Genomic DNA, 71624 nt, shown 5'->3' with positions numbered 1-71624 from the left:
ATGGTTTGTTTCTCATTACACTTTAACATGCTGGAGCCTGATCTGAGTTTTGGCTTCTTGCACTGTGATGTAAAACACAAGAAAGTAAACCTGAGGATACTGCTGACTCTTCAGATGAAATCTTATTGCCTTTGGTTGTGGTGCCTTTAACAGTGACTGAAGTATGCTTTCCCCTCCTGCAGGGTTTGATGTTTGGTTATGCAACAGATGAGACAGACGAATGTATGCCCCTAACAATTATCCTTGCTCACAAACTGAACGCCAGGTTAGCAGAGCTGCGGCGGAGCGGAGAGCTCCCTTGGCTGAGGCCCGACTCTAAGACACAGGTAAATACTGCTACACATTGCCCAGAAAGTTGAAAACCAGCACCTTTTCTTTTCAGGGGCATGGAATATTTTTGCACACAGCAGTTGATATGTTCAGCGTATCAACAGGATAACCTACAAGTAGCAGATAAAGCTTTTCCACTGCTTGTGACTTTGTCTCCTTGGCTGCTGGAAAATGGTTAACTTGTGTCAGAGCACTTCACCATCTGCCGGGAAAGAGACATTTAACCCTTCAGAACGAAGCAGTTTGTGCTCGTCGGAAAAGTGACAGGACATCCTAAGCATTTATTTGTGTCTCGGGATTCAGACTGACATTTTCAAGACGCACTGAGAACACAAATTTCTGAGTCTTGGGAGTTTTGTAGGAAATCCTACCTGAAAGACATATTTTGGATGATTTTATAGAGAATCAGATTGTCCATATTGAGTTGGGGCTTTTTCTGGTTGTTGTTTTGGGGTTTTTGGTTGATTTTTTTTGTGTGTGTTTTTTTGGTTGGTTGGTTGTTTTTTGTTGGGGGGAGGGGGGTTGGTTTTTCTTTAGCATAGCAAAAATGAAGTGAGGAAATAATAGGCCTCATTCCTCATACCCCGGCAGCAACGCRAGCAGTGATCTTTACAATGTCAGCACTGACATTTTGCTACAGTTTTGCTTTTGGAATAGCCTACATGACATTTGATAAATACCAGTAACACATTTTATAGCAGCTTTGTTGTTTTTTCCCCATTGTCCCTGTTGTCCTCAGGTGACGGTTCAGTACATCCAGAAGAACGGYGCCGTGATCCCCGTGCGTGTTCACACCATTGTGATCTCAGTGCAGCACGATGAGACCATTTCCCTGGAGAGCATGCGCAGGACCCTCAAAGAACGTGTCATACAAGTTGTTGTCCCTGCAAAATACTTGGATGACAAAACTGTTTATCACCTTCAGCCTAGTGGGCGTTTTGTCATTGGAGGGCCTCAGGTTTGTGCTGTATTATTTTGGTGCTCTCATGAGCTTGCCTTTCACTGTGTGTGTCTTCAATGCTCAGTGTTTTGACATGTCTGCCCCATGATGTAAGGAGAAAGCTGCACAGTGGAAATTTTTCCTGCAGCTGGATGTGGAAGCAGGGCTCAGGGTTTCCTGTGTCCTATGCCAAAGTAACCTTTGAGGGCATGGTTATATCATACACGTGTTGTGACCAGGCAGGCAAGTCTGCATCCAATCTTCCATTGCATGTAGAGTGTACAGCTCAATTCTGGGTTTCCTCAAAGCCTCTCAGGACCAGCACTGAGTGAGACCTGCAGTCCTTTCTCATAGAAATCCTTCCTTAGAGTTGGACAAGAGAAGCTTTACTTCTCTTACAGTGAACCTGSCTTTCAGGCCTGACACCAGTAAGAKCTGAAGGTGTTCATCTGTCCTGAGAGTCAGCTCCAATMGGCTGCTTCTGATGAGAAAATAAATGTTCCTTTTAGGCAATGAAAGAGCTGGGCTTTTCATTTGATCCTGCACTCACAGAGGTCAGGCAGAACTTCCCCTCTCTGTAGGATCAGCAGTCCTGAGATTTAGTTTTTTTTTTAAAATGACCATTTTAAATTATTTTAGTCCTCAGATGCCTTCAGAACTATCACAACAAAATTTCTAATCTTCTTACTGAAATTGTTTTCAATTACAAAACAAATCCAAGAAGACRGTGTTTTTCCTTTGTTTTTCAAATTCATTCACTTACTGGAATTTTCTAGAACTATTTCTAAGGCACTATTTTTTGCATTAGTGCCATGTAACAGGTAGGAAGGTGTTGAGATTCATCATTATAACTAATGATTCTATAAAAAAATCTATTTTTGTGCAGTTGAATCGGTTGTATCACTGCAGTTTTGTGTATCATTGCTCTCCTAGACCATGCACAAAAKGAGAGTCAAACTTGAGCTGTAACTTAGAGTGGATGAACCAAGGCAGAAATCACAGCTACTTACAGAAAGGCCACACATGGGAAAATTATGTGTACAGTGAACTGCACCCATTAAAAGTGTAAACCTTTCAGACGTGTGCTGAACTGCATCCATTTGAAAATGTAATATAGTTACATGTGATAAACCAACCAGGAATACCCTTTCTATCTACTCTTGTGCCAGAGCCCTGTTGCATATGTTTGCACATACAAACTGAGTCACAGTGTCCATTTACAGCCTTTTMAACCTGGGCTAAGTTTGCTCAGTGTGGGTCAATCTGCCTATGTGTCCGTGACCTTACAACTGCTGCCATCACTTGTGCAATTTACAATGGCATTGCAGCAACMAGAAAATAACTATTGCTCATCTTGACTTTAACAGCTTTAGATTCCTGCTTATTTTTCAGAAGAGTGTTGGTCAGTTTTATTTTTAACAAAGCTAGCTACAGGAGGCTATCATACCTCCAGCTCAGTTCACCTAAGAAAGATGCATGTATTTCACTTGAGATTTCATGTTTTTGAGTGTGGTGGTACCTTGAATTCTGGCTATGGCAGAATGAGTGGGTTGGCTGCTGTCACCATTTTCCTGGCAGCAATATCTGCTGGTGTGATGACAACAGACATCACAGTTCATCACAACAATGACTTYCACATGCTTTACAAGTGCATTTGTGCTTGTTCAGCACCTCTGAAACAAGGGCTGTTTTTCTTGCCTTTCAAATGTCCATTTATTCTTCTTCTTCTCACTCAGCTCTGCAGTCAAGTCATGGTGGCACACGAATTGTTCTCCTTACAACTGTCTGTGCCCTCAAAAATGCAGATTTGAGTCAAGCAGAAAAACCCAAGCACAGGATCCTTTAAGAGGCTCAGCTATCTAAAATTCAGATTTACYTCTCACTGCTTTCTTAGCAGAATGGAACAAACAGTGCCAAAGGTTTACTTCTGTGTAATGCACAGTCTTCCTAAGCAAAACTTTGACTCCTCACTTGTGTTTGCCGTGCAAACATTCCAGCAGTTGAATTTTAGTGACATGCTGTCTGAGACAAATAATTTCAAATCTGCCTGCACAGGTGGCAGCTCAATTTAAAATTTGAACATGTTTCCACTCACAACAGAAAGCTTAAGGATTTAGTAAATTGCAGGGGTCAGACAATTAATCAGGTGCTGATCAGCTAACCCAGGTCAAATGAAAATACGAAGTACTTGTTAGGAGCAGTCAGGATAGCTGTAGGCAGCTAGGAGGTCATCCACACTTCCTTATTTAATATTTTATGATTTTATGATGTAAATATCTGTTCTTAGAAAGAAGTAATCCTTTCTTGATTACTTATAACTGCCTAGTCCTCATTCCTGTTGTGTACAGCTTAAATTAGACTATACATATTTTGAGGCTGGAAATGCAGTTTTTAGTGCATATATGACARTCTCTGCTACTGCACTGGAACTGCTGAGTGCCAGTGTCCATGTAACGATGTATAAGGTACCACTGGCATACCTTTGATGGTAAATTAAAAAAGAAAAGTAGCGTTTAATATTCACCCAACTTGCTATTGTGAGTAAAATGTGTGACATCCTGAGTGTTTTTAGGTTTGGGCTTTTTAAAATTTTTAAACAGTATGAATTCTTTCAATGATTCCTATATGGCATGAAGTTTTTTAGCGATGTTCCATAATCAGTTTGGATATTTAGTAAGTGATTTCTAAACCAACATTCCCATATTGTCAGGGATATTTGCTTTTAAAACAGGCAATGCATGCCTGTGTAAACCTGTTTGCAAACAAATTTGTGAATGACTTGTCTTGAGAATCTGGCTTTAAAGAACAATTACAGCCACTGTTGTAGCTTGGTGAGACAAGTTCATTGCTTCAGCTCCCCCCCCAGCACCCCCTGTGTGTTGAACTTCCATGTTGCTGCAGTGAAGGCAAGCACAGCCTTGTTTAGACTGAGAGTGAAATGGATGTGTAATGGACAGCCTTTCCCCGGTTCAGGGCGATGCTGGTGTCACTGGGAGGAAGATCATCGTGGACACCTACGGCGGCTGGGGAGCGCACGGCGGCGGCGCCTTCTCGGGCAAGGACTACACCAAGGTGGACAGGTCAGCTGCCTATGCAGCCCGCTGGGTAGCCAAGTCTCTGGTGAAAGCTGGCCTCTGYCGCCGTGTCCTGGTTCAGGTATGGTTTGCTGAGGATGTTGCTTTGCTCAAAAAGATTCTCCCTTCTCACATTTGCTTTGAACGCCCATAGTACGAGACACTGCAGAAGTCGTCTCGGTGATGGTTTTTTGAAGAAAAGGAAATTTGATGTGCTTGGTTCAAGCCCACTGTAATGTGACTAACAGCCTGTTGGCTTCTTGAAACTGCAGCTTTTCATCTTTTATTGGCTGTTTTTTCCAGACATTTGTTGAGCCCTCAACCCTCTGACTTACTGTCATGGAAATAAGCATGGGGTGATTGGATAATGGGGGAGAAAGTTATCCAGGGGTCTCAGCATTTCCAAAATTTTCTCTTTTCTTTTCTACAAACACAGGTTGTGCAAATATGAGGAGAGGCCTTAGTTTTCAGAAGCTGATTCATGAATAAGTGCTTTCTTCCGCTGCACTTCTGTTGCCCTGAGGTGCTGTATTTATTGGCTGACTAAAGTGCCTTTTCCCCCACAGGTTTCCTATGCCATTGGGGTTGCTCATCCGCTGTCCATTTCACTGTTCACTTATGGAACTTCCCAAAAAACAGAGAAAGAGCTGCTGGACATTGTGCACAAAAACTTTGATCTTCGGCCTGGAGTCATTGTCAGGTAAAGAAAATACAGAAATTAAAATATCTTGGTAGTCACGTACAAGAAATTATTTCTTGCAATGCTTTCTGAAGGTTTGGCCTTCTATAATGTAAGGAATTAAAATAAAAACCTTTTGTATTCCAAGAGCTCTAAGTTACTTTGCTCTAAAAAGAGGCTATGTTTTGGTTTGCAAATGGAACTGAAGGTTATTTATTCTTTTCCATTACAATTAATTCTCAATAACAGGCCTTTCCTTATAGCCTTAAAGTACATTAAAGACATTTAAGTAGTGTTGTCACTTTTATTGTCTCCATTTGACGTGTTCATTGGTATGCTGTCATCTCCAAAATATGCTTGCATGTCTGAGGGTGTGGGATGGATATCAACATMAGGATTTTAATAGCAGTTATCATGAAGTATCATAATATGAAAGATTTTAACTTCTTTTTATTATACACACAGAGATTTGGATCTGAAAAAGCCCATTTACCAGAAGACTGCATGTTATGGTCACTTTGGAAGACAGGAATTCTCATGGGAAGTGCCTAAAAAACTGGTGTATTGACATTAGTTACATGTCACCTTTTGAAAACAGAAAGTAAGAGAAGTCCACTAATGATGAGGATGYTTCTGAAAATCAAATTTGACAGCTTTATATTCAACAAAAGGAATTTTAGATTTTAAATGGAAAGAAAGAAAAGGTTATTTTCTTGGAAATTGATTTTTTTAACCCTCGGGGTCTTTCATTATCTAAGATATAATGGACAGAGTCTGTTTTTTAATCAGTGTAAGACAACAAAATACAGTTTACTTTTAAGTGCTGCTCTGTTGGTTCTTTCGATAAAGACGAAGTGTGACTCAGGTATTCAAACCAATAGCTGAACCTCAAACCTTTGATGGGCAAAGGTGAAGACGACTTTCCCAACTCTGACTAAGGATCAGCAGATCTGTTGCTTCTAATTAGACAGTGGGAAATTCTGGGGTCCAATTTCCTTCCTGGAGATAGCATTGCATACAGCTGGGGGCTGCTTTGATGGGAGAAGGCTGAATATCACATAACTATATCTTGGCCTCTTTTATAAAAGTTGTGAACATATATGTAATATTTAAATCACCTTCGCTGCATTTGTGCTGTTACTGTCGTGTTTCAATTACCTTTTGAAACATAAATGCTCTCCTATGGAACAACAATCACAGAATAAAAAGCTTTTTCCTACCATCTATGTAAATGTGTCTCTTTTCTATGTTTTTTTCAGTGTTTCTGTACAGTGGACCATCTCAACTCAGCTGCTTCTACTCTTGTAGGATTTTAGTTTACCAACATAATTGAATTTGGAATTGCTATATGAATTTTCCTGTTAATACGTGTGATCACTYTTTAGTCCTTGTGATTAATGGGAACTCAGTGAAAAATATTAGGCTTGTATTTGTAACTCTTAAGTTTGTGCTATACAGTATTTTTTTCATAAATTTTGCTCTCGGTCATCAGGTTTATTGCATGGCTTTTTGTCTTGGATATCATTTGGGAATAAAATATAGCTGAGAGAAATAAATGCAAAACGTGACCAAAGAGCCATAGCATGAGGTTCCATTTGGAGCTGTGTGCAGCCCTGGCTGGAGAGCTGGCACCGGCTCAAGGCTGTGCCCAGCTGTGGGGTGGGGCTGTGCCAGCCCTCGGGTGACCCCAGTGTCCCGTTATTCCTGTGGCCGCCTCTTCTCCCCTCAGCCCAGACTGTGCAGCTGGACAGGACATGGTAAACACTCAGGATAAGGGCTCTGGCTGTGCCCATGTGCTGTATTGTCCCCGACAGCGCCAAACTRCTTTTGGCAAATGGCTTAGTCACGGGTTTGTTTAAATTGGGAGAGTCTGAGACTACGTTTATCTTCCGAGATCAGTACTGTTTGTCAATAGGCAGCGGCTTAATCCTGCAATGCAAGGGTTGCCTGTGTATGACCCCCAAGAGGGATTTACAGCTTTGTGGTTTAGCCGGCATTCCGGTAAATCTACGCTGGAGAGGTGCTGCCACCCCGTGTTTATCTCCTAAATAAATGTCTTTGTGCAATGCCTCCCTAAGAGATGTGGTGSTGGAAAGAGAGTGCCTGACTATGATGAACATGAAGGGAAAAGCCACYATTTATTCCTTTCAAGTGTGTCAAAAAGACAATTTCTACCTAGTCAAGCCAGAGGTCTCTCCACTTTATTAATTATGCCAATGTGCCCCATGCATAAGTTGAGATAAACAAGTTGCAGGTTTATGTGTAGCATCTGAWCTCCCAAGGACTCACTACATTAATCGGTGGGCCTTGTTGGGTACCCACCTGGGCACATTTTGGTAGAAAAATATCTTACAGAGCATCTGCATCTTAAAGAATGAGTCGGCAAATATTTCCCAGAGACTTTTTTCCTAGCTGCAGATGGCTTATCTTCCAGGGAATATGGACTATGTGTGTGTCAGCCTCAGAAACAGTTTGGAACCAGGTCCTGTTGCTCCGTCTAAAGACATAAACCTCGACCTGTGTTATTAAAGGCTTGTTTCGCTTATGATCTTTTATCTGTCAGTAATGTATACAAAGGCATTTTGCTAATAATAAGCTCTCATGCTGGCACAGAACTGTYTTGTGGAAGCATTGCAGTCCTACACATATCTGTTTATCAAGATGGCCTTGACTTAGCCCAAGAAGACATTTCTTTTATAATGCACTGGGTGCCTTTCTTTTGGCTTAGCTTCTTCAGGATCTCCTGGTCAGAATGCATTACACTACAGCAGCAGAAGCAAGAGAATGAAAAATTAATAAAAAGAAACCTGAGAAAGTGCCTTCTAAATAAATATGTTTAATAATATAACATGGAAGCAGAAAATCCATGTCTCAACAAAAAGAAACCTGCAGACACAAGGAATGGTTCTGCTCAGGTGGTGCCAATAAGAACCATCACAGGTTTGTTGGAGAGCAGGGTGTGTGTGTTGTGTGTGTGAGGGGTGGGCAGGGGACCTGGCTTGGCAGTGTGTGGAAATATGTGACAGGTTACCAGGTGACGGGCTGTGACTGAACCCTGCATTTTACAKAGGGGTCGGGTACACCCCTAGCACCTTAGCTGGATAATTGGATTGATCTGCTGGTAAATGTGTAGGGTAGAAATGGCTGAACTTTTGTGACAATTTTGCTACCTATTCAGCTCTTCCCATAAATAGAAAAAAAAAAAAAACCAAAAAAACTAAACTCTGGATGCTACAGGATACCGACCATACCCCTTTGGCTCAAAACAGTCATTTTTTGATATTTTGAGCTTTCTCTTGGAGCATGACATACCAGGTAAGGCCTTATTATGTCTTCTTTATGAAAGTATATGTGTGTGTGAGAGAGAGACAAACACAGACAGAGGGGAAGGTGGTGAGAGAGCCAGAGCATGCAARAATGTGTGTACATTAAACATGTTTGCAGTAAAACACTTCATGTGAAAGCTTCCCGGTGGAGCTGGCAGCAGCACTGCCAGTGTGCCTCAGTGCCCTAACGAGAACATGCCCTTGCCCTCCCCTAAACTGTTCTGGCAAGCTCTCCTCGGGCTTCCCAGCAAGTGGGGCAATATGTGCCTCCCCTGATCCCTGAGCACAGCCCTGCACACGGTAAATAACCAGCAACCCACAGGCTCGCAGCTCTGTGCCTGCCTCCAGTGCTTTCATTCTCAGGCACCACAAACAGCAAGCAATTAGTCCCCGGTCTCCTGCAGAAAAAAAATGTTCAGCTCGGGCCTCCTCTGGRAAAAAGCATTTGTTCTAAGTTTAGCAGTGCTTCTTGCAGGTAAGATTTTTGAATATGGCTTGCAATTGGTTAATTAAGGCTGTCTTAGAGCAATGAAGGGCCCGCTGGGGAATCCAGCCCTGACTGGCCCCAAAGAGGTGCTCAGATTGCTGTTTCCCGTAAATCAGTGTTTGCACAGGTAATTCACTTTTGAGCCCTGATCACCTCAGGTGTACAAGCACGAGGACTGCAGGAMAGAAGCACAGCTCCTCTAAACAAACACGCCATGGTATTCAGGGTTTGTTCACATATCACGAGGGAGCRTGACCTACCTAAGTACCTGTTTCTGTTTGTCTTTTAGATTTTACTGGAAGTGGAGCTTTTGCTGGTCTAAGTGACTGCAAAAGTGCAACCATAGATGATGTGAAGGAGACTCTTGAGGTAAGAGGTTGGCTGACCCGGGGTCTGTTGTGCACCCCCTTCATGTGCTGGCAGGCTGCTGTGGTGTCTGCCTGCGCTGGCTGGGCAAGCACAACTGGTGTATGGCTTTGGCAATGTACAAAGTACATGCTGGGGAGGGCAGCCACACTCACGAGCAGGAAAACATTAGTGTCATTACCACAGCTTTTCTCCTGCTACTGCTACTCAAAAAAATCATTTTTGTAGAGACATTTTCCAGTTTTGCCCTGCTCCAGATGTATAAAGTGGCTTGAACATAAGCAATATAGCTAGATATATAACAATAGCTACCTAAAAATGCATGAGTTTATTTACCTATGTTCACAGATAGATTAATTCTAAGGCTCCAATGTCTTTCCTTTTCAACTTAGACTCTTTCTCCCCTAACTCCACAGAAATATTCAAAATGCTTGCCTGAAATGATTGCCGAGGGAGAAAAAGCTTCAATCAATTCCCTGGTGTGGACACTGCAAGAAACACTTGATCTGCTGCGCCCTGTTCAAGAGCAATGTGAGTCCCCTCCAGAAGCAGTGCTCCCCTTTGCTGGCTGTTGGACAAAGTGGCAGTGGAGAAGCGCTAAGGAAATTTTTTCTAGCTACAGAATGAACTAAATGTCTGCATTACTTTGGGGGCGGGGGAGGAGGGGAATAAGACAAAAGACATCTCAGCATGTCCAGAGAAAGCGCTGGGCTTGGGGAGGCACAGCAGCACAAACACGTGGGTCCTGCTGTCTCTGCAGCCCAGGCACCAGGGCTGAGCAGCAGCACAGTCACAGGGGCAGCAGGGCCTGCTCTGCCCTCCAGACAGAGCCTCTCTGCTGCCTTGCAGCCAGCATGCCACTCATATTTTTCCAAGAAATATTTGGGTAGTTTTGGCCAGAATAGCACTGAATGTGTGCGCTGTGAATGTGTATGCCACAGTGAGCTGCCTCTAAAATGTAACTGGGGCTGATGCTTGCCATAGTGACCAGTGGGGGGAAGTTTGGATGAGTGTTGTAAAAAAAAACAAAAAAAAAAGAATAAAAGGGGAGAAAAAGATTTTAAACAAACAAAAATGCTTCTTTTGATGAAACGAGCTAGTGGACGTTATTCAACAAGTTTGCTTGGGAAGAGGAGACTTTTATACCCACTTTCACTCTTATTAATTGTTTTCTTGCTCTCCTTTTTTTTTTTTTTCAAATCCACCCCAAAGTTTGCAAACAGCTGCCTCCGTGCCCTCGTCCAGTGGCTCCAAGAAACGGGGGGCTGGTGTGTGTCACCATCGACAGTGCTCAGTACTGCAAACCCATGTGCAACCAGGTAACACTCCAGCCTTACTGCTGCTGCATTGCTGCATCTATTCCTTAATTTTTTCTTTAATTGCTACTGTTTATTGGGTAAAGTCTAATTTTCCTTGCTATGCTTATTTTGCATCCCTTAGGGCTGGGGGAGGTTGTAGGTTTGTATTTACCTGCCCTGGCTGAATGTTTCTTCACCTTGAGGTTACATGATGTACCCTAAGATGCTGTCTGTTTATTTATGTCTGTTTATTTTCTCCCCACCGTTSTTTCCCAAGGGTTATGACTTTCAGTTCCTCCGAAGCAGCAGGCTGTATGAAATGTGTGGCAACGCCACTGGGTTTTCCTGGACCACACAGTTTGTTGGGGGAAAGGAACTGGCTGTTTGCAACCGTAAGTTCTTCTCAGACATATCTGTTCATGAGGATGTGAGGCTCCCTGCCTTTTGTTTAAAAAATAGGAAGAAAGAACATTTTCTCTTTTCTTGTGGTGTATAACAACCTTGTCCTGTGTGACATTGTGAGAGCCAGTGCTGAGCTGGCAAACTGATGAGTATCAAAACACATCAGCTTTAAAACCCTCATGAAGGCCTGAGCACTGCTGCTTCATCTTGGGGTACCAAATATCACATGGATGCAAATGTTTGTGGGAAGATGCATGCACCCTTTTTAAAAAAAAAACTCAGTAGATTGGTATCACCTTAACACAAACTCCTCGTCGCACAAGGGTTGCAGGACATAAAACTTTATCTTTGTTTATCTTGTAACAATACTTGAAGAATTTCAGGAGAACTGTCCAACATCTGTGCTGCTCCCTGCAAGGGCACACAATAAAGCTCTACAGCTGGCCCCCACCCAGCCACACTGCCATCTTCATGGCAGCCCAAGGCCTGTGAGACTGCTCCCACTGTACCCACTGAGCACTCTGTGACCCAGAGCAGGCTGTATGACTCTGTTGTTATTGCCTTAATTAAAAAATAAATGTGCATATAGATACACTAAAGGGCCAGCCTTCCTCTCCTATGGTTAAAGGAAAATATTTTACCATTGACAGGGCTTTGCTTCTGGGGCAGTTTTTTTTCCAAGGCTTACTAAAAGCAAGCAATCACCTAGGCATTTTTATTTAAAYTTGGAGACTTCACTTTAGAAAATGGGAATGCTGGTACTTGTTTAAATATAAGGACAAATCTAAGATAAGCAAAGCAGATGCCTTATCTGTTTGTTTGTTTATTTCTATCTTTGATCTTTCCAGCCTCCAAGATGGCCATCAGTGGAGCTAAATCTGCTTATTTCCCCAGCAACAGCACCTGTGTGCACACCCTAGCGTTCCCTGAAGCTCAGACGGAGCAGCTGAACATCTTCCTCAAAGAGCTGGCCCAGCAAGGCATCGATGGCTCCAGCAGGGACCCGGGGGCTGATTGTATCATCTGTGGTTATTAGCACAAGCAGCCTGAGCACAGAACAGCCAGCTGAATGCACCTGGGCAGGAGAAAGGGAGCAGTGAAATCACTGCTAGAACATGCAAACACACAGCTTTTATTTAGTTAAAGGACTGGTGTTCATAGTCATGAAATTGTCCTCTCCCAAGGGTCATCTTTACTGAGAAAGGACCAATACTTCTACTTGTTTTTACAGCTGCCAGTTAATCTCAATTGTTGCTCTGATGACAATTCAAGCCATGTAAGTGACAAAGTTCCTGACTGTAGTCAGGTCCTGACTTGCTCTCTTGACGGGGCTTAGAACAGCAGCAGAAAACCTGTCCATTGTCCACCTGGCACTACGTGAAAGTGAGGATCAAAGACTGCTTAGCACTGGTGATCCAGTTTAGTTGTAGAGCTGTAACTATCAAACAATGTGCATGTGAATTATTATGAAATATAAACTAGAAACTTATGTACTGCTTGCTTGGTTTTCAGTGTAATCTATGCTTGGGGTAATATTTTAATTTTCCTCTGTTGAGCAAACACTGAAGCTGTAGATCTGAAAACAGACAGCTCATCTGTTTGTGTTTCCTTTCCCTTTTTTACCTTTTCCCTATTTCTGTTTATCTCTCAGACACAGACAGCATAGTTATGTGGCACATGATATATAGTTGACCTTTACATCATTAATCAGATAAATGATTCAAATATATATATTTACATACTTATATTTCAGACTCAGAATCCATTCATTATAAGCAAAAAACCCAGAGYTGCTTTTGGGCCCAGAAGCAGACAGTCATATGACAATGAGTGGAGCAGACAATTACAGCAGCAAAGGGATGAGTTGGCTGCTTTGGTTGCTTATAAACCATGTAGCAATAACTTAAGTCATAGTGCTGGACACAAAAGTGCTGTAGTCTTAAAAATAGTGGGTCTTGAATCACTAGGTTTTTGTTAGTTTCCTTTTTTTTTTCTTCCTGGCAAAAAAAAATTATCTCTATCAAATGGATTTGTGATGTTTTTAAGTCTTTCCAGCTACTCATGATCAGCTGATGCTGAAATAAAATATCTGGAGTACTTTCCAGTATAACTTTTCTATTGGTGCTAAACCCCATTTTTTCTCTCAATGAAGTTAATCTATACTGGCGACTTTCCAAACCAATCAACAAAAAAAAAAATGACTCATAGTTCATGAGGAAATCAAACCCATTGCTCCTGTAAACTAACAGAAACTGTTTAATCTGTGCGTCAGAAATCTTCACAGTGAGTATCACACAATGTGGAAGAATTAGGCTGGAAAGCTTTAATTATCATGTCATGAACTTGATATTAATCTGGAGATTGGGTTGCTGGGGTGTTTTTCATAACTTGCAGAGAATCAGTTTTGTTCTATTCCCACCACTTGAGTTATTATTTATATAGGAGAAAGGAAACCTGACTCAATAATGCCATATGACACAGTTAAAAACTAAAGTAAATTTAATCATGTTGTTTCCCAGAGTAAATTTGCATAATTTAATTCAGGTAAATGGTTGCTGTGTGGTTGCATTAACTTCTTGTTGGTGTTTGGGCTGGCATGTCTGAGCATTGGACCATCCCTCGTGTTCCTGCTCCGGGATTGGTGAGGCTTTGTGTTCTGGCACTGGGGGTTTGAGGAGAGAGGAATATTCAGAGAGGGAAAGAAATTAATTCATCTATAAAGAAAGAATTTGAAAACGCTTTAAACCATTAAGTTTTCAGATCAGGCTTCAGAAGCAGAAGAGGCTTATTTATTGTACCATTATCTGATTCTTTTTTAGGTTTTACAATACAACCAGACTCAACTACTGTCTCCCCAGAGCATCCTGCATAAATTTGATAAGTCCACCTGCAGAACTGTCAGTCAGCTTCGCTAATATTTATAGTGCTTTACTTTAGAGAGGGAGGTTTTCCTGTTGTTAATTAAGGGAATACAATGCTGTATTATCCTTGCTTCTCTTTCAGTCCATTCTAACACAAGAGAAGAACTCAGCCTAGGAATGAGCCAACAGCARTAATTACAGCCCAGCCAAAAAATGGAAGGCACAGCACAGAGAACTGTGGTTCATGGCGACAAAATCACAGGCATTCTCTTCTCACAGGAACTCAGCAGCAATGGATGGTAAGGCCAGTGCTTTTGGGTGATCACAGGTGGAGAGAGGGGCCCTGAGAGGTGCTGTCATTGTGACCCATCCTCTGAGGGCTGGCTCACACCAAGCCGTGCAGCGAGATCTGCGGCACACGCTTCATCCTCCAGATCACCACTGCAGCGGGGGGCAGGAGCATCAGCGAGCTCATTATCAGCACTGCAGCAAAAATGACCAGCAGGATTTCCCACGGTGCCAGGATTGTTTCCACCGGCATTTCCTCCAGGCACAGACTCTGCAGCTGTAAAACAAAAAAACATGCTGCATTATTTACTCGCAAATAGGAATTATGTCTGACTAGAAGGGTTTGTTTTAGCCAGCACAGGAGCGTCAGCCTCTTTGGCCTGTTCTTTTTTCATCCTGAAGAACAAACCCATTTCTTGGCTGCAGACCCCAGGAGAGCTCCTGCTTTCTCTCTCTCTCTGTCTCCTCAGGAGCTTCCATGGAGCATCAGCCTGCCTTTCCCCTTTGGCTCAGCTGCTGATGCTGGTGGAGGACACCATATCCACCCTGAAGCACTGACCCTTGGCAAAGCCTTCTTTTCTCTTCAAAATGTTGGTTTTTAAGGCCCTCCTCCCCCACTTAGAGCATCATTACACAAAATGATTATTACACTTACAGGTATCAAAGCCGAGGCTGAAAATATGGTAAAAAGGAGAACTGGAATTTGAACTATCAGAATGCATATTTTATCTTTTTTCACCTGTAAAGCTTTCAAAGGAGCAGGATGCTGAGGGAGTTAAATCATGTTGATTTTGCTGAGTGTTAACAGGTGTGTCCTAGGGAATGAAGCAGGACCCACACACCTGAAAGCTGTAAGGACTGCAAACCCAGGACCCACACACCTGAAAGCTGTAAGGACTGCAAACACACACACCTGAAAGCTGTAAGGACTGCAAACACACACACCTGAAAGCTGTATGGGGGTGAATAAAAGGAGGTGCCAGTGCCTCAGGAGGTGTTTTCTCTGCAGTCCCTTGGTTTTGTACCAGCAGTGAGGAGGTTTCCTGAGGCGCTGCCGTGTGTGCGAGTTGGGCCTACGACTCACCGGAGAAGGTCTCAGGTTTGTCCAAATGCATGATTTGCTGCTGTTTTGTTACTAAATCCTGATCTTTATGTAGAGGAGAAGATGGAAAYGTGGTTGATAGAACATATATGTTTAAGGAGAGTAGGAGAACTTGAATAATTTCCAGCAATTGTGTACGTGGCAGTGTTAAAGTTGCCATCAGCTCAATTTTTTTGCTGTGGCTTATAAAGAGATTCAGCATCTATCTGGTAACAAACCTTTGAGGATTAAGCCATAATATCCCTTAATGAACCTTATCCAGTAGCAGCCCCCTAATGGAGCTCTGCTTGGCTGCTGTGTCATTTTCTGGTGAGATTAATCTCAAATCTGACAAGCACAGARAAAGCACAGAGGATGCAGGTGAGGCTGGCCTAGCTTGGGGTTGGAGTGCTCCCATGGCTGCTCCTTCCCTGCCAGTGATCCACATAGCTGTGGCTGGAGCTGGAATGCTGCCCCCAGGTTCATTCCCTCAAGTGGGCTGTGCTCTGTGTCTGTTTTTACCCAATCTGCTTGATTTTGTGTGTTTTTATCTGCTCTGACCTGTAGCTCTGCTGAGGTGGGCTGTGCAGTGGAGCCCATCAGGGCTGGGTGATATTCTGACCTTTCCTCTGGCAACCTTTGGTATTATTCTTCTCTTCCCGCTGACTGGTGGTTGAAGATAGGTGTGAGGCTGTTTTCAGCTTAGAGAGGTTGTGGGACAGAGATTTTTTTTTTTGCTCAGGGAGCTTCCTTGTGCTGCTTCACTGCTGCCTCCAGGTGCTGCACAGGGAATGTCACAGGTGGGCTCCTGTCTGCTAATTTGAATGTCTTTGTTAGTTAACTCCTTCCAATAGCTCAGTTTCTGACTTGCTTTGTGGTTTCTTTTTTCTGCCTTTTTCTCTAGAAAAAGATGTCAGGCATCTTGCTACTTTTGCTTTATTTCCAGCTTTTGTTTCAAATCTTGCCATTGTTTCATTCCCTTCCTTGTTYCCCTCTCAGTTTGTAGCAATTCCCTTTTTTTTTAAAAAAAAAAAAAATTCAGTTATAGTTTGTATGGGAATTCCCCGCCCCTTTTTCAGCTCTATTGATTCCTCACCAGTGTCTGGCTCTGGGGAGGAAAAAAAAAATCCAGTGAGAGAGAGCATCCACTACTCTGCCAGCAGCCAGATCTGGTGAGGGTGAGGGCAAAGCATTGCCCCATTCCTAAAATCCTGGCTGTCTCAGGCAGCCTGTGCCTTTCAGCCCACCTACAAAAGGCCTTGGGACTGCTCTGTTAATGAGGTGTTTCTCACAGGGACAGTATTTGATCATGGGAGGGTATAAATGAATCAAAATTGTGGTGAACCAGAACATAAATCTGGAGATACAAAGACTTTCAGAATAAATACATGCTGTCAACTGGAACTTTGAGGGTTCTTTATCTCAACTAAAATCCTCACCAGTGAATGTGTAAGCATATCAAATCTGGCTTCCAAACCCCACAATATTTTATAATGAAAGATGTTCTAGATCTATCCCTGGGTTTAACAAACGGGTAGATGAGTGAGGGCTTCTGCATGGATTACAATGAATGAAATGCAATAAATTACTTTAGAGAAGTATACAATAAAGAAGGTATTTCGGGAGGAGGGAAAAATGAGGCCAATTAAGAGATGTGGTTTGTGATTGTAGCTTCCATATCCAGTGTTTTGTTTAAGACTTGCCTGAGTGCTATACAGATTAAAGTGGGCATTTTTTTTTTTCTATACTATAGTTTATGGAAGACTATTCTGGATGCTRAAGAAGGCTTAATCTTTGCACAGTGGGCAGAATATTTTCTTAGCAAAACCACAATTACATCCTTAAATCCTCCAGAGAAAACAACTATAAACTTATTATATAATTCTAGAAATACAGCTGGTTTTCTTCACTTATGACATATATTTAATACAATCTAAAGAAGGCCCTGTAAAAATCTTGTAAATTGTGGATTGCTTTGCTTCTCCAGTAGGGAAAAGCTTACAAAAAGCCAGATGTATTTACTCCACTATCACAACTGGGACGGGGGAATTATATTTTTTCAATGTCTGTGCTGACGGTATCAATACTGTCACGGGGAAAAAAGGCTTATTTGCAGGCTACAGAAAGAGTCTTAAGGTTCAAGACAGCCTGATGAAGCTTAGAGTAACTTCAGTTRTTGTAACTTGAGAAGTTTTCCTGAGCATGATGCTTGTGGGAGGAGGTGGCCTCCCAGTCTGTAACTGGCTCTTAGTTGTGGTTTCTTTGAAAATATATTGCATTAGGGCTAAAAGATGAAGTGGTATCTGAATTTGCACCTATTTATATAATTTATTGACCTCCAGTCTACAGAATTATTGGCTATCATGTAATAATTTTTACTCAGTGCTTGGAAACTTGTAGATCTAGGACTACTGTCTAAACTCTGGGAACAGAAAAGATGTCTTAAAACTTTGGGAGCCCAATAAATTTATAAATGCAGCCATCAAAAGGCAGAATGGATTGAAGTCTACAAAACCTGTTTTATATTAGTGAATAGTTATATTTTCTTTTGTTTGTAGCAAGTTATTCTGATTAGTAGCTACAGCACTTAACATCAATCAAAGACTGGTCTTAATGAAATCAAGTAATTAGTTCTCAGTCCCTAGTTTGATGCAGATAAATAGATTGGATGCAAAAACACACTAGTACAATCAATAGTAAAAAACAAAAACATATATCTGAAATATTAAAGACCTATTATTAGTGATACCTTTCTACAGTTTTTGATATTTTAGTAGGTCAGCAATTCCATTACATTCTGCTGTTAAGTACGTCAGATAAAACTATGTGAACCATATTGAATTTCCAATATCTTCTACAACCAGGGCTTATGCCTGTTTGTGGGGAGGGGTTTTATTATCCATCCCTGAGAGCTGCTCAGTCAGATACAAGGATGGGCTGTCAGTGGCTTTAGCACAACTGGAGCTGTGGARCATTTCCTCTGCTGCACAGGTGTGACCACTCTTCTCCCAGGCACACATTTTAATGGAAGAACAAGCTGAAAGGGRTAAACCATCAACAACAATGAACTTGTTCTGCTTCATTTTCCACTCAGTCAATGGTATAAATATTTACCCTTCAAGTAGGGAAAACAAGTGCTACTGTGTACTTGTTCTCAGACTTAACTGCCAGCTTCCTGTTAACACTCCAAGATAATTACCCATGACTGGTTTTCTGAAGAGGTCATTGCTGCTGCAGYGTCCTTAGTGTGCCTTGTAACCCTGTGCAACTGCAGGAAGGTGAATTTATTCCTCTGCCACYTCCCTGACTCAGTGTGACAAACAGAGGTAGGAAATGGTAGGAACAGGAAAAATTGTCAAACCTGGGTGCCTGCCACAATGATGGACTTGAAATGAGGGTGATGACTGAGAGAGAACTACACTGCAAGTTAAAAAATGTCACTTAWAACTCCTGTAAGAACCAGAAATCAAATTAATGGGTTTAATACCTTAGAGAAAAGGCTGCATTTCAACTATTTAAAACCTTAGAAAGATCTAATAATGCTGCTTTGGTGTCCAGAGGGCCAAACTTTTCAAATCAAGAGTGTATGAAAACACTCAGTCATTAAAATAGCTACAGAAATTTCATTGAGTTTGTTTGTTATAAATATCTTCTTCTCCAAGTAACAACTGACTAAAGTGCTAATTAGAAATATTTCAGTATTCATTTTTTAAAGGATTTCAGCCTTTATGAGGAAGGATGCAATTTGGTCTCATTATTTTAAAGTAAAATCTGTGTATGTTTATCTTTCTGTGAGTAAAGTCACTGCAGGATAAAAATGTGGCTTAAAATATCTTAAAAGACAATGTGAAATTTGGATGCAGAAATTAAATTTATGAGACCTGGGAGAAGACTTTTGAAAAGAAAATTATGATGAAGATAGGGAATATTTAAAAGGCAAAATTACTATAGCAAAGTGTTATGATTAAGCTGAGCATGCCTTTAGTTACACCTGGCTTCCAAAGGGACCAGGTGATTACAATGAAAGTTTAAATGCAAGAGAATTTTCTYAGCTGTTATTGAAAGTATGCATAAATCACACTTTTCTGGACATGTAAATTTGGATATTTGTATTTCATCTAATGAGATGGCTTTAGGTGTTATCATAGATAACACATGGCGGCATATATTTATTAGTTTTCTGATTCTTGAATGTTTAGCAGAGAGAGGTTRCTACCTACATCTGAATCACAGACATTTCCTGTTCTGAAATATTTAAACACTTTTGAATAAACTTATACAAGCCCAAGGTGKGCTAAGTGTAAAAGGRGAATAAAGGATTATGAAGTCCACTTACAGACATAACTCTAACCATTTAGCAAACTATTTTCCACTTAAAATTAATCATGTGARTAGGAACTCTATATTCTTCTTCATRCCTTCCCTGCTGTCAACCTTTYTCCCAAATTAGAAATAATAYAGTTATCTCCTTATCKTTGKAGAAAGGCATCRAAGCARCTRAATTTGTTTTGRATCTTTTCATCTTTCTCAGCCTCACTACCTGAAAGTAGGCATTCAGATCTTTTCTTTCCCTTCTTACCTCCTCAGGGTCCTTGAGGTATCTTGCCARTCTTGCCCACAAAGTGGAGCAGGTTTGTTTGGGTGCCCATCCTGTGCTGCCAGGCAGCAGGAGTGTGTGTTAGAGCAGCTGTTCCACTGCAGCAGGACAGGGAGGGCAGGGCAGGGTCCCCTCAGCTCTGTGAGGCTCGGGCACTTGTTTGTACAGTGGTGCCTTTATCACCTCCCACTTGGTGTTCTTAAAGTGGCAYAAGTCTTCCTGAGGAAGTGAGGGAGCTGCAGTTTGCTCAGGACTAGCCAAAAATAGCTGTCTCTTTACACATGCACAGCCTGCTTTAAGCAGACAGCCACTTGCAGTGAAAAACGAGGGTCCATTTTTCATCAGAAAACTACTTGGRTCCTTGAAAATCATCTTATTTACTCAGAAATGAGTAATCTGATTAACTCTTTCTGACTGATCATTATGAATAGCATGTACAACCTTCAAAGTATAAAGGCTGATGCCCCGAATTTCATTGCAGATCCAAGGGGTTCATATACCCAACTCTCTTCCAGCTAGGTATATTCAAAAACCCGCTTGCTACTTAACAGCTTAATTTCATTTAAGTATTTGAAAAACCACAGCTATGCYAGGACTGCTGCAGTATCTGTTATATAAAGAGCATGTAAAAAATCTCTTCAGAGGCTAAGCCAGCTCTGTTTCTGCTGCACACTACTGTGGAGGTGGCTTTACACAGTCCCTAAAAAGTGGCCCTCATGCCTGAACACATGGTTGCACCTGGCCCTTGTCTCTTGACAAAGGAAGATATGAAGGCCAAAYTACAGCCTGCCTTAAAAACCCCATGGTGGGAACAAGGAAATCTGTGCAACTATCTGTGCTGGAATGGATACATCCAAAGAGGGGTACAGAGCCTCAGATTGCAAGGATGTTCCTTTAGACCTCAAAAACATGCAGCTATCAACAGGCATTTCAGTTTTTTACTAAACAGAGAAAATATGAACTAGGATATTTTCACAGAAAAGAACATCATTTAAGAATAATTTTTCACATGATGGATATTTTTATAGAGTTAAAAACAATTTTCTGAACAATTCTTGGTGGGTGGAGTGGGTGTGGAAGAGTTGTTTTCCACTATACAAGGCAGAACCAGTAACACTCTTCCCCACAGAACCTGACAAGTGACTTCCAACTCTCCTGGTATTTGACACTAATATTTCATCTTGCTAAAATCAAATTCCATGTTCAGTTTCTTTCCAAGAAACCTGTTTATCCTGCTCTTTTACTAACTCTTAAGATRAATACAATTTTAACTTAACTATGGTCATGCTACTGTTACTTCCAYAACTGAAAGTGGGAAAGTGCATGCTGTTGACTGAAAATTGAACAGCACATAGTTTTTCTTGTCAGCATGCTGGATGGTCCAGAATATCCAAAAGTACTGGTAAATACATGGCAAATAATGGCAGTTTTTGAAGGCATAAGAAATAAGTAAAGTTAGGATAGGGTGGATTAAGCTTTTAAAATAAGTTCACAAATGTTTCGGAGAACAGCTTTGGAGTAAATGGTTGCTAGCCTTGGGGAATCTTGTCTTTCTAYAAATCAGAGGATGCTCTATGACCCTCTTTGAGATTTAGGAAATAAATTCAGTGCCCAAATGCAGAACTAATCTGCTTTTAAGGCCAAGACTGCTGTTTCCAAACCTGCCTGCTGTCAGCAGGGTTGTTGGAGATGGCAGCTTCAGGCAGCCCACAGGGGAAATGCCCAAAGATGATGGAATATTTCTGCTGTGGCACATATTCATTAGATTAGGGCTGAAGGTAGCTGCTTTTTCACACACCTGCAAATAGCTTTAATTTTGAGATAACTCTGTAACCCCCTGGAGATAAGCAGGATAAAATAAAAAACTTACCATGGCTTTAAATGTTTGGTGGTGGTGGCAGTGGGCTGCGTGTGCAACTTCATTCTCAGGCTGATGTTAATCATTGCAAATTTCTTAAACTGTATTGGAATATGAYGAGTGGAAAACTACTGTATGAGGGGATGCTTGTGATCCTGTTTCCTTGTGCTCATGGCAGTTTCACAACAGGAGTCACGCAAGGCTGAGGACTGGGCGGGTGAGCTGATGGGTGCAGGCAGACACTGGTGAGCTGTAAAACATTTGTGAGTAAGAATAGAGTTTGAAAGTGAAACAGCACCATATGGATTCCTGAGTCCTCATTTCCCCTCCATGTACCTGTTTCAACTGGGCTAAGAGAGCAGTCTGCCTAGACCTTACCTGATATGGTATTCAGTAGTTTATATTTTGGCTGTGTTGTCCAGAAGKAAGGCATTAGTTAACAGCTTGTAGATCTCCTTACCTGCCAAACAGGTGCATGGATAAACTGAAGACTTTGCTCACAAAAGTTTTATCTTTTCATATGTTTAGATAACTTTATCTCTCTTGGAAGTAGGGTCCTATCAGTATGCATTGTGATGAAGGATTTGAATATTACAGGAGTGAATAATTGAGTTTAYCTGTGGAGGTAGACAGGTGGACCACCGGCAGGCTGTTCAAGCAGAAAGGTGTCTTGGTTTGACACTGGCCCTATTGCATTAATTCTCCTAAGGAAATACCTRAAAGACAAACAGCTCAGTTTGCAGAGAACAGCAGCAAGAATGATTCACAAGCCCTGACATCAAGCAGAGGGCTGAAGAGAGGCCAGGAAGACCCATTYCTTGTCACAGAGCAGGTGGTGAGACCATGCGCCCAAAATAATCCTGTAATTGAATTTAGGCCAGTGCAGGCATGTTGCATGTGGCAAGTTGCTGCTCTGGAATTTCAGGGCTTTGCACAACTACAAGGCTCCAAGCAGCCCCTTTGCTGACCCCTGGGTTCACAGCAGCTGGGAGCACTCCTTCTCTCCCCAGTCACGTTCATCCTGTGGCTGTTGTGTCCTCCTGTCAYACAGAGGGTGAGAGGAGCTGATTCCAGAGTGTCSCAATGGGCTCTTGCTCAGGTTTCCRTGACCAAGCTGGGAYTAACAAAGTGACAATGCGTGTGGCTGGTAGTCAGGCATTTGGCTTTATGGTGGCATCCCCAGATGCTCAGCCAGCCTTTGCACCATGTCACGGAGCTGATGCAGAGCCTTCACTGCCTCAGCTATRTTGAAGWGAAGTGCTCCAGAGAAAGGAAAAAAACCAAACCAAATTAGATATCTCTGAGTGTGCTGCTATGCTGCACAACTGTGAACCTAACCTGGGGAATACTCACCTTCGGTAGGTGAACAGACTGAGGCAACAAAGCTGAGAGATTTCTTTTAATCTTTTAGCTTGAGACAGACTGTGAAGACTGAGCAGCTTCTGCAATGAGTGCTGAGTACAAGTTGTTTGGCATCCACCAAGATTAGCCCTGTGAGGGTCTGACAAGCACCTCTGTGGTGCCCAAAATTAGTTAGCTGAGCCTCATGACCATATAGCTTAAAAAATTAGCCTCGCCATCACTGCTGATTGTGCCCATGTGGTTTAGGGGCAGTAACTCCTGTTAGCTCCTGGCTACAGCACCACAAGATGACCAGGGTTRGAAAGGGATTAGGAGCTGCAAGGTAAGTGGCTTCTGGYCACCACTTTTGAGGTGTMTGARGGTTGAAGACCTGCTGACTGAAGTYTTCCAATGGGCAGTGTRAGGGGGGTGGCTCTATGTCACCCGAACAGCACTGCTCATGTCTTCTTTCAGGGCACCTGCTGGGGGTGAGGGTGGCTAAAGCAACACAGGTGAATAGCAGCAGAGTGTCTGTACAGGGAATTTTGGTGAAAGAAACTTACAGAAAGGGATTGAAATACAACTTAGAGGCTCCTGCGTAAAGGGGTGCTGGAAGATCAAGTGGCTGCAAGTCACTTTAGATATGTGAGGAGTACTCTGATTTTTGGTCTTGTAATAGATCAGCATGCTAACAGCRGTAGGAACCCCTAGGGAGTAGAATTAAGACACTTAGTGGGCAACGATTAACAAAACAGGCAAAATGGCCACTGCTTTCATGATGCAGTTTCCTCTTTATGGCTGGCATTTGTTTAAAAGACAAATCAGACTGGGAAAGAGTGAATTTTATTTTTCCATGCTGCATTATCTAAGTTTGCTAGCTACAAATGAAGAGACAAGTGATGGGAAAGCACATTCCAGAGAGCAGCAGGGGAAACACTAAAACTGGCAGACAATGAGGTGATTCTTGTTGCACCTTTTGTCRTTCCAAGTGCCATCAGTGTACATCTCCACACATTCCTCCTCCCCTTTGCCAGCAGGTTCATTTGRATACCAGTTAGTATAGCTCAGCTGTGCACCATTCAGGAACTGGAATTTGCCTGGAATAAGGGATTGCTTTATCCCCAGGTAGGCGTAGGTGTTATAAGTTTTCACGAARTGCAGAATGGCATCATTCTCGCCAGGGCTCCTGGGAGTAGCAATAGACCCTCCAGCCTCTTGACATTTTTCCACTGTAGCATCAAAATCAGCATATTTGCCATTGCTAGTAAATATTTTTCCTCCAGACTCTGTTATCATTTTGTTCAAGCGAAGGACTGCAAGATGAAGTAAAAGCTGTTAAACATTTATGCATTGTTTTTTGCTCACTTTGCTGCCAATTAGAAGACCTGCTATTTTGCTCCATAATTTAGACTTAACCCAGGAATGGTTAAAGGAGAGGAGGATTTGAAATCAAAGACTAAAAAAAAAAAAGAAAGGAAAAAATGGAACCTCCAAAAACCAGAAGAAATTTGAAAATTTGGGGGGGCGGAACACATAAATGCACAGACAACAAAATAGGAGATTCACAAAAAATGTTGGAGAGGTAGAAAAGGAAATGAGGAATTCTACATTTGGAAAAGGTGTATGATTTTCTTCAAGACTGTAGGCTCGGAGGTGGTTTGCAGAGTACAAATGTCCTTGAGTGAGTGGGATTTTAGATTTGATTTGATGATTGCTTTAGCATGTTTTAGCATTCAGTTTGTCCGTTGGGAGCACAGAGTGCTCATGCAGCAGTTGTGCATAGGCAGGGATTTCAATCTGGTGCATTCCTGCCTTGCTTGCACTCATGCTTCAGAGCTGTTACCTACAYATCTCCCAGTAGTTAGGAAAATCTAATTCCCACCTCCCCCATTTGAAAGTTTTCACTCAGTGATACACCAGGGAACAAGATATGAAAGAAATATGATAAAACTGTAGAAAATGCTTCCTTTTTCCTAAGAAGCCATTTTTGCCYGCCTGCTCTATCCCCACTGACCCACTAGCAGAAGAAAGTAAAGGTACATAAAATACCTCCTTCCAGTCTGGAGATCCGATATTCTAACTGATGGATGATGTCCCTGTTTTCATTACCAGCCAGYGGCAGCAAATCTGTGAACAAAACCAGCTATTATGCACTTTGTATTACAGTTTGAGTCTTGGCTTTCACACAAAGCAGAGCTCATCATGTGAAATTATGCTCATCATGTGAAATTAATATGAACTTTTAAAATGTTTGTTTGACATGCTTTAGTTTACTGATTTTTTATTAAATAGGGAATATTTTCACACATTGGTCTTTGTAAGGATAGGGGATAAGTTACTGGAAATCAGCTGCAGAGGAGGGACATTTACAGAAAAGTGGAACTGGCACACTGAGTTCATTTTCCCTCTAAGTGATTGAGGTAGTCCAGAAAAAACACTACCACTTGTGCTGTAGTTTTACTTGATTTTTGACTGTGTTTAGGGACTGAATCCTTGACAGAATCCTTCAGGYTGTTCAAGCATTTGCATACAGCTCAAACTTAGCACTCAGCAAAMAAGTTTCTTGTGCTGTGGAAAATACTAAACTTTTCTCTGTGAATTGAACCACTGCACCATTAAATAGAGATTTAAGCATTTTACTTCATATAAGGGATTAATAAAGTCCTGATTATTTTATTTCAGAACACACATCAGATTATGCAAGAYAGCATTGAGCTAACAAAGCATAAAAACAGAACACAGCAGATAAAAATAGACATAACTTCATGTACCTGGTATTTGTCTGTCATCTCTCCCATCTCCAAAAAAAGGGAACCGTGAAAGAAGTCCTGCAGGTTTACCTTGAGCACAAAATGGGAGCAGGAAAAAGGCTACTGCTAAGATTTTGTGCATCTGTGCAGACAGCATCATTTAAAGCCAAAGGTAAACCAGGCTGGTTTACTCTCCAGTGTAGAGTCCTGCATTAAGAAAAAAAAAAAGCATGTTATCAAACTTTTCTGGATGGAAAGTCTTCTTATGATATGTTAAGCTTTGCCTAGAGTGACATGAATGTCACTGATGTAGTTGCAAAGTTATCTTATTTCAAACAATTAAAATATTTTTCCAAAAGACAGTCAGCTGAGTCTACAAAAATCTACAGAGCAAAAACCCCAAAACATCCCCTGCAAAGCTCTTCTCTGTACAACAGATACCATAGTAGTATCTGTTGTAGTTTCATTTCACAGGAGAGCATTAGACACAAGACTGCTTTAGCAAGAGAAAGTTTAAGATGAAGTGGGATATGCTGTCTTGGTCAATTGGTTTAAGAGCAAAACAATTGTTAATGCTTATTCTTCTATTGTAGCATCCATTTTTTTAACATCTCTTCACCTCAGGTGACATGGTGTATAAAAAGGTATAATTGTTAATAAGAATATTGAGACACACATCTAAATTGGAAAGTTTTGGGATAATTGGAAAGTTTAATAGATTCAACAYGGTTTTAGCAGCAACCTATCAAAAGATGTTCAACTTACCTAGCAGCTCTGGTGTGAATTAAGAAAGGCTCTTTAAATGGTCCAATTTATAGGGCATGTAACTTGAGATTCATCTTCTCATCTACAGAAAGCACAAAGAACRTGTCATATGATAGGAATTGGCATATGAATGGAAATTTAATAACCTTTAACTTGAATGATAAGTGGATTGTTTTCTTCAAGAGGTAAGCATACTTAAAATGTGAGGAAAATATTTGAAGGTACTCTTTTAATTTGCAGAAACATTTTGACATGTTTTAAAACACCAACCCTGGAACAGAATTTCTCAATTCATATTTGAAATACCTAATGTTTCCACAGAAGGCTGTGTAAATGTCACAGAAGATAAGTTCACCTGAAATATGATATGCACAAGGAACACCACCATCATTTTTGTTACAGACTGAGGACTTAACAGTGATAATGATTGCAGTCTTGTAACTAAACAGAATCTCACAATTGTGGCAGCAAAGCCAAATGACAATGGTACCTCTGCAGCACATGTAGAGGAGACAGCTAGAGAGATGCATACTTAAATAATCTATAGGATACTCCAGGGAAAGTTTATATATCATAATCAGCAATTTATTCCAGCAGAGAAATGACCATTCAGTGAAGGAAAATGCTGCTTTATGTCAGCCCTGCAAGTACAGAGGTCTAAGATAAGGAGCATTACTGAAAAGGAGATGRCTTTGCCAAGAATTTTGCAGCTGTTAGCTGAGAGTTGGCTCTGTCTAGTGAAGACTTTGAGGAAAGTTGTTAAAATCTGTGTTCCAGTTCAGGCAAGGCAGATGTGGCCACATGGCACCTGTGATGTCAGGCCAGCATCTGATGTTGCAGCAAGGCCAAGAGCTGAGACAGTTGAGGAATGAAGCACTTTGAGACTGGATGGGAATGTCAGCAGTATATCCATGTTAGTCTGACATGCTCTTGGTTCTAAGCAAGCCCAGATCACCTCCAGAGGTGCTCTGCACCTGTGCCCTGCACTGACTGCCATACCCACCTCAACAACTGATGTATTCCTCAACACCTTTGTCCTCGGCGGTGTGCCCACGGATCCCGGATTAATTCCTGCAGCATTGTTCATTGAGAGCCCTTGAGGGCACCAGCCCTGTGAAAAATAAATAGGCAGTACCCAGATGTACTCACCTAGACAGAAGGGGGCTGTTTTAAATTTGCACGAGTAACCTTTGTTTAAAGCTTCTTGTTAAATTTCAAGTTTCTTACCTTCTGAGTGTTTGCAGTAAGGCTTTTGACATCCTTCTGGCAGAGGCTTTTTAATTGGTTTTTGTTTTTTTTTTTATAAAATCTCCCCATCAAGGAGGGACATAAGGCAAGCCATTTCCTGAATTCCAGATGAGCCCTAGGAAAGGTCACTGGCAGAGCCTGGGCCTTTGCACCTGTGGTGAGAACAACTTTAGTATTTTAACTGCACCTGGAAGAAACCACAAGTTAGGCAAGCATGAGAAGAGGATGAGGTGTGGCATGCTGGAGTGGCTTTTCCCATGCTGGTGTGGGAAACCAGGAGGGAGACACAAGTTTTCTTGTGATAGACTGCTGGGAAAAACTGATGTAGATTYGATAAATTCTAAACTTCTCTTGTCCTGATTTTCATCAGCATATTAATAAGATGGAGCAAATTAAATGGGTATTTAAATGTACCTTCATTTCTACTATGCTTGTTCATGGTTGCCTAATTGAACACTTTATATAACTATCATAGCTTTTAAAGTGTCTTCTGAGCTTCCCTTGAGCCACGTATCAAGTTCAGCAAGATTCAAAGACACAGCTCTGATAAAGAACAAATTATTTTTGAGTATTGAGTTCATTTTCCTTCTGTTTCCACATCTATCCTTGAGAGGTTTTATGATTTCACTACCAGTGAAGCAAGTGAAGGGTATTCTGAGTAGGTCGTGTTGTGCACTGTATGCAGGTAAATGCAAAACCTGCTAAGCACAAATGTTGGGCAACTGCTTTCTTAGCTGCTTTGAGAAATACAGARTTGAAGAGTTGAATGGGTGTGTTCCCCTTCCATTAGCCCTTCCTTGGTACACCTGTCCTCCTGAAAGKTAGGATTTTCCTTCCGTAGTGTTATTCACACTTCAGAAAACCTTAAAAATTATTTTCTTATTCTGTTTGTATTTAAATGCCCCCCAAACCCACCCATATTTTCTGTTTACATTGATTTTTGTGCTGTTATGATGTTGTTTCTACCCTGCCTTGTTTCCAACATGTCCTGTGCTTTCTGCATTTCCTTTTCTCTTCCAAATAATTATCAGACTATCCCCAGCAACTCCATTATGCATGGGAATATCAGGAAGAGCACAGAGCATGGGAAGACACAAGGTCCCATTTCTTAGAGGAGGGCTTGAGGTTATTTTTGCTGAGCATTAAAACCAGGAAGCAATTCAGCAAGATATGGACACCTGGGATGGCAGATTTTCACATGCATTTAAATAATTTAATCATGAGCAGCATTTTAGAGCAGAAAGTCTTCATTTTACCTGGGTTAAYAATGCTACTGCCATCTTGTCCCACTGACTTAGGTGTGAAGGAGTCAAATCTCTGGTCTCTGATATGTCACTTGGGGCAGCTCAGCTGAGAAAAAAACACAGGAAGAAGTTGTACAGCAAAGAGAAAGCAAGACAATATCTCATCTCCTCAGTAGTTCCCATTGCCACAGCCTCCTCAAGGGTTAAGATAGCCTTTCTCTGCASTGTTTTCAGCTCCTGAGCCACAAGGGCAGAGATTCCATTCCAGGTGTCACCTGCCATCACACCTGGCTTATCACTCTGGAGGTAAATTCTGCCAAACCCTGTAACAGGGACTTAAAAAAAAAATCCAAGTCCTTTTACCTTTTCCTTGCTCTAATTTCCAAGAGTAATCCTGTATCTATTGTGTTTTAAAATCAGGTATGTTTGTCTAACTGTAGGCTAATAGGATTTAATAAGAGTACATTTCAACTTAAGATAATGAAAAATCACTTGCAATCTGATACTCTTGAGATAGAGCTCACAATTTATACAAGATAAAGTAGCCCTGTGTCATATCCTGCCACTTAGGTTCACAAAAGGCTATATTTGAACTCAATTTTCTCAAGAACCACGGGGCTTGGTTCTCAAGAAACAAGACACAGAAAAATTTGTGTTTGCCAGAATTGAAGGTCAACTTCTTCACGTGTGGTAGGAATTGATGGGGGCTGGTAAGAGGTTTTTGAGTGCTCAAAATTATAATAGTATTTCTAGGCTGAAACTAATTCAATTATACCATTATAAAAGGGGAAAACACTCTAGACCAGAGACAATTCTTTCTGAAATAAATATMGTTAATTTTTATGGCCAAAGCCTTACTCTTAAATAYACTGTAATAAGTATAYTCAATTTATCTTATGTGAGAAATCMATTTGCATCAAAAGGGTTGMAATTTTTGTCATCTTTTTGCYTGTACTAAAMRATYGTAATTCTTAAATCWGCTTCTATAGCATYTGGRGAGTAACTAATTTTGTGATTTAAAGACCTTATCTTTATATTGCACTTCTGTAGCAATTATCAATTAAGGGGAAAAAAACCCCACTAACCTCAATTTTTCCTGGTCTGGTCATTATATCAGGAATTACTGTTGCTCATTGCACTTTTTCTTAAAAGCTTGCACTTTTAAGAAGAGGTTATATCAAAATTATGTATATTACCATAACACAACACAGAAACAATTTATTCTGTTTCTTTATATGCCCAGCCTCTCTTGTCCATTAAAAAACAATCCACTAATACATAAATGGAGAATTCAGATCTTTCATCAAAAAATATACTGAAATGCTGGTGTTTCAAACAGCATTTGAGGGTATAAATTGATAAGAGTTACACACAAACACACCAAAAAAGGCCATATAGGAATACAAAAACCCAATTGCTGAATACTTTTCCTCAGTGGAACTGTAAAGAATAATCAAGCAATATTCTACTGAGTATGTGCCCACACCAGGATTTCAATTACCATATGTGAAACCCATGAAATAGAAGAAGGTTCCAAGCTTTGCTGTAGAAGAGAATTTTACTTCTTCCACATGTGGTGGTTGACACTGGAATTTTTTTTCTCTGAGGCTCATAAAATTTGACATAAAAGTCTATGCAAAAAAAWCTGGACATGATTTTTTAACAAGAAGCACTGCTTTAGAACAGTAAAAGGGTGAAGACAGAGAGAAGAGCTGAGAAGGATGTTACATGGACTTATTTTAGGAAAATAGCTCATCCATTTACCTGAAATGTTACAGATCAAGTCTGAACCGTAAATGGGAAAGTACTGCCTAGCCATTCTCTGACTGGATCTGAGGAGKTTTTATTTTTAGGCAACATGTATGTATTTGATTTGGTTTTTTTCTCCTTTTTTTAGTAATAATGGCTAAAGCTGAAGGAAATTGGACTTTCACACCTAGCCTAAATGCTTTGCTTATTGATGTAATAAATAGCTTGTGACTGGGAAAGAAAAATCTTATTTTTCTTAACTGGATGAAAACCACCCCAGCATCTTSAAGTCTAAATCTGATGGAGATGTTATATTTGGTCAAGCCATTTGTAAGATTTTACACATTGAARATCTCAAAAGGAGATCTCTATAGTTCTTTTATAAACCCCAATGTGGTAGAAATAAATTTTTCATTGACTAAAGCTATAGGATATCCCAAAGCTAGTTGGAGATTTATGTAAATGAATATGCTTTTTGTGGTTCACAGAGTAAGAGATCATGGTGGTAGTGATTTTTTTGGGGGGGGATGGGGGGCTTTTCCTGTATCACTGTCAGGAGCAAGTGCAGATTCCCAGGGGCTGGAAAATGAAACAAATGTGGGGGAGGAGGATGTGCTTAGTGCATGTAYTTTAAAGCTGGTGTTTTCTCTTTTTTCTCCCCTCAGGTAGTGTGACAATGACAGTGGATGAGCCCAGAACTTCCTCACTGTGAGGTATGTGAGAATTTGCTGCTCATGGCACTCTGCTCAGATGCCCTTGCTCAGCAGCTGCCCTGAGTAGCAGTGAAAATATTCTGTGAAAAGGTCCTATGGGACCTTTGGGACCATTGGTCCTATGGGATTTGAGTTGTGGTCTGTTTGTGCTGCTGCTTGGCTGACATCAGCAGAGGTGTTTGAATTGATAGAACTTCTCTTAGCTGCCTCCTTAAAATGATATGTGGGAATATATTTTGGGAAAAGGTGGTCTTCTGACACTGCAATCTCACAGTTTTCTGAGGGAATGTGCTGTTTTAACAACAAAATGCCATATTTAGCATTTTATACACATCTCTGTCTACTTGAATCTAGTGCAATGGTTATCTTCATGTTTYATAGAGAGTAGCTTCTGAAACTGGAGGAATTAATTGTACTTGGTAGGATTATTATTTTTATAAAATAAAAGTTAAACGTGGATGCTGACGAATCAGTGAGTGGTTCAATATGACAMAACACAGGCACTCTCACTGAAAGTGATGTCCAAAACCTGAAAGCATAAATGCTCTCTGTGCATCTCTTTCAAGGCAGAAATTATCAAGTACTTTAAAATGCTTCCACTATGAAGCCATAGGCAATTTTAAYTTCAGACTTTTCCAATATTCAAATTCAAACCTTGGAATTTTACTCTAATCTTCACTAAGGTGTGGAGACAGTCTGCCACGAAAAATGAATTCTGAGGTATTCCCACCCCTCCAAAAGAGAGAAACACATCAGTTCAGGCAAAGTTTAATCATCTTAATCATCTAGGACATTTGGCATTTTCCTAAGGATAAAAAATACCATAATATGATTACTTTTATATTTTAGGATACAGAAAAATTGCAGAAATTTAATATACCCTAAATGCAGAATATTTCATTTTCTCCATGCTCTGAAGTGGCTGAAAGGCCATTATTTAAAATTCGCAGATTGTGAGACGATACATGTTGCATTTTTTGTCATTCCAGGTGCCGTCAGCGTACATCTCTACACATTTCTCCTTCCCTTTGCTGTTAGGCTCATGCTGGTGCCAGTTGATGTAACTCAGGGGTGTGCCATTTATGTATTTAAACTGACCTGAAGCCTCCCCCTTTCTAATGCCCAGGTAAGCATATCGGTTATACTGTTTCACAATGTCCATAATGGCTTTGTTCTCCTCCTCATTCATGGGAGCTGCAAGAGTTCCTCCAGCCTCTTCACAGGAGTGCAGTGCAGATGCAAAGTCAACTATCTTCCCATTGCTGGCAAACACTCTCTCYCCTACTTTTCTTATTTTCCCATTCAAAGCAAGCACTGAAACATGAAAAGAAAAGAGTTAGCTTTAAAAATTTTCTATGGCATATTGATGTAAAAGCAAAGAGAAATCAAGAGGTGAAGAGAACATTGAAAGTGCTAAGAGGAAGAGAGAGAAAAATTGAGACGAAAGGATGAAGAGGAATAAAGATTTTAAATTTTACCCATTCACTAGTTATTCACTAAATATATCATTTTGTTGCTTTAAACACCAGTCCTTGTCTCCAAGACAAGGATGTCCCACCAACACCTGCTAAATATCAGCCCTGTTACAATTTGTAACTTTCTTCTTAAGTACTTTCTGAAGAAGATCAGTATGCTTCAAATTTGAGAAAGAGAGTTTTGGGTTTTTTTTTTTTTTTTTTTTTTTGTGAATCCCTTTTAACAATCCGGTTGCTGACAGATAGAAGTGGTCACAATGTGGTACAAGACTGAGCTCCAATGTATCCATGTGGTGAATGCAACATCTCTTAGTTGAAAAAATAATTTTMGTAAATCCAATTTTAACAAAGGTGGATTGCAATTGCCAAGAGAAGTCTACTSTCTTCAGGGTAAGAGTCCTGACCTCCCATGCTTTGAATGAGAAAATGGAATTTTGGGACTTAGTATCATTTTCAAATGCAGTTTCTTTAAGTTGTGATTCTGTAACTAACTTCACCTATTGAACTTAAAATTGATTGTGAGCTGAAAAAGTAACAAAGGGAAGAATTACCAGACTCCAGTCGGAAAAGACGGTGTTTCAAATTTACTAAAACATTGCGGTGGTGGGTGTCCAGCAAATTAGACAGACCTATGCAGATAAAACCAGAAGTTATACAATCAAACAAAACTAGGCTCTGTTGACAGGAACAATCCCCTGGATAAAACAATCATTTCGCAAAACTAAATTGCAAATAATATTTTTAACATCAGCAGGGGTAAAATAAGTGTTTTCCCAGTATTTTTTACACGTTGTTAATCTATATCAAAGCAAACTAACAAAAATCTCCAATCCTCTGAAATGCTGCTGATACCTCTCTGCACAGAAGAAATTGAAGGGTTGAATAGGTTGAAGCTTTTTGCTTTGCCAAAGAGAGTTAGTTTCATTCTACTAATTGGTAATGAACAGACACAAGGGATACTTCGAGGAGGAAACAGTTTCTATGGCACTATTTTCTTTTTAATGTGCTGGGTGTATTTTGTGTTTATTTTACTTTAATGGAAGCAGAAACAGTGGTAGAGGAAGGAATCTAAACAGGTAGTGGGAAATACAGACCATTCGGCACTGCTTGCTAAAGAGGGGAACCCACTGTAAAGGTGGATTCTTTGCTCCACACCACTTTTCCTCGGTAACAGAGTCACTAACATGCACCCATGATCATGATCCATTATTTGCAACTGAAACATAGCATTGTAGATGAACAAAATGTTACTGCATCCCCAAATTGCAACACTGCAATTGTTACAGCACTTGATAATCCATTAAAACCCCTATATTTTACTTAATAAAATGAGCCTGTGAATAATTTTTGCAGTGCTTTAGCCCTGTGAGCAGACCTGGAGAAAATATTTCTACGTGGAAGGGATATTACAGGGTGTGTTCCTTACCAGTCCACTTTTGCACTTACCATCCTTGAACACCAGAGAAACATGCCAGAATTCTTTTAATCACATTTGTAAATACTGGAATAACACTGTCTTCATACTTTTAGAAAAAGAAAAAGCTTCTCCTGTGAAAGAAGCAATACCCTTTGGAAAGTCTGTGGAAAAGCACTGCAAAGGTACACACATATATATACATGTGTGTGTGTGTGTATATATATATATATATATATACACACACACATTAATGTTGATAACCTGTTCACGTCTCCTCTTCCCCCAGAACAGACAGGCCTGTCTTTTAGAAAAGAAATTAAATTGTCCATTTCCTCCATTCAGTTTTCCTTCCTCTGCTTTACACAGCTGCTTCCTGGAGAGCACGTCCTTCTGTGTTAAGTGTCTCTAGTCATGCAGCCTTTGTGACAAGGATCTCTTGCTAAAAAGGCAAGCTTGCTTACCTTTCAGACCATGTCTTCCAGGGATATCATGCAATCCAGAACTTCCTGGATGTTYACTCAATGCATGGCAAGTCACTAATAAAGCAGCCAGTGCTATGAGTATGTAGGATGAGTAAGACATGATTTCTCAGGCCAGCTATGAAAAAAAACCCCACACATTTGTCAGGCAAAGATTTTGTAAGAAACTGTAGTTGTTGGTTTATACAACAGCACCCGTCCACTTCATCCCTTTCTGAAATTTACATTATTTCCTTGTTTAAATAAAGTCTATAGTTTAGGTGTAAGAGATTTCCCAGATTTATTTTGCAACYATTGTGTAATTTATACACAAAACTGTTTCTAGACTGATGAAATTTGGTGTGCTTCTTACAGGATGATAGCCACAAGTCTGGGACTAGTGAAGACAAATTCTCCCTTTCATTGTCATTGAATATTTGTTGGATTAATCCTTGAGAAATGATGGGTTGAGAAGCAATTTATCACRCTTAAGCCATTAGTTGCCAGGAAGRACCATAATCACTCAATGATCATATGATACTAACCTGAAAGGCACAATCTGTTAGAGTGGTCATTGTGATATTTTGGACCTTGTTAAAGCACAGTACTAGCTAAGCACATTTATTAGGCACAAAGTAATACTGTTTTACACGTGGGTAAAATGTTGTAGCTCAGCTGACGTTTCTATCCTGTTTTGAACAAAATTCCACAAGCTTGAAAATGTCAGAGTTAATCTTSTAGAAAATGCATTTTGGCTGGTTGGCAATAGGCTTATTAATCTTATTTTATCCTTACAGATAAAACAATAAGTAGGGTTATAATCTTRGTGCTGAGATATCATGACTAAAAAGCACTTTAAAACTACACATAATGGGTTTATAGCAGAGTGAGTGGGTGGGCTGTGCAGCTGCAAAACCTGAAGGACTGGAAGATACTATGGCACAGAGATACCCAGTTATTGACATCATTCAGTTAAACTRACAGGGGAGATATAAAGAAAGGTTCAAGATTCTAGAAGAGCTATCCATTTCTAATAGGTATGATCCTCATGGGTTGACTCTCATACAAAACAACTTAATATCCATTTATTTACTTTTCTATTGGCATGAATTAGAGAAAAAAATCATAATTTACACATACTATGTTCTAACTCTAGCTCCACTTAAAATTTTAAATAAAAACTTGATGGGCTTGAATGCTGTAAGGTTATTAACACCTTGGTGCATCAACTATAACAAGATATCCAGTTCAAAGTATACATGCCAAGCAGAATCAAAACATCAGTCTAGTGTTATTTATTAAATGGATGAGCTTTTAAAAGAAAAAGCATTCTTTATATCTTCCATATTGACTCTGTCATAGAAGACTTTTGAGATTATTCTTATCTGGGTCAACACCCACATGTTTTTCTAGGGGAATGTCCCATCAGAGTCAATTTGATGGGACATACCCTTGAATATAAAAATACTCAATTATGGCAAAGAATTTCCATTTGAAAGAATGTAAAATCAAATCCACCTGGGAACACATGTTRAGTTGTGCTGTTGAGTTTTGCGTGCGGGATCTGAAGCATCTTGAGTGATTTACCCTTTATCATACTGAAGGCCACAGACACCTCTGAAAGCACTGGCCAGTGACTCAGAGAGAGCAGATTAATAAAGTCACAAACAGAAACCTACCTTAGGTGGCTAGGAATACTGACATCCTCGAGATAAGGAAATGCAATTACAACCTGTACCCTTTGCCTGGTGATGATCAYTCAGGGAATTACATTTGAATGGACTAATGCAGCTCATAATTGGATTATGATGCAGAGTCAGACTCCTGACCAGTTATATGGCAAAATGGAAAAAACACAGCTCTTCAGTTTTAATCTGGTTTTAATGACCTTCATCAGTCATTACTATCTTGTGTCCTTCAGGCATCTCCTTATCTACTAAAATTGCTAGTATAAGCAAAGTTAAAAAAAATTGTTAATAAAAGAAAATTTAATTTTAAAAYGTAAATATGACCACAGAAATCAAAAGGAATGGGTTTGCCTTCTAGCTGAAATTTCTTGTAATTTATTAAAAGGAAATTSAACTTACCCTTCTGCTTCAAAGTGAAATGAAAAAGCAGTTCCCACAAATCCCCTTTATATAGTGTCATGTTTGTTAAATGATATGGCTGAAGTGGAGACTGKATACTGAGGCTACGAATGAGGTTGTTTAGTTTTGTTCACATACTTATTATGCAAATACTGAGATTTGTTTTAAGGGCTGAGAATTTCCTTTTCTTTTATAACAAAAGAAAGCCAATGTTGTAGAAAATACAATCTAGAACTAACAGATAACATCRGATTTGTAGACACAAAATATATTAAAAAATGTAAAGTAACTTACGTCAATTCTAGGTCCCATTTCAAAACTGTTTGCTGTTTTATAAAAGCAAAAAATGGCAGATTATTACCAGTGGCTCTTGTAAAAAGAAAAGTACTCTTGAGGTTATTCTTAGGGAAGCTTGGTGCCTTCCAGGTAGTCTAACCTGGTAATCAGAATTCCAAACTTTGCCTTCCCTCTGTGTATCTGGTGTACTTACCTCACCTTAATACAATTTTCCAGCCATGTTCTAGAATGATCAGTGTTTCCATGAGCTTCGGGTCTCTCTTGAACAGTACAGTTGATCTTCTCTTAGTCAGAGACAGATCTTGGAAAAATTTACATAAAAGCACAAAATTCTCAAATGAACATCATTTTCAAGAAAAAAAAGCAAGCAGAGGTTTTGTTCCCTTTAGAASTAGTGTAGGCACTTAAATCCATTTTTATTCACACCTGTGAATCTTGTCCTGCAGTTGAAAGTGCCCAGTATGGCCTGTTCTCCATCTCAAAAACCCCCCAAAAACAGCAAACTGAGGACATATCATGTGTCCTTTTTACCAAATGATCAATTAACACCCACAAATATATGTTATAGACAATATTTTTTTCCAGCTCCTTTTGCAGTTTGGGAATGGCACAAATACCAGACAATTGAGCACAATCAAAGACACAGGTAATTCTGTTCCTGAATGGCAGCAGACCTCTGGGGTACACAGAAAATTTATTCAGTTCCAGGATAAGATGGAACTTTCTGGATACAGATTTTGAGAAGCAATATTTTAAATTACTAGGTGCTGAAGTTCTTGGGATTGTTACCAGGACACAATCTCCTACAGATCCAATTTCTAGGCAGCTCTGCAACAGCTGGTAAGGGTTAACTGTTCTGCTGTATGTTTGTCCACATACATCCTCACCATGTATATACCTTGTATATATAATCTTTATTACATGAACATGGTAAGTATTTATAGATCTGTTTCTTTCATCTATAACAGTTTTTATCATTAAAAAAATAAATAAAGAATTGAAAACATTAAACAGGGAGATCAGTAAAGCCCCACAGCTATTATCTCTGTCCATTTAGGAAAGTGTGGCATGAGCAAAACACGGCTTGTGATCTAGGAAAATCTTATCAAATATTATCTTTCACCAAAACTTTTGAAGAAACATACATTTGATAACAGYTGTTTCACCCATGACTCAGATTATACATACACAATGGAATCTGATAAGAAATCTGAAACATAATCCAATGTGAGAGATTRTTTAGTCATTGGATTTACTTTCCTTAGTTATGCAGCAGAGAATGAGGGAAAACCATCATAGTAAAATAAGGAAGAAAGAAAGTAAATATTTTTTCTGCAACCTAGCTCCCCTGTAGAATAGTTACAAGAATGGGAATTCTGAAATTTATAGATAACCTGTGTGGTAATGGCTCAAAGCCTTGAGCTGGGAGACATCCACAAAACTCAGCCAGGGAACTTTTAATTGTTTCAGTGGACCCCAGGTACTGAATACCTCTTTCAACCATTAAGATGAACCATAAGAATATTAAATATGCTGTGCTGCCAGTGAATTAAAACCATACTCTGCAGTGGCCTGCTCAGCTCTTGGCAAAAGAGAACTTGGGGGAAAAAAAGGAATCTGATTTTCAAAGATGTCACATACTCAGAAAGACTGCTTCTTTATGTAGCAGCTGTGCATGTTACTGTCAAAAAACTAACTGCCAAGGTGGTTTCAAAACCAGAACTAATTTTATACAGCCTCCAAAACTCTCATTTTCAGAACACAAGGTAAGCTCCTCATTTTGCTGTTCAGAAGTGATCTGATACCAACCGATTATGATCACTTATCATATCCTGATATGTATAAAGCCATGCCATGCTCTTCCACATAAAATAGGGCTGCACAACCTTGTTAGTTTATTTTAGCAATTTGTGAGATGATAACCTTAAAYGTGTCACTGGGCTGCAAGTTCCTGATATCGACTCTGAGCGTGTCCTTGGAACAGCATCTGTGTGGCAAACAGGTGTGGTCAATTCTCCATATTTACCTCTTTCAAAACAGCAGTCATTTTTTATATTTGTCTGGTATTTCCACTGTAATCTATTTGCTGAAATCATACAGAGTTAAGTGTTTAAAGAGTGCTCACTGGCATCAGCTTAATTTCATCAGAAATATAGGGCACTAAGCATATGTCACCTCTTAGGTCATCAAACAATCCAGYAGATGAAGTGTTACCTCTGCCCCACCTGCAATTTAATTTTATTGACACAAAACCAAACAAAAATATGGGAAGTTCAACAGTCCCCCACCTTTGGAAAATAAGAAACACTGATAAAATAGTTTGTATGCTAATTTACTGATTCCGTGAGGCAGGACTGGGATGAAAAGAATGTAGCGAGTGTAACACTTTACTAYGCTGCTACTGAAAGACAGCAAATCCTGCTGTGGATAAATCTTAAAATTTGTATTAGTGCTGTGTGTGCCCTATACTTTAACTAGAGGGATAAACATCTCACAGGAAGGATGTAATTGCTGATGAGACATATTTATATTTATGAAAAAACATGGCATCACTGACATGCTGTCAGCTTAATAACACACTTATTTTGGGGAGTGGATCCAAGGGAGRACATTTCTAGGTTTCAGTATGCACAGGTGGATGGAGAAACAGAAGGAATACCGAATACAGATCGTGAACTTCCAAAAAGAGGACAGCAGGGATAGGCAACAGAGCTTGGAGTATTGCATTTTGAAGAGCAGGCTTTACCAGACTGAACAGCCCTTGCATAGCCTTGATCTTGCAAAGTACAGAAAGCATAAGCTAAGAAAAAAAAAGTCTTCAAATGGACACCACATCCCTTTCAATTTATTTTCTATTCTAGGAAAAGCAATTCAAACTATGTTGTCATGAAAAGAGGTGACCAGGCTTTCAGAGCTTTTTTCTTTAAAAAAAAAAAGGCATGGTTCTCTCCTGCCAAAGAACTTACAATTTAAGCCTATGTTAACAGAACTATTTGTCCTTTGCTTTCAGATTATATTAGATTCCTTCTCATATACTTCAAATAATTGATTTATATTACAGACATCAGCAAAGTGGCCTCTTGGATTTTATGAAAATGGTTGATAGACAAGTCATTTTGATGGAACCATTTCTATGCCTTGGGAAAAAAAAAAAATCAACCAGAGCGCATTAAAACAGAGACATCATCAAAGAGCTCTTGTTTTGACTATAACAGATTTTTAGACACAACCTTCTTCCTTCCTGCAGGCAGGATGAGCACTCTCTACTTCTCCTTTCTCACATTCTTTATCCAAGCTTAGAAAAAATTTAACTATACTATAATCAGCTTGTCTTGTCCTTCTATAAGCAAAGAGAAACCAGATATATTTCATTGTAACTTCACCACCTAGTGATGTTTTCAAGCCTATTTCTTACCTGTTTCAAAGCTAGAGTAACTAAACATTAGAGAGATGGTATTCCTAGGATCATTGAGGGATCTTGATTTTGTTTCCCAGATCATCAATTCACTTTTGTATCCTGTAGGCCAAATTACCAACTCTAACTCCTCCTTGCATCTCCTGCACCAAGTAGCCCTCTCATGGGAATACTGCATAACAGTATGGGGCATGGTTCYTAATCTTTGTTCAACAACACAACAAAATTATTCATTGCAATATCAATTAGGTGCATCATAGGGGAGTAAATGTTGCCTTCTTTTACTGGAAACAGTGCAAAGAGGAATGATGGAGGTGTCCTGCCACATTGGGTTCCCACAGAGATGAACTGGACCATTTACCTCCTATCAAAAGTGGTAATAGGAAGCAATTTATGCTTGAACAGCCRCTGGCCAGCATTGCCTTGGAAACCTGTGCTTGCAATTCATAYCTTGCCCTTATAAATAGCCACCTGGTTCTTGTTATCAATTTAAAATAATCTAGCCTGCTGATAGAAAAAAATCCTGCCAAGTTCTTATTACGTTGTTATTGCTGGGAAATGGCTTCATAATGTCTCACTGATAAGTATTGGAACATATGTATCCAAAAGCATTGTCAATGTTTTATTTGCAATTGAGATTCAAAGTCCTTGGGAGCAACTTGTTTTTGAAAACACATGGCTGAAAATGCAGAGTAGCAAAAGAAAATAATAAACTCACCAAGCTGCTGTTAAGGTCTGATGGTCACAGTAAAAGGAAGCTGCTTTTTATCCTACTGAATGGACAAAACCTGAAATGAATTCCCAGAAAACGCCACCTAATCATGATTGTTATTGTTGTTATGAGCTGAAAATTAAGATAACAGGTATTGCACACTTCCTTTTTTTCACAGAACTTTTCAGGTGACTGAACACAAAATTCTCTGTGTTTTAGCTGACTGTGTTGTTTGAAGCATGTAGAGTTTCTTTYATTGATACATCTGAGCTGACTTGAAACTATAAAAGGTGCAGTTCTTGCAGAGGCTTCAGTGAGAAATATTCTTGSAAGATTCCTGTAAGGGTAAACGAGAAAAGCTCTATGCAGAACCCCTTGAAATTYATCTAATAGATAAAAACAAGGAAYAGATGAAGATCCAAAGAAWTWGAAATTWWAAAAAAAAGGGAATGAACAGAGTTCTACACTCTCAGATTCTCTCTCAAGAGATGGGAAGATCTTGAATGTTGCTTGAGGCTAAAATGATTCAAACTGAAATTGTTTAGTAGGTTATTAAAACACAGCAGACTTAACTTGAATGACAAATCAAAGAGAATGTTTAATAACTCTGAGAAATGTAATAACCATGAATGTCAACTACTTAACTAATAAAATATCCTTTTGTTATTCCACAGGGGCCACCCCTTACAGCCTTTATAGTAGCTTTATGAGTAGTTTTGAAGATTTTACACTACTTTTGTTAGTAAGACAAGAGAAACTCTACACAATTATTAATATTTTCAGCTACCTTKTCTAGTATAAAATATACCTTTTGTAGCATAATGAAAATATTTATTCTATTTATTCATAAATCAGTTTTGGTGTTCTACTCAGATTTGAGGAATCATTCTAGGCAGACAGGAATATGCTTGTTTCTCAGGAGTGGGGATCTACACAAGAACACTTCAAATACAATTATTTTTCTATCAGCCTTATTGCTTGTCTGCCTTACCAGACCATCTCAGGGATCCAATCTAGACAATAACAGCCCCATAGGTTTTCCCCAGCTGTGCCTGTGTTCAGCCCTGTGCACAGCCCAGCCTCCTGGGCACAGTGGAATGCCATTGTTCTTGCACAGGGCCAGGCCATTGCCATTGTTCCCATGGACAATCCTTTAAAGCTGAAGTGGATTTCGAGTAGTAGCTTACAAAATTAGTTTGCAAAATCTGGAGAACTGTGCTCCTGAATGTTTTGGTATCAGTGTCACCATGCCAATAGTATGTTTTATTTCTCCAGCATCTACTTTCCCACACAAATGGGGCCCAACTGTGTAATAACTGCCATCTTTTATGTTCTTTTACCTTTTCTGAGGAACACACATTGTGACAGAGATAAATAATGCAAACTGTTATACTTTMCAACAACTCATAGTTTGCCAGAATAAAGATCAAATTCAGAACTATTCTGAGAGTACTGGACAAAAGTAAATTTCAGGACTGCAGCATTCGTCACCACTGAAGAGCTCCCAGTAACCTGAGAAAGAGTGTAACGTACAATTTTCAGTGAAGTAATATATAATACACTTTAGCCCTGTAGACACATCTGAAATATTTCTTAAATAGCTTTTATAACTGCTATTGAGTGATGAGCTGAGAGCTTTTCTTGCCATCCAGTCCTGCCCATATTGTTGCCAACACTTAATACCCATTTATTAAAAATACAGTTTCTGCTTTAAGACAGAATTTAAAACATGACATTATAAAGAAAAGAACATTTTCACTTCGCTCATAGAGTTTTTCAACTGAAAGGCTTTAAGTTTTTTACACCATTAGTCAGAAAGCTAGACATGCACTTCACTCATGAAAATGAAAGATGAGGTTCTCCAGAGGGTRGCAATTGCAGCTTGAAGCTAAATACCATGTGCTAGAAAATAACAGCCCACAGAGGACAATCAGAGGCTTCAAGATAAWACTTGCTCCACTAGGTTTTGATGCATAAATAAAAGCTCTACTTAGCAGGCTTAGGAAGTACCATAAATACACCCTTTTTTCATTTTAGCTGCAGCTCCGGAATAAAAAGAGGTAAAAGGCTTTAAAAAGTGCTTTACTACTTTTCCCTGTCTCTTCCRTGCTTCTGTCAATACATAAAGCTGCTTAGGTAGGGTGGAGAGGGTGACTGAGAAAATAAAAGGTTGTGATCTGTAGGCAATGTAGTATTGATCAATTCACTTCTGAGTGGGACACCCTTACAGAGGTGGCAATGAATCCATTAGGTGCAGTCAAGAGGGTAACTAAGGTATACATTGTGATTTTGCTTAACAGGTTTCAGGATTTCCAACTAAATTTGATGAAATGCTGTGTCCATCTCAGTTAAAGCAACTTGTAGAGTTTAGCTTCTTTTATTATCAAAAGTCTGAATCATAAATATGCTTGAGAATAATTCTTGGGGCAGGATGGAAAGTTGCACAGAGCCTTTTTTTGGACATGTCTGAAGCTCAAGGCAAAGATGGCCAAGGGCTGTATCACAACAGTGCAAATGGGAAAAAGGGGAAGATACTCTGTTCAAGACTCTCCTAAGTGAGCCCAGACAGCCTGAAGAGTAAGGAAACACTGAACCTCCTGCACAAAATAGGTCTGTTTTGATGGAGCCAAACATGGCACGGACTCGGAAATCAGACACCTAAGTGTGGGTCAACTGCTGCTCACACATTCTGTGTATTTAGTCCAGCTGCTTGAAATTGTATCTGAATTTAAATACCCTGGAAGAGGATGYCAACCAGACACTGAAGAGTCTTCCTCCCACTGCAAAGCTGCCAGAAGCTTCTTGGAGGATTAACGCACAGCTCAGCTCTGAGGGACAAACTGTGCCACTAGCTGCAGTCATAAACAAACCAGAGCTCCCAGCAAGCCAGGAACTTAAACTGTCTACCCTGAAGCACTGATCTAAACAGCTCAAGCTACTGATGTCTGAAACTTCACTAGGGTTACAGGTCGTAAAAAGAGATTTTAACTGCAGGTGCCTCAGGAAAAATTCATTCCTACTAGAGAGAACACGGTCATGCTGCTAGTGTTGAGAGGTTTGGCAGGGCTTAAAAGAGAAACCACACTGCGCCTAGGTTTCCAGGTAATCCTGCATTATTTATACCCCTGAGCATTACTGGCTGGCCAAACTGCAACCCAGGAATCATTTTTCTCTCCTTACATTTCCAGGTGCCAAACCACAGAGCAGAGCCATTTGATTCTGCCAAAGTCACAGACCCCAGCATAARGCTTCTCCTCTGCATGATTAACTCAAGAGTTTGATGCCTGCAAACAGGAAACAAGTCACAGCAAAGAAAACACTTCTCCTGTGYTTTAAACTAGATTAACCACCCATTTCCCCCTATTTATAGAAATAAAAAATAAAGCAGTAAGTATGAGTTGCTAATGATTGGATGGCTTCCTGTTTGCACCTTGTAGGTTCCACCGAAAATTGCCACTTGAAAACTAAAGAGGAGGGAAAGAGCTTTTCAGAGATTGTGTTTATTCACATGTGACAGGATAGCTCCTCCTGAGCCTGTACTTAACCTGAAATTGTGTTTTAGAAAGATAAACCCAGCAGCTGATTAATAAACACTGCTTTCATCCTGAATTACTCAGAAGCTCTGCGGAGGTCATATTAGCACCATATGAGATGGCTCTAATCAGAGCTATAACAACAAATACAGATTAGCTTAYAATTAATGCAAAATTAAGTGGTCAAAATTAAGGGATGCTGATTTAAGCCTCTTGGAAGACAACAGAACACAGTTTCAAACTCTTTCTTTTTGAGCGCCTTATTGAAGAAAGGTGTTCCTCAAGAAAGAAAAGGCGTCCCYAACACAAATGAAGAAGGTCAGAGCTCAGGACACAGCTGACAGTACCTTGCTGAATTTTAAAGTTTTAAGTAATATGACTTAGTAAGAGCACATTTTCTATTTCTAGGTGTGGTTCCTGCCCTGTGGACTTTTGTCCAGCCTGAGATCAGCCTGTTCCCATACAATGCACTCAAAGCTCTCAGATTCCACCACCACTGTTCTGCTCTGAGCACTGGTTCAGGACAGSACAGTTTACCAGGTAAGCCCAGACTAACAGAGCTACRCTTTCACTKGCACAGCTGMATWTCTAGGGCAGCTCCAGCAGAGRTGCATTTTCACCACTGTAATGAAGAGCAGAGTTTGGTTTTTTCAAAAGGAAGAGAAGCTGGCAGCTTCCCTTCTGCACAGAAGGTTTTACAGATGGGGGACCATTTCCCTTTAACACAGTAAACCTACAAGACAGGAAATGCTGGACACCTGAGTGAAGCCTAAAAGACTAAGGACTGGGAGTTTATTTCAAGAAGAYTCAAGAAGTGCAGCTCAGATACACCTTTCCTGTACACAGCCTGGTAAAAAAGTTAGTTATCTGACAACTTTGGACTGTATGAAACTGAGCATACAACAGGAATTCTGTTTGCCCATTCTGCTTTTGCAAACTTCCAATGTGTTTAGCACAAGAACACTTCTGCACTTACCTGCAAACCATTTTGTGGTTTGTATAGATCCCATTTGAATGAAGCACAGTGCTCTATGAAAATAAACATTAACATAAGGTTACAAGAAGCTTCATCACTTTCTCAACACTATTGGAGAATTGCAGGGCAAAATAATGTACAAATCAGTCTAAATTACACTTCAGAGCTGAAATCTTGAGAAAGTGACTGACATGGCAATTAGGAATAGTATTTCTAAAAAAACCCAAAAAACAGTTGGAAAAAACCAGCATTATATATCTCCAAAATACTACTCCAGAGTTTTTTTCTTCAAACCAGTAGTTTAGTCATTGTAATGTACTGATGCATGGGGGGCAAAACACATCATTGCTCTTAGTCCAGCTCCAAATGAAATGGTCTCAAAACAATTCCCAGTGATTTTTTGATACAGTCCCAAAACAGACTTACATAATCTTTCCAAACGAATGCATCCGAGACTGAATTATCTCTAGTCCCTAAACCCAAATACATCTTTTAAACATTGAACCATTTCCTGTGGTTTTATATAATAAATATTGATTAAAATCTTTCAGGCGAAATTTAAAAAGTTGTGGTTTTCATAGCTGCAGGACACCAATTAATGCAGAAAAGGAAYGTAGTTCACTTGAGAACTGCTAAGATACTTTGCCAGTAAAGACAAGGAGGACATGAAGCAGATCAGCAGATAAATCATACTCTGGAAAATTCATATCCTTTACCAATTTCAGTAATTGCTTTTTTGCTGTACCTGTATAAACTAGTGCAGAGAGAAAAATGTCATTACTTATAAAGGTAGACAGGGAATTAGGCAATGAAAATAACAGCCATAAAACAGATGAGCTGGGCATCAAATACTCCTCTGTACAGATACATTCCTGTGTTCCCATGGGTCCATAACTTGCCAGTGGAGATGCAATCCTTCTGTCTGCAGAGGCACTCAGATTAGTCTTAAACTAAGTGGAAGACAAATTGAAAATCTATTCCTCCATGGTTAAACACTTAAAGGCTTCAAAGGAAACATTTTTCTTAATTGTCARACTTGTAGTATTGGGCTTTGTTGTCATGATGTTCACCGATTCCGAGTTAATAYAGTTTGTAATCCTGTTTTTTGCAGTTCACTTGAGGTGAAATAAGCTCCCATCAAGAAAATCATAAAAACCTAYAGGATCACTTCTCTTGCATTAAGGACCTATCACATACACAGGGCCTTTTGCTTTATTTCTGCATGAGCTCAATTCCATTTGGAGAACATTTCACTAGCAGRCTTTTGTATTTAATTTAAGACAGAAATTTTCTGCTTTCCACTACACCTAAATCTTGATTTATATCTCCTGTACCTCAGTTGATGCCTATAGATTGCAAAAAAAAAAAATCATCTTGTTCTCTTGTGATTGTTCCACTACTCACAAAGCAACCTGGCTGACTGGTTTACTGTTTTATTCCTCTTTGTAGTTACAGCACAATTCATTTTCCTATCACAGGGGAAGAACAGCATGAAAATAGCTGAAACTTCAAAAAAGAAATTATTTCCATGTCAGTAGCTACTGCAGTGGACTTCTGTACTCAGATGATAAACATCACTCTAGGCWGTAAGTGTTCATTATCAGTCAATTTTAGAACTAGAATAAAAGTGCACTAGGAGCAAAGGCATCACTAAATACTGAAGAAACACAGGACTGCATGCACTATTATTTATATAATAAAAGAATGTATCAGAAGCAGCATTTGGAGAGTAATCTCCCCACTTTTACAGCTCAGCTCAAAGATGGAATAGAGACAAATTTTTCATTAGTTTCAAGATTATTAAAAAATGCTTTCCTCATGCTGCATTTATGAGGAACTCAGGCAGAAAGAGCCACCAGCCTGTGAAGCATGCCATAAYTTATTACACTTATACCATGATGATAGACATGTTTTAATTCATAATGATTGAGAAAATGAAATCTGTATTTTACTAGGAATTTTTTTTTTAAAAATGTTTTCTAAAGAGAGAACAATTATAAATACACCCTGTTTCTGATTATTCCAGACCACCTTTATGGGAACAAACTGATATATATATATATATATATATTGTTCCTTTATGGGAACAAACTTCGGGTTTTCCTAATTTCATTGACTCAAGAATTCATGAGCAATTAATGTAATTCAATTTTCCCAGAGTCCTGTATTACTGCACAATCTTATTTTTTTAGATTATTTGGCTCTCCATCATTTCAGTTCTTCTAAGTACTTTCATTCAGATGCATGAACCTGCCTCCAGTCTGTTCTTCAGATATCCCCACACAAGCCTGTTTTGAAGGTGTTACAAACTCTTGTAAAGCTGTGTTCTGAGCTTCATTCCTAGAAAACGCAAGTGCACTTCCAACTTTTGCTCAAAGGGATTTTCCTTCTTTTCCAGTTGAGACAAATGTTGTTTTTAACAATACTCCTGATGTTCTTTWAATGCAAAGCTGGAAACATGAATGTAATTGTATTATACCAAAAATTGATGATGTTCTAGTTATTTACCTATGTCACAACWGTATTTCAGAAGCAGCTGATACCAACTATAAAGAGACAATTTTGAAGCAGTAGGGCAGACTCCTATACAAGTCAAACAAAACAGATACCTGGAAATATCAATGCAATGCTTAAAGCACAAGTACCTGGAGAACAGTGGCTGATCCTGCAGTCCATGTAACATGCCCTGCTCTGTCAGGTGCAAAGTGATCCTTAAAATTTGACAGGTCAGGTCAGGAAGGATGTATTCAATGAGAAATCATTTAATTAATGACCAYCATCCATCAGCAACATGAAAGAAATTTGCAATGTTTGTTTCAACCTACACTTTTCTATCTCTTCTCCAGCACAATCATCATCATTTTACCAGGCCGAAAACTGAACTTATCAACAGTTGGACCTTACCTTTTTTGTGTTTATTTAATTCAGCCTCCAAAACCTGTACTTTTTTTGCAAGTAGCCACTTTCTCTGCAAGTCGTCAGTTACCACAACTGGGAGTTAAGGCTGTTATTTAATAATTTATATTAAAATGACTGCATAACACCTGTCTTCAAGATGCTCYGCTCTCCTGTAATTTGATGCCACAGGAAAGAGATATTGGGTTTCCAGAGCAGAAAGCACAGGCCACTCTGCAGATTAGTTCAGGGAATTTGTCCAATTGGGAGTTCCTTCTCCCTGATCTAAGTGGGATAGGCTTTGAATTCTTAAGGTTGCCAAAGTCATCTGTTCAGTGGCAAAATCCAGTTCTCAAAGGCAAAACACACATGAGAACCTTTGTAAATGAATTAAAGTTGGAATAAAAGCATGCACAGGCAAAGAATGAGAGAAGAAAATATGTTTTTTATAACGTGAGCTTGGTATTTCACTCACAGAAAATACAGTAAGCTAGTGACTCATTCCAGATACTTTCAGTTCTGTTGGGCAATTAATCTCCTGTGTAATAGATGGTTCATTATTCTGCTCCTCATGCTTCTGGAAATCCCACCTTTCCTCGAATGATGCCATAGGAATACCAGACACTAACACAAGTATTTTTTGAGACTATACTAAAAGGTTGAAAATCAGATTATAGAAATATGAGTAATTTATTTCTTATTTCCATATTGTACTTTTATTCCTCTCTGTCCTTGTGGTCCTAAAGTTCCATTTATTCTTGAAGGTCCCACTTTTCCAGGGAAGCTCTATAGGTCTCTTAATTCTTCTCCTAGAGTTTAACTTAAAATCATTCAAATGTTTTCTAAATTTTTCTTCCATTATGTTTTCTTCATGCCTAAAGAGAGCAACAAACACTGACTCCTTCGCCTTCCACCTGCCCACTCCCAGTAAAATAAAAACATCTCAGGAAAATTGAATTATTCTTTTGGAAAGCTTCATTTCCTAGAAAATGTATTACTTTGATGAAAAAACCTTTACTAAAACTACTTATGGCACTGAAAGTCTAATGAAATAAATTCCCTCATGTTATTGCAGAGGTACACATGCTCTCAAACCAGCAAGCCAATCTACTTCAGCTGTAAACCAATCACACATCACAGTATATGATCTAGAAAATTAGCTAAATTGAAACATTAAGGATTCCTCTCTGAAGCATTTTATTGAAAAATACTGCTGGCTTTTCTTATTTCAACCATGGAATTGGAGAGGGGCACACTGAGCAGTCAGTATGTGGACTGGAAAATGTCTACAGAGAATATCAATATATGCCACTGTTATGTCATTCTTCATATCAAGCCGTGCTGATAATGATGAGAATTTCCTTTGAGGTTGAAAAGCAAGTATCTAATTCCAAGGTGGGTGGTATACACAGGATAACACAGACAGGATATGGTAAGAAAATATGCAATTTCATGTGTACTTACTAATGAGTTTGGACAGAAACTGATTTGGCAGCTTGGGAGAGAGCGTGACTTGGTTCCACCATRTGATGGAAAGCTTTCATGGATCTATTTGCTGTTTGCAGCAGTGCATGGAAAAGGTTACCTGAAAAATCATACCTTGGGGGAATTCTGCTGTTGGGGCACAGAGAGTATGTAGCAATTGAGTTATGACCATCAGATTAATAGGCAACTCTAGCAAGCATGATTTCTGGTTTTGAGAGGTGGCCCCTGGAAAGAAAAAGCAGTAATAATTTAGTAGGATATAATGGGAAGTGATTCAGAGTACAAATGGTACGGTCAGATTAAAATCTCATTACATCTCTATTTTATGGGCTGCTGTGAAAATGTAGAATATTATTTTTTTATTTATTAAAAGCAAGTATCTAGAGTAGCACTATAAATGCAGAAAGCATGTTCAGCTTCCTGAAACTGTGCTGAGCCTACAAAAGGCTAATGGGGCAGAAGAAAAGGAGAAGTAAAAAGACAAAATGCAAGATTGAAGGAGACATGAAACAAGAGTAAAGGGATGAAAAGAAGTGTCAAAATTATAATATTCTTAAATGGTCACAGCTCTGTACCTGGCTCTCTCTTTGCACCTTTGGGACCATCTCTGCCWGGTAAGACACTGACTGCAGGAGCACTGCACTGAATTCCTGGGCAGGAATTAATTTTCTTTTCAGGTTTTTCTCTATTAACTGAACTTCTTACTGTCAGCAGTAAAAGCCAAAGTACCAAGGTATTGAAAGGATGAAAAAGATAARTCCCCAGATCTGTGACAAATCAAACAGAGAATTTTCATCAATTTCTCCATTTACATAATTTTAAAGAATTACCTGGGAAATACACTCCTGTGTTCAGCAAAAGGCATAGTGTCAGAACCATTTCCTATAGCCCCTGACCGTATCTGCACATTATGAAACCTGAAAAGAAACAACCAAGCTTATAAGAGCCTGAAAGTCTCAAGGTGTAACAAAAACATCTAATGTAGCAATAGGCACCAATCTCACCATGCTGAAAATTAATGTCAATGTTTTGTTCATTGTATGTCTAAATTTACAGCACTTATCTTCATGCCAAATGAGTCAGAATATTCCAGCTGAGGATGAACCCTCAACAGCTCATTGTGTTTCTGCTGGGACTCTTTTCAAACCTCTCAGGGCCACTGTAATGCCTAAGCACAAGGTGAYTGTTTCTCTCCTATTAGAATCCCCACTACTTGCAAACACCCACGGCTTAAAGGACAAAAACCTCAAGTGTGTTTAAGCAGCAATGATCTGAACGCCTCCCCTATTTCTCCTTTCAGAACCCTCTATATTAATAAATACATTTCTCCTCAGTATTACATCGCAGAGCTGAACTCCTTTTGGATTCCAAAAGATCTGCAGTCCTTTGCTGCCCTCTCTGAGCAGAACAGCAGTTACAGACAGTAACAATGTAAGGTAAAGCTCTGACAAGCTGCACCACAGTGATTGCCCTCATTTTCAACACAAGGGTCAAATGTGAGGCAATCATAACTCATGTATTTTGGGTTTACCTGTATTTTGTTTTAATTTAAAAAAAATTAAACTACCACAAACATGAGCTGACAAACTTTTACAGTAAATAAATCACATACTAAAGTCAAGTGTCCTTATTTTCTCTTAATTTCTCCCAGTTCTATCAGTCAAAAAAAGAAGCCCAGGGAATCACCATTTAGTTGACAGATTTGGGTAAGAGAGAAAAATCAAATCCAGCAAGAATTCTGCTACTCACCTCAATTAYTTCTCTTTATTTTAAGCTTCAGAAAAGATTTCCCACAGAGAGCAGCTTTCCCTGTCAGGTTTCACCTGATAAAATATAATATAGAGTATAATCACTAGGATATTACTGTAAGAGCATTATAATAACGATAAAAAGTAGAGGTTAAGGAGTACCATTTTTATATATACTCTGTGCTTCCTCCATTAGGCTCCCATCAAMGTCTGGAGCAATGGCAACACTAAAATAAAACAAGGAAGGTATTTTCATAACCAGTATGAAAAACTTGAATCCTGGCTTATATTTCTTATCCAAATTCAYGGACTCCAGACAGTTCTTAACAGCCATGTAAGAATTTCCTTCTGCTGATTTTCTATACTATGTTATTTATCTAATACCACGGAGTTTGACATGGCTGATGTCTCCCATGAAGGTAACAAAATAATGGCACAATTAAAGAAAATTTGAAAACAATATTTAAGCCTTCACATAAGTCCACACCCTATCAACCTCACACAAACCTCTCTGTTGGTTTCACCTGCCAGGAGCTAAAATCTATTGACCTCCACAGTTTTCCAGGATTACTGGTCCAATCCTTCATTCTAGAAGAGCCCAAGTGTCTGTTTACCCTTTGACAAAATGGTGGCAGGGTTTCCTAGCAATTAAATCACTTTTCAAAGCAACTGATGACAATTAGTACCAACAATGGCATTAAAAAATAAAAAAAAAGGCGAAACACCAAATTTCTCATAAAAATTGAATTAATCTTAGGGATTTGGAAAAGAAATAAACAAGTTTTGCAATCCATACTTTATTTATAGAAGGATAGAGAATTCTATTTGGAGAATCACTTTGTGTGGATTTAATGACAGTCTTCAGGTCCCAAGACTTACACAGTTTGAGATTTCTCAGCAGAGATCAGAATTAGGCTTTGAAAAATGCCCTGAAACTCATATTTAGGAAGCAATTAGTTCAGGTGGTCCATTTTGAAGACAGAGGTCTCAGGTAATTCTTTTTTTCCACCTTAAAATGTGCTTTAAGCCATGATTACCCCAATGCAGATAACAGCAGAGAAAGGAACCCGGGTGAGGCAGCAAAATGTCCTTTTCCAGACCTAGTCTTGGAGGTGACAGCTCTTGGTCATCMGCCCAAAAACTGAGAACCTGACAGCAGAGGACAGCCCTGCTGAAGTTAAATACTAGGAAACTTTAGGAAGTTTCTAGGAAACTACYAGGAAAATTTACACCCAGACTGTTCAGGGGACAGAAGGCTAGGAAGAAGAGAAGGCTAGAGAAGAAGTGAAACAGAAAYCTGCTGAATTTTTAGCATGAGGACAAGCCTGCCAAAAGAAAAAGGTATATCCTCTCCGTTTCCACTAAAAGCTGTAATTCTGTGCTTTGTTTTGGGAAGAGGTGGCTCACTGGCTTATCTGTGTCTTGCACAATCCCAAAGATTGCCCAGCTCAGTGTTCCCACCCCTATTTACAGGGGCTGCATAGGACATTCTGGGAGTGAGCCCTTTGCTCTTTGCCTGGCCTTGGACAGACATTGGCCAMGTTACAGTACAAACGAATAACTAAAGGATCAGCACAACTGCARGCACTGACTGTAAGGTTTTTCCCCCTTTTTCAGTCACACAATACATATTTTAATAACCCAGGATACTCTCCTACCCAGGAGAGGGAAGGCCATTTGAGGTCTGCTTTACTGCAGTGACTGCCTTTCCTGCGATAGAGCTGGCACTGTCCAGCTGGCCACACCATTGTGTGGACATGGAAAGTACAGCAGCAAGAACAGTGTGTGCYAGGTAGCTCTGCAAAATGAATAACATCAAATTTAATGCTGAGGAAAAGGTGTTTCAGCAATTTTGCTGGTGGAAAATTTCCTTACCATGAGTAAGATCTGTTAGATGTCTCCAGCAGCAAAAATTGAAGCTCTCCATCCCTGCAGCAGTGTCAGGAGGACTTTTGTTTCTGGGGCTGTTGTTCTGTACTGTAGTGCCATCAGAGAGAAATGTTATAGGCAGTCAGGTTGCCTTGTATCTTTCCTATTCAAGAGCTAGGATAAATTTTGTGTCTGTAGAAATATAATGAACACATCAGTTCAGAGAAATGCTACTTGTCAGACATGATTTGATAAAAACATTGTAGAGCCAACATCATCAAAAAGAGATTCGGAATTAGAGCTCTACTGGGGTTCTTTTGAAGCAGAAAGCTGCATTTTCCATGCTGACCCTTTACTGTTTTGGTCAAGAAGCAGACATGGGATYTGTATGCTGTCAACAGACAGCATCCAGGGCTCAACTTGGAACCTGGTAACCTACAAAAATGTCTGGTTTGTTACATCAATGYTGAACTTCCCTGGAGGTTGCTTGCCTGCAAAAGCAGAAGTATGAAGCAGACAGGATTCCAGCAATTTCCCCACCCCTAGGTTCTTACAGTCAAGACACCACCTTGCTGAAACACAGTTTTTCATACAGCAGAAATTTTACTAAACTCTGTCAAACCCAGCATACTTATATGAAGCACAAAACTTACAGGACTATTGCAGATATCTGTATTAAGTGACAAATAAAAATCGTAAGGGCAGGTAGCTTAGTTAACTATTAAATGTTTTTCTTCATTGGATTTGTAATTTCTTTTTCTATCTTCTTATCTCTAGACAGCCTTATCTTCCTCCTGAATTGTTTGCTTCTCCTGATTCCAAGTTTGTGTACAGAATTCCTCCCTATTTCATTCACCCTTTTTCTGCACACCATTCATTTGGGGGAGTGGTCTTCTGTCTGCATGTTCTTTGATATGTAGTGAAAATCTGCAGATTTCCTTGGAGAAGGAAGCAGCTCAGCACAGGAGAACACTTGGCTTTTGAAGTTTCAAACTTGCCTTTGGAGCCATCAGTTTTGAGTATTCTTCACCAGCAGCAACATCATATGGGAATAACAGAAGTGGGAACTATATCCAATTATTTTCATCACAACATAGCAGGGTGACAGCTTCTAGACACTTGCAAAAGAATATATGGCTAAAGTACTGGATAGAAATGCACAGCTACCTCACTGATTCACTTTGATGTCAAACCATCAGAGTGCTTTTATTCTGAAACCAGGAGTTCACAAAGTGTTTCAAACTTTTCATTGAGACAATTAGAGACAAGATTAAAGACTTTTGAAGAACAAAACTCTAGGAATAACCTTGTTTCAGAAAAAAACTCAGAGCAGGCACTGTGGAGCAAAATTCTTAACAGGTGCTCATACAGTGAGTGTAATTAGAGCTCTTAGGAAAGTATAAAATGGAAGCTGTCCCATGCAGGATCATTTTCTTCTGAATCAGCAGTGATTTATCCCATTGCCTGTGTATCTGACCGTGCATCCGTGCCTCTGCACAATAAGAAGGATGGAGCAGAGCTGCAGCTCTTTATCTGTTTCTTTTGACTTGTCAGCCYGCCAAAGGGACTGYGCACATGAACAGKGRCTTTCTGTTTTGTTTTCTATCCTGAAATAGTCAACCCTCATTAATGATAAAATCCTTGAGTGTCCTGTGACTGCTTTGTATATCAAGAGCAAGGTGAAAGWACCAACTGCTTGTGAGGGAGTAGGGAATTTCTATAGCTGGACACGCTAGGAACAATGCCACAGGAATAACACAGTTTGCAAGGCTGAGCATAATCTTTACACAACCTGTTAAAAGAGTGAGACAGTTCTGAAGCAGACCAGACCAAAAAACCCCAAACAACCCGCTTAATTCAGGGGAAGCTGTGTTTGAGATTCAAAGTTGTCAGTTCACACAGGGTCCCTCACTCGGGGTACTGACTATTAAGAACACCTGTACTGAGCTTCTCCCCCTCTTCAGAAAATTTGCTGACTTTCCTGTCACCTGAGGTAAAAGAGATGTCAGCTTTCAAAGCATGAGATTCTGAAAAAATTACAAATAACATCAAGACAATATTCTTACCATCTCTAGTCAGCTCTTCTACTTTGTAAAAGTTTGAGTATAAAGCTGAACAACTTCTYTCTTCACCTTCATGGAGCTTTAAGGGATCTTACCTTATTCATTTGTAATGCATCTGTGTGTCCCATGGACATCACTCACTCCATAAAAGTTTTTATCCAGCACCAGGCCACTTTTAACCAGCTTTCTATTTGACTCCAGCAAAGAAAACATTGCTTAGGGCAACTGGAAAATTAAGCACAGTGTAAAAATCTTCATATTTATACCTTTATACTTGAGAATAGCTATGATCTCATCCCAGTACTAAAAGAATTAGGGAGCTAGAGAAATAGAATATTGCAGGTTTTTGTCTGCTCCAGTACACCCACATACAAAGATAAATTACAGTACTTCATGATAAAACCACAGTTTACACCCTGATATTTACTCAATTGAATCAAACAAAAAATGTGTTGATGCTGGGACATGTGTATGATGCTGAATTGTTCAGCACCACACCTCACTGAGCAAGAAGTGGTTACATCTTGCCATCAAAAAGTAACAAAACAAAAATAAATGCCATTCATACATTATAAATTCACACATATACASTAGGCCCCTTTTGGGGGATTTCTCCTCTCAGCTTGGAGGAACAGGAACATTCTCACTCTTTTCCTTTGCTTTTCCTTCATCTACAGTACATGAAATGTAAGGGAAAGGATGTACTTTCCTATTGAGAATTCTTCAAACTCAGGCCATGATGAGGCCATCTTGATGCTTAAGGGCTTAAAAAACACCTTTCTGACTTCCATCTTATCACACTATCTGCAACAGAGGATGCAGAATGGCAGCTCTTGCCAAAGTTTGATGAGTTGTTCACATTTGACAATTGATCAAGTCTTACAGGGGTTTTCATCATTATGCAGCAAAAATTTTTGAAGCACAAGCCTCCACTAGCATGCAACAGCTGATATTCACATAGTTGGACTATCAGAAGCTGTAAACACATTTTCCTTCTCAACTTAAGAGCACATTGAGAAAGGTTTTGTGAAGGCTGAGCAGATAAAAATCCAGGTAAGAGTCCCATGTAGATTTAGCAATACAGGGTAGAGTCTGCTCACACTCCTTTAACACAGACAGCGAAACTTGTGAGTCATGGTATGAAATTACCTACCAAAGTTATGGGAACAGTTCTTCAAGATTTTTATTATGTTTCAGCAGGATTTTTCCTTTTTCTTCATAAAATTAATGAATCTAGAAAAGATTCAAAGTCATTAGTAGGTTGAAATCTGTCTGGATTTCAACAGCTGATCCAAAAGCACTCCATAGGGGAAACAACAGATGCTAACTGGGCAAGTGAAAGCACAGCCACCAGTAAATAAAGTGGCCTGTAAGTGACCTCTGGTGGACAAGAACARTGTTAAATGTCTTTGCATTTCTCARGAGAGGAGTTTATCTATTTAACTAGCTTACAGCCATTCAGTTGAATGTTWTCTAACATCATACAACAATCAAAACCATTTACCATTGAACAAAAAGAATTTAATGCAAAAAAAAAGGCTGTGTATATACCATTAACAGCATGCCACTAACAAAGTGAAGTTAAGGCAGTCTTTGAGGTGAAGCAAAACTCACAAGCAGTTTCTAAGGGAACAGAGTGGTCCTTTGAGGACAAGTCAGGCATTCCAAACACCATTTCCCAGGTTGGGTGAGGTGGTGGAACCTGTTGCTTCCAGCACAAGCAGTGGCTGATCACAGCCTCTGTACTCAATCACAAGAACATATGTATCTATTACAGTGGAGAATATCCCCAAGGACCTTATCCTATTTCCAACTAAATATTTCTGAAAAGTATCATAAGCTTGGGAATTAATTCTGATCTCATGGCCTGAAGAGGCTCCCAGCTCTGGGTTTTGGGGCCTCTGTTTGCAGAATACATGTACAGTCTGACAGACCATAAAATTTGTGCAGAGCTCTCTGGGGCTGAAAATTCCCCTTTGGTAACTGGACTTGTTTTCCCTTCCAAATTTCTACATGGAGCTAAAACTCTGATAGCTTCTCACATGGGTGTAGCAKCAGGCAGGGAGATACAGAAATAACACACTGAAATTGTTCCCAAGGAAAACCAGCATGTCTTGGCAACAGTTGTCCTGGCAACTAAGTCTCCTGGCAGAGGATGATGGCCACTGATCTGTGGAAACCGATCCATGAGTCATTTTCTCGCAGAGACCTGAGTGGTTGGGGAACAGAATGGGAAACCCCTCACTGTTTGGTTTCCCCACATGCCCTGCATTGACTGGGAACTCCTAACAGTCAAAGAGGTAATTGGAATGGTTTACAGAATTCTGTTCTTGAACACAGGTCCAGGACATACTAATTACAAGGCATATTAATAGGCAGCATACTTTCAAACACCAATTTTTTGTTTGTTTGTTGGTTTGGGTTTTTTTGTTTGTTTTTTTGGTTGGGTTTTTTGTTGTTTTTTTTTGTTTGTTTTTTTTTTTTTTTTTTTTTTTTTTTAAGCTAGTCATGTTAGGAACTATCTTAGATCTCTACCAGGAAGGAAAGTTGCACTGGAAAAATCACAGCAGAATATGTCAGTCCAGCCATAACAGTACTAAACAGCACAGATGAAAATGGCAAAGTACATTTTTGTCTAAGAAGCATTTCAGAAGACTGTGAAAGCTTTGAAGGTCTGTATAACTTTTGATTTCATATCCAACATGGAGTGTGGCACAGGTGCTCATCAGGGCTGGCAGAAAGATTGTGCTGCACTCTTAAGTGCACAGCCCAGACCTGAACCTAAATGAAGGCAAACAGTGGTCCTTGGCTCAGCCAGTGTGCCCGTGCTCAGCAATCCCTGACTGCCTGCTGTGGCTTGGCTGCTCTTTCTGCTAAAGTGGCATTGCTGCAAGTTACTCCCTTTGGGCAAAGCCCAYGCTCTGTTCATTGCTGCTCCTGCTSTAYGGCATTTCTGTGCCTGGCACTCGTGGACTCCAATGGACACACAAGAGTGCAGTGYCTCTGTCCTGACACCGTTTGCACACTCACTGGGTGTGGGAGCACAGCGTGTGTGGTGTCATTCCCAGCCAGAGCACGCTGCTCCCTCCTCCCTCACACTGCCAGCTCTCAGAGACCCAAACACAGTTTGCTTCAACACATCCTGGAAATGGCTCACATCTCCAAGAGGGTGAGCCTTGCTAGGGCACAGCCAGGGGCTCTCCTGCTGGGACAGGGCTGCAGGGACAGCAAATCACCCTTTGGCCACAGARCTGCTGGTTCCCAGGAAATCTGTCACCCAGGAAAAGCAATGGCATGGGAAAAAACCCTTTCTTTCTCATGGGCTTGTTATCCCTGAGCTGTCCCTTCCAAAGCCCATGTGTGTCTGAAGTCTCCAGATGACCAAATGATCAGCAGAAACTTAAACTACCACCATTTCAAACAGATCAAAAAGAAAACTATAAATACCTGAGTCCATCCCAGCTCAGAAGGGCCAGCATGAGGCTGAGCAGGGCTACACCAGGACATCAGGCTCCAGAGATAGCAGCACTTCCAGTCTTTGCTCAGAAACTGATCCGAAAGAAACATTTCTGTTTCAGAAAACATGACCTGGAAACAAAATTATTTCCTCTTGAAATAGTCCTCAAGGTTTGTTCTACTGCTTTAATTTGAATTATGCTAATGTATGCATACGCTGATTCTATTTAGCCATAAATATTTGGACACATACATTTTCATATAGGAGGAATGCAGAAGGGTTTATTAGATCATAGCACAACCATTGCATGAATTCAATATTTGCACAGGAAGCAGAGGAATGTTTTTCATCAGTTGACGCTTCTCTTCCCATTACCTGCACAGTAAACTCAAACACAGTAAATGTTTCAGGATGCTATTAGGCAAGAGGACTCCCAGAGATTTTCAAGGAGTTGGAGAAAAGCACCTCAAGCAGTAAATCATACACCTTGAAAACTGCACAGTAAACACTTGGAGACATATAAAATCCCACTTCTAACCTAAACAAGTAAACAACTTGAAAAAATGAGCTCAGACATAAAAAGTTATGAGCTGACTACAAATGATCTGCAAATACATTAAAGGCCTATATTTGTTCAAATACATTATTCATAAGAMATAATTTGAGTTGTAGTAGTATGCAATTTGTGTTGCATAAACTTAAGCAAATACTTGTAACCAAAAGCTTATTTAAAGAATTAATGAGCAATCTCTAAATAGAATTCTATTACTAAATAAATTCCTCCCTGATTTGCAAAGCCATATGCTTCCTTTAGCATGTACTTTGGAACACTTCTATTAAGAGCTGAGGCCTGGAATGCTGTGATAGAGACAGAGAGCTTCAGTCTGATCAAGTTCTTACAAAGCTGGACTGGTGTGAGGTAAACAAAAGGAGAAACCATTGCTTTTGAAATGTTGTTAAAATATTTAGGGTTCAGCAGCAACACAAGCCAACCAAGTGCTTGTGCTAAGCAGCTACATTTCTTCTCTAGGATCAACATTTTTGAATTTGTAGTTAACAAATAAAGAGAAAGGGGAATGTAGCTTTTTACCTGTGCTAAAACACTTGCACTGTCCATTGCTGCTCTCTGGACAGTGAATTAATCAGTGAACATTTCAGGCTGAGAGGCACTGCAGTACAACGTGGTACACCTGCACATTTGAAATGCTGTACCAATACCAATTGCTTGCTGTAGGAAAGAATCAGGGCTGGCTTGACTTACATTAACTGCACGCTCCACTGCACCAACTCTGAACTAAACAAGTGCATTTTGCTGGAGCAATATTGGTATTATTATTCTGTAAATTCTCATGTTATATAGAAGCCTGAATAATAAGCCAGATGCTTTTGCACAGTTGGAGATAATGGGGAATGTCTACAAATTAACAGCTCCTCCCATTATTACCCTCCAAAATTATTACCCAAATAGATAAAAGAACTAGTCTGGCTTCCACACACAGTTGAATTTGAATCTGAATTGAATCCAAGTACACAGGCTGTACTTTTGAGACACCACAAAGTTTTCCTCTGACTTTTTGGACTGTGAATTAACCATGTATCAGAGATAATGCTGAACTAAACCTGAAAAAAGGGAATTGAACATCTAATATTTACTAACAAATTAAATACTTACAATTACTGGAGCAKAGTAGGTCCTATCACCTACCTTCCACCAGTATCTACCAGTCCTCCTGTAGGTTCACTTCAGCCAAAAACACAATTTGGASTCTGAAAATTTGTTTGATTTTAACCCCCTCCACTGTAGTTTGCCTAATTTATGGAACCAACCAAGCAGCTAGCTGTTGTCATTAACCTTGATGGCATTGCTTCTCATTAGAAATCAAAGCTGTTGCGTTTCTACAGTAACCTTCCACAAAACATGTCTTGGTATCTGAAAAATATTAGGGAATGAATTAATCCTAACTGCTCTTAAAAGGTAGCTGCCAAAAATATGAAAGTCATGAAGATTTTCCAGACCCAGGATTTTGAAGCATTAGATCTTTCCAAAGAGACTGAGCCAAAGATATTTTGATATAATGACAGAAATGCAAAAATGGGTTTGTTAATGTGTTCTGACAGCACCCCTGGGGTCTCCAAAACGTCTCAGTCACATCYTATCTGACAGGAGCTTTACAGCTCCAGTTCACTAAGAATGACTGTGACTCTGTCAGTCACTTCTCGTGGATAGTCTGAATAATTTTAAAATGACCACTGGTTTAAATGAACTCAAACACCAGCTGTTAAACACCAGAAGTGTATAACAGAACAGCATCTTCTGGCACAGACTTTACTTAGAAATTGCTCCAATTTTACTGGGCAATAATTAAGTCTCTGGAGCATCTTTTTGCTACAACTCAAGCACAGTTCTTATCTTTTTTGAAAGGTTTGGTGTTCCAAAGTTTTCAATGACCTCAATCAGAGCTGTGACTTTTCAGGAATTTTGAAAGCATACCACTTTTTTTTTTTTTTTTTTTTTAATGAACCTAATTTTAATGCTAGTTTAAACAGACAGAATTAAAAAAAATATGGAATAGATCCCCAACAGCTTTCATACACACATGAGAAGACCTAAAAAACAGTAATAATTTTCACACAACCTTTTCTAAGCTTATTTTAGATAACATAGGCTGCACCACAGCTCTTCAGACATATGGGAATTGCCGAGAAAATGACAGCTAACTAAGGTCATGGGAGGATTTACTGTCATTAATATCACCTTACAGTAAGTAAGAATGCTCATTTCCTTTCAGTGAGTCACCTCCAAACACAGTTTCTGTTTGTCTAAAAGTGATAAGACCAGCACACAAGAAAGTTAATTTTCACTGATGACAAAGTGAATGAAGGGAAACTCATGTAGCTGCCAAACTTCAATGTGAAATCCAAGCAGGAATGCTAAAGTAGYGAATTACTTCACTAGTGAAATACTGAGATGCAGTACAGCCATAATGGGTACATCATTTCTGCAACATAATAAAAAATGTTACACATGATATATTGCCAACATATAAGGCAAYGTGCACATTTATACCAAGCGACAACCAGGGACAGGTAGATTAGAGTCAGAAATTACCAGCAGGATCCATCTTTTCACTTACACMTTTGCCCACAGTTCTCTCTTTACCACTCTCTCTATCTGTTTCTATTGATCTCCATTTCAATATTAGGATTTTATGACCTACATGCTTAAGCATTTCTCCTGCCTGTGTATCATCCATTTCAGGTGATAGTTATGCTGAACTGCTATTTATTCAATAGCACTACTCTCTGCTGACTTCCTTAGAGGTGCAAGCAGCTCAGCAGCCTGCTAATGAAGTGCTTCTGATGTCTCAAGTCACTTTCAAAAAGACCAGGTTTTAATAATTTTCCAYTAGCACTCMTGCMTTTTGGGACCATGAGATTGAGGAGGACCCAGAAACACAATACATCTAAATTACTTTCAGCACAGCAGAGAAGAGTGGGCAGCTTTTGGGAGCCTGCTGAGCAAGGCCATGTTGTTTCCCTAAGTGACCCACGTGTGAGAATGCTGCATACAAATGCATGGCTAATTTGCCAATTTGCTTTGATGGCAGTGCAGCTGTTGCTGCTATTCCAAATGAAGAGCTTAAATGGGCTTCCAGCTCTGTAGCCCTCCGAAAGATCCAGGGGGCTCAGGATCAAATGGGTAATGGTACAGGATACCCTGTGAGATGGCTTTTGTGTCAGCACTGGTCTTACAGGAATCCTGAAGAATTGCTTCTGTCAGATCTCTGAGAAACCCACAGTAACTCTAGGAAAAATATTTTTTTTTCCTCAGAGGAATAGTGCATTTCTAGTACACATTGATTTGCTGTTGTTTATTCCATCAGTRGGCACCATCAGGCATACAACAGCTTGGCTGTATCCCTCAGCTGAGGGCAAAACGAAACGTGTCCAAACCACTTGCAAACCCAAGCTCAATCTCATCCCACTTTCAAAAGGAAGCTGCATGAGGGAAGAATTTAACAGAAGCTGTTCTACCTACATTACACCAGCTCCTCCTGTCTAAACAAGGAYTTTATCTCAACCTGGAAAGTGGAAGGGGGCTTTTCTTCCCTATTTTTATAATATATTTATTTACCTTACCTTATCTGTCTGCTCTTTTTTTTTGAGCTTTTTGCTGCCTTTAAGAAAAGGTTGAACCCTGCTACCTAGATTGTTTAATGTCTTTGACTGCTGTCCTTTTTGGTCCACAAAGTCCATGTTTTCTAAGGAAATGTTCAACACTTCATGACCCAATGAGTTGAATCAGAGAAGCTGAAGAGAAACAGTGCAAATKAAGCAAATAATTGGTCTCACAATTCTGCAAACATTTGCAGCTTCCTCTTAAAATCACAAGACCCAGACTGTAACTAGTAAAAGGAAACCCTAGTCTTTACTACAAATGCAAAGTATAATATTTAATCCTTATGGATCTTAACTGGAGTTCCAGAAATGAATATATTCAAGAAGGTCAGACATTTGCATTTAGATCCTGCTTGAATAAATTCCTAYGATTGCTGAGTGGCCCTTAAAGCCTTTCTTTTGGCCTTAGTAAAATTACTTTAGTGCAAGCRAGGCATTGCTGTCTGTGCAGTTTGCCTGGGCAGATTTTGTAAAGTTCATTTTACCTTCTTCCTACCTGATGGAAGGAGGTAACATGTGAAAAAACTTCAGTGCCATGCAGTTGATTTCTTYTTTCATCGCAGGAATAGTGTACACAGAAGTCAATTTTCCATGTGCACCAAACAACTGCACTGACCTAGATATACATGAAATACATAAATTTTCATTTCCGAAAAAAATTCAGTCTCTCTTCTGAAATAAAATCAACTCCTCATACTACATTTATTAGAGGGGTTTCTGTGGTGAATAACAGCTGCTCTGTRCCACAGTTTGAAATTACAGATTTTACTACCTTATTTCAGAATGTATTAAGTTTATTGGAAAATGTGAAGTGATGATATTCTATTTATAGCTGTGCCACGATGATGAAGTAGCATTACTGTAAGGTGTAATTACAGTGAGTGGTTAAGGTGAGTTAATAGTGGCCCTTTTAGAAGCATGCCTTAACTTCAGTCTCTGTTACTAGCTAAGCTTGGAGGTGCCTCTKACTGGAAAGTAGCTGCTGTTTTATCTTGATCTGCCTGTCTTTATCATCCTCCTCACCATCTCTGCTGTTCTCTGAAAAGGAATTCTGAAAAGGGCAAACATTTATTTCCTTTTTCTTCATATTTGCATAGAATGGTATTGGATGTTTTTGTCAGTGACATTTCTAAGAGGAAAATAGGGAAAGCAAGACCAAAAAAAACTATTACTCAAATACCTGTCTTGAGAGGATAATGGCAGGATAAGAACTGGGTGCTAATATGGCATATTTGAAAGACATTTCTTCCATCCTCCCAGGCTTACAAGGAAACCACAAGAATTAATGCAAAGGCATAAATAAACTGAGGTAGATATATAATTAGGAAAGACTTTTGGGAAGGGCTAATGCAGGCATTGATTTGTGAGGCAGAAGGGCAAATTTGCCTTCTCTTCTACCACTGCTAACTGCAGTGGTGATGCACAAGGCTACTTGTCTGTGACCAGATATTGTGGCTCCCTCATCTTTCCCATRGCCCTGAGCTGCCTGCCAGCAGGGATGAACAGATGTGCCACCATCAGTGTCAAAAAAGATGAGGAAGGGGTGGCAAGTCTTGCTTGAATCAGAAAAGTTTAGATTTTTCCTGCCTAGCTAACTTCAGTGGAGATGTAAAGAACAGTGCCTCAAGGTTTGCTTTAAAGGCACTATTCTTCTAACCTTCCTTCAGACAGAGAGATGGATTTTGTGACTTYTCACAACCCCTAGCAACCCTCTCTYCTACCCSTTYTTTCATTKKTTTAATGCCTTAAKAGTATTTTCTTGCAAGCAGCTTCATTTCATGGGTACTCAATCTCCTGTGACACATACATTTGCATTAGAGTTCTATTTTTTCCTCAACTTGGTAAAGTAAAAATTTCAGACCTTYTCTGAAGTTAAATATCTTTCTTCTAGCCCTCGAGAAACATAAGATTTCTGCAGGATTTAACAGGAGTCAGAATGGTGTTTTCCATGGATCCAGAAAGATTTAGATTTTCTAATTAGCTCCTTTTAGTTTTAACTTAAGCATTTTTAATTTCCTTGATCATGAGCAGAAGAGGCACTCAGTTATTTACTCCACAACTTTTKCTGCTTTGCAGAAGTTTTAAGCAGAAGTAATTTCAGAGTTCAACCTCCCATTAGCCACTAAGCAATTAGTAGAATGATCTCAAATTCCTCCCCTATGCCATTTTATTCTAGGTACTTTTAACTAATAAACCTAAACAAATAATCTATTTTTTTTGTGGTAAATAAACACATTGTACAAACACAAGAACCTCAGCTGATAACTAATTAACTCATATGTCTAATTCATGGCATGACAGAGACCAAATAGGCATCATAATCAAGCTTCCAGAGCAATTGAAAATATCAGAAACAATGCTTRTGAAAGTTCCACCCACACACATTCTACATTTAGGATGAAACAAAAGTATAATAAAATCAAGGAAAATCTTTCTATGGGATGTAAGAATTCTGGCTCATGCCTCTGTCACAGTCAATTTGCATGATGCTGAACTTAGAAGTAAATGCAATATATTCTCCTGAAGTTCATAGWCTTCAGATCACATCTAGAATTCCCATCTAGAATTTTTTATTTGCTCCCAGCTGTCATTTTATCATCTGTTGTATAAAGCAGATATTTAATTATGGGATGCTGTAGAAGACATTCAACAGAGATATCCCTGCCTATAGCAGAGTAGTGAAAGAACTGATGATGCTTTTCAGTTTTATAAACTATTTTTCCTTGATCAAAATATCAGGTTTCATGATTTCGCTAATTGATAGTCCAGTACTCAGAAATTTCAGAGCCATCAGAGCTGAATAATCAAAATATTATTAGGGCTTTATAAGGCTGTCTACCACAACTAGTCATTAGAGGACTACATCTGTGTCTTCTGACTATTTCCACATGTCTAAATTGCAATGATTTACTCCTTGAGCCCTGATTAACAAAAGCAGGGTGTGCCAAGTTACTAACTCAGTTTCAGTAATTATGAGGCCTGAGTTTTCAAAAATGACAGAAGCTGATTTTTCTTAATCCAGTTTTAAAGGAATAAAAATCTTGGCACTATATGAAGCCAGAACTAGTCAAGCACCAAAAAATCAAGTCTTCTCATACTCTTTATCAGAGAATATTGACCTCAAGCCATTCCTGGGGSCTCAAAGCAGATAATGCTTTACAGCTTGCCTTCATATATCTGGTTACTCAGAGAGAACCTCAATGCAATAGCTTATACCTTCCAAAATCTGACAGAAATGACAACCTGAATTTATTTTTAACAAGTTTGTTAGAATTAGATGTAGATCAGATCTTAACCTTCTGTTTCTTTCTTATATTAATCTCATATCTGATTTAGGATTTAACTCATCTTCTCATCAAGGATTTTCAGGGAAACCTGGAAGGTTTCTAATTCTACTTTAACARGTTCAAAGACTTTGCAAGTCTAGGTTAGCATTCTAATAAAAATGGCTCTGGATTTAGCACCTCTGTTCTGCCACTTGTGAAGTCACTGACATTAAYGAAACACTGAGGAGAATAATCTAAAGAAATTTGCTTTGGCCTCTAAGCAGCTATGCCACCACTATGATGACAAGGTTGAAGTCTAACTCTTGCTTGAGTTTTAGAAGACACTAAAACTTGGGCAGCCAGCTTTACATTAGTCAGAAATGGTTCTCAAATTAAAATCTAAAAAATTTCCTGCTCAAAAGAAGAATGTTTATGAAGATGAGATCAGAAATATGCCAGCAATGTATTTTGTTATTTATGTGTTCTCGAGCAAAAGATTTAAGGACATTTACAGCACTACATAATTTAAATAGCAATTCTTTGGATCAGCCTGAAAAGTTAGAGCCATGAATAAACACAAAATAAATACTTGTATATCCAAATACATCTTTTCTCCTTTAGAGCCACACATCTTGCCTTCCCTTCACTCCGTGTTCTAAAGATTTCTATTTCCAGTTACCAATAGATTACAAACAGAGATTACAGRATTGTTGCTACCTGTTCCATAGAAAGGACACTACTTTTCAATTCTTTATTTTCTCTTACAGCAGCTATTGACAAAAGCAGAAAGATCACACAGCAACTGAAATAGTGCTTTTTCTTACAGGTGGAGAATGAGAAAGAATGAGAAAGAGAGATAACTGTGCAGGACAGTTTATATGACTGAAATAGCTCAGCAATGTTGGCTCTCTGAGCTATATTGAGGCCAAGACCTTTTGGGCAGGGCCCATATTCCTTGGGTCATTGACCAGCTTTACAGCTACCTCAGCTTATAAACTCCCTCTTGATCCCCTATTCTTCAATCAAGGCCTCAGACTCAGTAAAACCCATTTCATCAAACCATTTCCACTTTTTTTTTCCCCCCCCTGCATTTTCCCAAAATTCCCTCTCACCCCATACTGCCTGTACAGAGTTGGTACATTACAGTATTCTTTTCAACCTTTTTCAAGTAATGCATATGCTATTGCCAGCTTTCATCACAATTACATGTACTGCTCAGCTACTTAATGAGGTCAAGTTTCCTACAGGTGTTCTGGCAGTCAGCAAAACATTTTGTTATGATTCAGACCATTCTACTTTCAGAAAAAAACCTGTGGTTTTACTCACAACATAGACAGTGTTTTACCCAGCACTCCAATAGTACTCCATCAGATGAATCCTTTTAACTAAAAAAAAAAATGGACGGAATTAATATTTTGAGCTTAACACATGGCTGCAAGTTAAGGAAAGCCCTAGCAGACCTAGRTGGACCATTAACTACAAAAAGTCATCACCAGGGTTCCATTTCAAGCCAAAACTGAAAGATCAAGTGGGTAAGGTAATCCCCCAGGTGAAACACTTCAATACAAATGAGGAGAAGCGGGGTATTCTGCTGCTCAAACATCTGATGACTAACTTCCATCTGTGCCTTGCTGAATTCTGGCAGCAGGCTGCATTGCTTTGTCTATTATTGCTCAGCCAGCAGGATGACTTTGTTATGGCAGGAGATGTGGGGCAGCTTCCTGAAATAAGGGCAGGTATCAGAGAAAATTGGTAACTGAGGAAACAGGACATGAATGAGCTTATGATCAGACAAGGTATCAAACAGGGATTGGAGTAATTTGTGCTGTAGGATATTTAGATTTTGATTCAGCACATACCACTGCCTCTTCAATCAATTGTGGTTTCTTCCCCTGATGTACTGGGAAAATGAAGCCTTTTCTGTTTAATAGTAAGGAGAGGTGTTTCTATTGCCATATAAAAATAGTATAGATGAATTAAACATCACACCTTATATGAAATGTATTCCAGACAAAGCATAATACACGACATTCATGCTTACCTGGGATGTCATGAATCAGCAGCTGTAAATCCTTCTTTTGAAAATATTTGCTGGTACTTTGTTTCTTTGAGTAAAATATGCTTTTAGATGCAATTTAATGGTTGAAGATTGTACACGTCTCTACAGTATAAGCAAGTCAGAATTTCATTATTTAACTATGTCCTTTAATTATAGGATTAATCTTCAAAGCATTGTGGAGTACATTTGCAAAGTCACAGAGAGAATAAAAGGCTTATAGAGGATAAAAACCTCACAGAGCATAATAGGTAGCAGTGCTATAAGTGAGTGGTGATAATGAAAAGATACACATATGCTACAGCTATATTTATACACTAAGATTACAAGGCACATGAATGAAGGAACCTCGATTCTTTTGTCCCTTTACACTGGCAAAGCCTGCTGTGGCAGCTGTCTGTACAAGGCTACTCGAATAATTTACAATCAGCTCTTTCCTAAAACTGCAGACTATGCATCAGCTGGGGTCAGCCTCAGTGGGGGAGCTGTGATGTATTACAAACCTCGAGTACTGTCCTTTTTTCAATAGAATCAGAAGGCAGGAACTGATTTACTATAGTGGACCCCACAATTATTTCAGAGTATTAAGTCAAAATCTCATCATTTTCCTTCACTTTTCAATGAGCTGCTCCAGATGACACTTGGTCATCCTAAACCCTCTGACTCCTTCAATGGAAGAAAGAACATAATACAAACTAATCTGAAAACCAGTTCAGAATGGTTTTGGCTTTAATACAAAACTATGTGATGCTGTGTTAATTATATATTATGTAGCAGTTTATAAAATTCCAAGCACAGRTCAAATGATACCAACCCAACAGAGAGCATTACATGGCCATAAAGTAATATGAAACAAACTTTTACAACTTAGTTTCCATTACTTCCAACATTGAAAACCAAAATTTGTTTGTCAAATTTTGTTTCCTAGATGCATCTGGATCACATGAGACTAAAGCAATCGTAGTTTAAATTACTATAATGCAATTATTATAGATCGTAACACATCATAAAAATAYAATCTGAATTGAATTTGAGATAGCTATGGAAAGAAATTATACTGCTGCTCAATTTTAGGCATTTATTCTAGCCATCTAGATAACGAAGACATCATCTATTGCTTACTGCATTGTATTCAATAAAATMCATTAGTTAAACTAAAAACCTCATAAACTGAAAACTCATAAAACTGGAGGGAAGAATATCTGAGTGCCGTGGCATCCAGAATTGCATATATACRTGTACTAACAAACCCTATCAAAGGACTGTGGATGACTTCACTCTGGAAAAAAAATATGCTCGCTTTGATCTGCTCTCTTAATCATCCTTGATTTCTCACCAAGAACACTCTGTATAGTTTCAAAAGACAACTAAGGAATACAAATATTCTGATAAAAGCAACAGAGTAATAGTACAGTATGACATTCATCCAAAATCACTTCATTTCTTTCTTCTATAGACAATTATCCAAATTTCTATGGAAACTTTTTCYCCCTTCATTTGTGTTCAGCAGAGCCATCCACATTTCTACTGTCTGCAGTTCTGTGTAGACAGAAAACCAGAGTGGTGGTAAGGAAGGAATCTCTCATCTGCTGACCTAAAATCACCTCCATCAGTTTCATCAGAACTCCTGAACAGCTCTACAGGGAGACATTCACAGCCTGGCAGTGCTTTTGTGGCTTCTTCCTTATCTAATATACTATTTTTCTATAAAACTTGCCTTTATGGTTTTTCCGTGTTTTCTAACTGATATGCAGAGATGATCATGGGTAGAAGAAATATCAAGATAGCATTTTGTTATTTGGAGCCAAGGATGTTTAAAGTACTAGCTCTGGGTCACTGTGAAAAGAGAAGAAGAAAATTAACTCCATAAAACACACRTAAGCTATCATATTGATACAAAAGTAATTTAAAAGTAGTAATTAAGGTTCACATCAAAACTGGATAAATGGTCAGATAAATACAGAAAACTTAAAATTTCTACATATAGAGTGTCCCAAACACCACTTGCTGACAGTAATTTAAAACACCTAAATCTTTTTTCATGGGGTTTTTGTTTTATTTTCCACTGTTTCTTCATATGTAGTCTCTCGGGGTATTGCCCATATATTCCTGTAATTTTCACCCCTCTACTTTACCATAAACTTTTGTAGGATGCCATACTTTCCTGGGATGCTTTTAATGTCCAGCCTTTAATATGAAACCCAAAAATTACGTATCTGTCACTTTTCTCCCTTTAAATCARATTATCTCATAATTTTCCCTTGAGRACCAAAAGTRCAGMCAGGAATGCATACTAAATTAACATGAATTTCTGATATGCCAATTTTTGAAGTGGATTTGGTTTGATTCGTTTTTCCCGAGAATATCTAATTACCCCTGGAATTTGAATGAATATTTAAATAATGTACAAAGTACCAACTACTTCATCAGATCAAGATTTTGAAAACAAACTTCTCTACCGAACTTATGACAATGCTCTTGGATTCGCTGCACCTTTTATATGCTTCCACAACRCAACGTGGCAATGGTATGAAATCACAAGAACAGATGAACATAGGCGTGATCAAAATAGATCAATGCCATTAAAACAGCACATATCCTGAAGTACGAGCCTTCGGTGGCAGAGGATGAGGAGGATAAGGGGAGTGCAGCTGAAGCATCCCCTGGGTGTGAGCGGGCAGTAATGAAGCTCTTCAGAGCGTTCATTCAGCAAGGCAAGGGCGAATTCCCGCACTGGGGCCTGCAAAGCAGCGGTTTGATTTTCTTCGTGCCTCCTGCTGCTGCCATCAGGCAGGGCCAGGGGACAACGGGCTGGGAGAGGTGTGAAATACAATGATCG

The 71624-nt window shown here is 39.4% G+C and overlaps 5 protein-coding genes and 2 long non-coding RNA genes across 7 annotated transcripts in view; 3 read left to right on the top strand and 4 right to left on the bottom strand.

The window, feature by feature from the left end:
- MAT1A (methionine adenosyltransferase 1A) overlaps positions 1-6249 on the top strand; it is a 16357-nt gene extending 10108 nt beyond the window's left edge. Inside the window, exons 5-9 of the mRNA XM_057365217.1 lie at positions 183-326; positions 1070-1288; positions 4244-4426; positions 4911-5044; positions 5489-6249. Coding sequence (XP_057221200.1) covers positions 183-326; positions 1070-1288; positions 4244-4426; positions 4911-5044; positions 5489-5591 — 783 coding nt within the window. The 3' untranslated portion in view covers positions 5592-6249. The remainder of the gene's footprint in view (positions 1-182; positions 327-1069; positions 1289-4243; positions 4427-4910; positions 5045-5488) is intronic.
- Positions 6250-8490: 2241 nt separating this feature from the next.
- LOC130573063 (uncharacterized) lies at positions 8491-12395 on the top strand. Its single transcript, XM_057365216.1, has 6 exons — positions 8491-8824; positions 9126-9205; positions 9619-9733; positions 10415-10521; positions 10778-10892; positions 11751-12395. Exons 1-6 carry the CDS (start codon positions 8761-8763, stop codon positions 11936-11938), a joined length of 669 nt encoding a protein of 222 aa, XP_057221199.1. The 5' UTR covers positions 8491-8760; the 3' UTR covers positions 11939-12395.
- Positions 12396-23779: 11384 nt separating this feature from the next.
- Positions 23780-25328, bottom strand: LOC130573041 (pulmonary surfactant-associated protein A-like). The gene is made up of 3 exons (XM_057365161.1): positions 25268-25328; positions 24978-25055; positions 23780-24241 (listed from the first exon to the last, which is right to left on the bottom strand). Exons 1-3 carry the CDS (start codon positions 25326-25328, stop codon positions 23865-23867), a joined length of 516 nt encoding a protein of 171 aa, XP_057221144.1. The 3' UTR covers positions 23780-23864.
- Positions 25329-25714: 386 nt separating this feature from the next.
- LOC130573037 (uncharacterized) lies at positions 25715-29036 on the bottom strand. The gene is made up of 5 exons (XR_008965290.1): positions 28948-29036; positions 27671-27843; positions 27447-27554; positions 26444-26525; positions 25715-25885 (listed from the first exon to the last, which is right to left on the bottom strand). It is a non-coding gene; the product is annotated as an uncharacterized LOC130573037 (long non-coding RNA).
- A 2209-nt stretch (positions 29037-31245) lies between these two features.
- Positions 31246-45353, top strand: LOC130573062 (uncharacterized). Its single transcript, XR_008965293.1, has 3 exons — positions 31246-31397; positions 32387-32523; positions 45200-45353. It is a non-coding gene; the product is annotated as an uncharacterized LOC130573062 (long non-coding RNA).
- On the bottom strand, positions 32051-38476 carry LOC130573061 (pulmonary surfactant-associated protein A-like). The gene is made up of 4 exons (XM_057365214.1): positions 37325-38476; positions 34751-34886; positions 33424-33501; positions 32051-32711 (listed from the first exon to the last, which is right to left on the bottom strand). Exons 2-4 carry the CDS (start codon positions 34869-34871, stop codon positions 32335-32337), a joined length of 576 nt encoding a protein of 191 aa, XP_057221197.1. The 5' UTR covers positions 34872-34886; positions 37325-38476; the 3' UTR covers positions 32051-32334.
- A 2425-nt stretch (positions 45354-47778) lies between the features above and the next one.
- LOC130573040 (mannose-binding protein-like) lies at positions 47779-51623 on the bottom strand. The gene is given in 6 exon segments (XM_057365160.1): positions 47779-48217; positions 48634-48765; positions 49377-49448; positions 50206-50372; positions 50723-50914; positions 51488-51623. Coding segments are annotated over 6 exon segments (1014 nt in total). The 3' UTR covers positions 47779-47902.
- Between the last annotated feature and the right edge of the window lie 20001 nt (positions 51624-71624).

This window comes from Malurus melanocephalus, unplaced genomic scaffold (assembly GCF_030028575.1).
Source record: "Malurus melanocephalus ecotype Western Australia unplaced genomic scaffold, MMel_1.1 scaffold_49, whole genome shotgun sequence".
NCBI lineage: Eukaryota > Metazoa > Chordata > Aves > Passeriformes > Maluridae > Malurus > Malurus melanocephalus.
This window is presented reverse-complemented; position numbering and strand designations above follow the sequence as displayed.